General features: G+C 36.5%; 3 protein-coding genes across 5 annotated transcripts; 1 reads left to right on the top strand and 2 right to left on the bottom strand.

Annotated features, from left to right (window-relative positions):
* The first annotated feature begins 25,754 nt into the window (after positions 1–25,754).
* Positions 25,755–29,219, top strand: LOC131310048 (chlorophyll a-b binding protein, chloroplastic). 2 transcript variants are annotated; one of them, XM_058336843.1, is made up of 5 exons: positions 25,755–25,932; positions 26,213–26,398; positions 26,471–26,508; positions 27,994–28,508; positions 29,005–29,219. In XM_058336843.1, the coding sequence occupies exons 1-5, from the start codon at positions 25,874–25,876 to the stop codon at positions 29,020–29,022; spliced, it is 816 nt and encodes a 271-aa protein (XP_058192826.1). In that variant the 5' UTR covers positions 25,755–25,873; the 3' UTR covers positions 29,023–29,219. The 2 variants fall into 2 exon arrangements, with proteins under 2 accessions (XP_058192826.1, XP_058192825.1); XM_058336842.1 differs by lacking the exon at positions 29,005–29,219 and having other exon boundaries at positions 27,994–28,650.
* LOC131310049 (uncharacterized) lies at positions 28,043–35,103 on the bottom strand. 2 transcript variants are annotated; one of them, XR_009195098.1, is made up of 4 exons: positions 34,502–35,103; positions 30,487–30,570; positions 30,124–30,262; positions 28,333–28,529 (listed from the first exon to the last, which is right to left on the bottom strand). XR_009195098.1 is itself a non-coding variant. In XM_058336845.1 (2 exons), the coding sequence occupies exons 1-2, from the start codon at positions 34,789–34,791 to the stop codon at positions 30,259–30,261; spliced, it is 294 nt and encodes a 97-aa protein (XP_058192828.1). In that variant the 5' UTR covers positions 34,792–35,102; the 3' UTR covers positions 28,043–30,258. The 2 variants fall into 2 exon arrangements, 1 of the variants encoding a protein (XP_058192828.1); XM_058336845.1 differs by lacking the exon at positions 30,487–30,570 and having other exon boundaries at positions 28,043–30,262; positions 34,502–35,102.
* Positions 35,104–39,076: 3,973 nt separating this feature from the next.
* LOC131310047 (alpha-ketoglutarate-dependent dioxygenase alkB) lies at positions 39,077–42,928 on the bottom strand. The gene is made up of 7 exons (XM_058336841.1): positions 42,789–42,928; positions 42,528–42,679; positions 41,325–41,683; positions 40,651–40,789; positions 40,292–40,358; positions 40,025–40,146; positions 39,077–39,336 (listed from the first exon to the last, which is right to left on the bottom strand). Exons 1-7 carry the CDS (start codon positions 42,893–42,895, stop codon positions 39,197–39,199), a joined length of 1,086 nt encoding a protein of 361 aa, XP_058192824.1. The 5' UTR covers positions 42,896–42,928; the 3' UTR covers positions 39,077–39,196.
* Between the last annotated feature and the right edge of the window lie 29,161 nt (positions 42,929–72,089).

The raw sequence follows: 72,089 nt of genomic DNA, 5'->3' as shown, positions 1-72,089 counted from the left end.
TTCTATTTATATGATCAATGTGTGCTTCTTCACATGGATCTTTTTGTTTATGAGGGTGGTGGCCACCACCCTCAAACTAATGTTATCGATGGGGTGATAAACAATTGAACTTTCTGATGATGTGGGATTCTATTTGATCTGAAATTTGAATGCTTCCACATTGAGTTAAATGGAGCTCTATAAACTCACCTTCCATCTCTATTTGTTATACTAGCTCAATTAATGTTATTATAGCTCCACGCTTGCACATGGTGTTTGATTACTGAAGGTTGTTTTCATCATGGGAAATTCATGGTTATTACGCGGTAGCTCCAAAAAGACTTCCAGCAAATGTGAAATTAGGAAGTTCGGAATAGTTGCAAACTCGTTGTTACATTGTGTCATGCCTTTAGGCGCGGGTTCATTCAGGCTTGGGTGGAATTGGGGTGCAAAACAATACTTTATTTAAGAAATAGATGTAGCGTTCTATAAATGCTTGGGTTATTATTTTTTGCGTAGTTGGATTCGTTGGGTAAGAGTTGATATATTGCACGCACTGTACAAGATTTCGTGTTGATGTGGCGTTGTGCTTTAGACAACGTTTATTTGTGTATGCACGAGTTGTTGTGTAACGCCCCGATTTTCGGAAATAAAATCGGAGGTATTAAATATTAATTTTTTTGGAAATTTATTAAATTAAATTCAAATCCCGAACAAATAATTCACCCTAAAGATTCATCTATTACAAACCATTGTGGAAATACTGAAAATAGTCTTTATGGTAATAATTTAGACAAAATAACAAAGTCGTCTTCTAGGATTGATATGGACCCCAAGCGTATACTTGCTCAGTCTCCATCTTTGGATTCATTTCTAGGTAGTATTGCCCTCCTTCAGGGTCCTGAGTCTCTACCTGATTCTCTGCAAAACTTGACACGGATGCCAGACAATCCGTGCCTGAGTGAAAAAGTTCACCCCGTAATATAATCCAACCCAATCACCCCTCCTTTACATTATAGCTAGCAGGTAACAATATATCATCAATGCAGAAAAGCAAAACACCTATAAATCTATTCATTATTGATCGATAGCATAACAATAAGGAAAATCTAGTCATGCCCAGACCATAACTGGGGTTTGCTTATCTTAATCACCACATCAAAATCACCACAAGGTTCCCACAAGTTTTATCATCACAAAACATCGCTGGACCACCCGCCAGGTTTTATCAACACAAAATATCGCTGGACCACCTGCTAGGTTTTATCAATACAAAATATCTTTGGACCACCTGCCAGGTTTTATCAATACAAAATATCGCTGGACCACCTGCCAGGTTTTATCAACACAAAATATCGCTGATCAACCGTCAGGTTTTATCATTGCAGAACATCATTGACCAACCGTCAGGTTTTATCATCGCAAAACATCACTGACCAACCATCAGGTTTTATCATCGTGAAAAATCACTGACCAACCGTTAGGTTTTATCATCGCAAAACATCACTGATCAACCGTTAGGTTTTACTATCGCAAAATATCACTAGACCTTTGCCAGGTTATATCATCAGAAAATAATTCTGGCCCTATCCACCAGGTTTTATCAAAACATCACTGGACTACCCGCCAGGTTTTAAATCATCACTGGACTCCCGCCAGTTTCAATTCATCACTGGGCTTACTTTGCCAGGTTTTATCATCAGAAAATATCCCTGGCCCTATCCACCAGGTTTTATCAAAACATCACTGGACTACCCGCCAGGTTTTAAATCATCAACTGGACTCCCGCCAGTTTCAATTCATCACTGGGCTTACTTTGCCAGTTTCAAATCATCACATCCAACTCATCACATCTCAAAATCCTACCAAAAATAAACTTTCCAATTTACCCATTACTTAGCACCGTCTAAGTGAACTCTATTTGCATACCACCCAATGTCTCTAGGTTTCAATCTAACATATCAATCACAAATCGAAGCAGTACACAAATAATCACAATGATAATTGAAATAAATAATAAGCATATAAATCACGTAACTTTTTATGAATGGGCCGTTGCCCTTAATCTTGTATGGTCACAATATCAATAATAAAGTAAGAGTTTTAAAATAGTTTAAAAAGAAAATTTTCTGGACTCTTATTTGTTAATTCTAAGATAATAGATTAATTAAAAATTAATTAAATACATTAATTAGATGAAAATGTTAGAATATTTATCATGACCTTAATAAGAGTCCTAAAGGTCCTATGCAACCAGTTGAGTGTCAAAAGTTGGGTTCGGAGGGCCGCGAGATTATTTTAAATAAAGAGATTAATAAAAGTTGTCAAAAGTAAAATAAATGGATAATAAATAAGATAGGTCGAGGTTAACAACGTTTCATCTTTGGAAGGTAAGGAGTCTAAATAAAATTAGTCGAGAATTTATAATAAGGTTTATAAGGTCGTACGGTAATTTTAATTGGAAACATTATAAAAATAATAATAAATAGTAAATTAAATAAAAAAAAAGTATGAAATTAACAAGATAACGTCTTTGAGGTGTGAGGAATCTAGGAAAAATAGTTTAGGTGTTAAAAATATTGTTTGGAAGGTCGCAAATATTTTTCGTTTGTAAACTTTGATAGATAACGAATAAATAATTTAATAAATAACTAATTAAATAAAAAAAATATGATCTTAACAAGTTATGATCTTGGAGATGTGAAAAGTCTAGAAAAAATAGTTCGGGGGCCAAAAATCAAGTTTGGAAGGTTGCAAAATCGATTCGAAGCAAAATAGTCCAAACCGTGAGGTTGGACCGGTCAACCTTGTGGTGGATCTGTCCACCGCAACCTTGCGTCTGGTTCTTGCGGTCCTCAGGTTGCGGCCGCAAGGTTCGGGTCAGTTTTGGTTTTTTTCGTTTTTCACACTGTTTTTGATGCATGGGTCCGTTTGGGGCATAGGGTTAAGTATAAAAACACTAATTATACATAGAGGGAGGGTTGGAATGGATTATAATACCTCGAATTGGATTGAATTGATTTTAAACCGAAACTTGGAATTTGGAGAAGACGACTTCGGTTTCTTCGATTGGGGAACCTTGGGATCAAATTGGACGACGTTTGGTGATGCTAGGAGTTGTAGGAAAAGATTAGAATGGTCGGATTGGGTCTCGGTTGGTTTTTGAACACAAACTCATTTTTCTCTCTCTTTCTCTCTCTCTCTAGAACTCCATGGATTGGAGTTTCGTTTCCTTCGGTTTTTCTCTCTATTCTGACTCAGAGAAGTGTGGAGGGTGTAGGGATGTGTTCGTGGGTTAATGGGGAGGGGTTATATAGGAGAATTTTAAAGAGGGTGATAAAATTGAATTTAATAAAAATTCTACCTCTTTGGGGCTTTGAGATGGACGAGATAAGGATAATTTCGTGATCCGGGAGGAGGTAGAGGCTGAGTAGGAGAGAGAGAGATGGCAAGAGTTTGCATTGCATGCATGCATGTAATTTTAAAAAAAAATAATAGTAAGATAATTAAGATAAGATAATTATATTTGTATATATCCATTAGGGAAAAAATATTATTATTACGAATAATACTTTCTTTCTTTTTTTATGATATTATTAATGCTATTAATAATATTAACTCTATTATTTAAAAAAAAAATAGGGTCGAAAATCCGGGTTGTTACATGTTGTGTAGTTTGAATTGTGCAAATGGAGTCTTGGCCTTCAAAAGGTTAGAGGAACAAAACTGAATAATTTGTTGAATACGAAATTCGACCCGTGCCTTCAGGCACGGGCATGCACTAGTAATTATACAAACTATGGAATGGTATACAATCAACAACCAGGGACGGATTCAAAAATATCGTTTAGTGAGAGCACCTTGTCAATCATAGTAGCGAAAATTTATTTTTCTAGTTAACCACAATAAGATCATTACATAATTAAGGCATGCAATACAAACTACAAAAATATATAACACATACTTTCACTTAAATTATGTAAAAATAAGCACAAAATGTCAGACAAAATTTGAGAGTATGTTTTACATGCATATCGACAAGTTTTAGAATGATCAATATAGTTTTATTAATGCTATTATTTTAAAATATTACTCTTAGACGGTTAAAAATAAGTACAATTAAGAAAGAATCGATTCAAGTAAACAAATAGTTCAAAAATCAACACTTATAAATGCACCATATGACAAAATTGAAACATAAAACTAGTTTTATATGTATATTTTCAAGATATATGCACTTGTTTATGTGTAGTAGCACACTTAATTTTGTAATTATGCGAAATATATGAAAATATAACAAAATCATTTTAGTTTTGAGCGGGGGCACGTGCCCCTCTTTCCCTCCGTCCCTATCAACAACAGCCAACTCTTTTGACTAAAAAATGCCTTCAGCTGCAACTATAGATGTAAGTATCAAAATTCATTACATTCAGTACCGTCTTTTTTCCTTAATGTAGGTAATAAACTAACATATTTGTACTAAATAGGCATAACGTTGTGTTGTGTCGTGTCTTGTCATTCTGGTTAATGGTTCGATATGGAAACTAAACAATTATTCATATCTTTTTCGAGGCGTATCCAACAATGTTATAGTATTCATGTTTGTGTCAAAAAATAGTCAACCTAGACTCTTTACTTCATATTGGGTTCGAGTTGATTAATTTGTGTTAAAAAAATAGTCGACCCAACCCCTCTAAATTTATGTTGGTTTCTTGTCATGTTAACGGCTCTTGTCCAACATTTCCACCCCCAGGAGCTGATTCTAAAATGCCGTTAAAATGCATACTGAAAAATGAACTCGACAGTTATAATCCAAAATATATATCACCCGTAGAGAAGCTATTTCAATTTTGATTATACTTTCACTCACAAAACTCTTCTGCAAAATCTATTTTGCCATATCATCGGTACGCTCTTACAAATTCTCATTACAATTCAGGAATCTATTATCTCCAATATATCCAGAATTTAGAGCTAAAAAATAAGTTGACTTGTAAACGCCCTCTATTATCTATACTTCTGAATGAATTGGAGGGGGGATTGGGATCGTGAAGGTAAAGGACTCCTATACTTTGTTTGGTTTGACATTTGTGGAGGGAGACTAGTTGTCCCATGGGATTGTTTTTTTTTTTTTTCCCGGCAAACGAAACTTTTTATAAAATTCGAAAGGGATACAATGAGGGGGAGCATCGAAAGCAGACAATGCTTACGAGGTTAAACAAAAGAAGAGTAAAGGAAACAAGACAGAACAAAACAAACATCCAACAGAGATAGAGTTCTCCCATGGGATTATTAATCCCCCAAAATGGGGGTATTAGCAATACCACCTCATTACCAATAACAATTCTAATCATACCTCATTATGAATCCCCCCCAAAACAATATATGTTATTAAACACGCCCTTAAAAACTAGAATAGCAGGATTTGAGCATGGGATAGGATTGTGAGTCCTATGGGGGCTTTTAAATTCTTGTTTGGTGTTGGCAACAACCTAAGGATTGGTAATACCATGGGATTACAGTAATGCCCCGACTTTCGGAAATAAAATCGGAGGCATTAAATATTAATTTCTAAAAATTTATTAAATTAAATTCAAAATTTTAAACAGATAATTCAACATAAAGATTCATTTATTACAACCCATTGTGAAAATACTAAAAGAAATAGTTTTTGTGATAATAACCTAGACAAAATAATAGAGCCGTCTTCTAAGCTTGATACGGATCCCAAGCGTACTCTGGCTCGGCTCCTGCCTCTGGATTCTGCTCTGCATAGTATTGCTCGCCTTCGAGGTTCTGTGCCTCTTCGGGATTTTCTGCAAAGTCTGGCACAGATGCTAGGCAATCTGTACCTGAGTGATAGAGTTCACCCCATAGTATAACCCAACCCAACTATCCCTCTTACTTTACAACTAGCAAGTAGTAGGATAGATATGGTACGAAGAAGTAAAACAAAGATTTTTCACATAAATTGTTTCATTACTATCCATTATCCTATTGTGTAATCTAAGATCTCATCCACGAGATCTTTCCTCCCCAACCGCTAGCCATGCTCGGTCCCATGAGATCACTTCCTTTTGCTGTCACAGATACACCTAAGTTATATACCAAATGTGCATCCCAATAACTATAACAAAGGGGTAAGCTTATCATGCCTGAATCATGACTAGGGTTCGCTTTATCTTATATACCACTTCACAAATCACTTCACAATCATCGTTGGACTCTTGCCAATTCCAATTTTTGCCAGTCTCAAATCACATCGTTCACATCTTAAAATCACGCCTGCAGGCAATCTCTAGAAAGAAAAACTTTCCAATTCATCTATTACCTAGCATCATCTAGGTGAATTCTATTCGCATACCATCCCGTGTCTCTAGGGTCCAATCTAGTATTTAATCGAGCATTGGAGCAACATACAATTAAATCAAATAGCAAGTAATGCAATCACACAACCTTTTATGATGAGCCGTTGCCCTTAGTCTTGCATGGCCATGATGTCAACAAATAAGTAAGAACTTTTATAGGAAGAAAAAAAATTAAAAAAATAATAATAAATTTTTTAGGCTCTCATTAATTTATTTTCAAGAAATTATATTGATTAAAAAAATATAATTACATACATTAAATAGGTAAAAATATTAGAATAATTATCATGACCTTAAAAAGAGTCCTAAAAGTCCTATGCAACATGTTCGAGTGTCAAAAGTTGGGTTCGGAGGGTCGCGGGATTATTTTAAATAATGATATTGACAAAAGTTATCGAAATTAGAATAAATGGATAATAAATTATTTAATAAATAAAATATGTTGAGATTAACAACGTTTCATCTACGAAATGTAAAGAGTCTAAAAAAAATTATTCGGGTATTTATGACATGAATTATGAGGTCGCAATGATTTTTCGTTTGAAAACTTTGTAAAATAAATAATAAATAGATAATTAAATAAAAAAATTTGAAACTAACAAGATATTATCTTTGAGGTGCGAGGAATCTCGGAAAAATAGTTTTGGTGTTAAAAAAGTTGTTCGGAAGGTCGAAAAGTCAATTCGAATCAATCTTTGAGGCTGTCCGAATGGACCTTGTGGCTGGGGTCTATGCCGCAAGGTTGGAGCTCTGGTTCTTGCGGCTGGAAGACTAGAAGGTCGCGGCCGCAAGGTTCGGGACAGTTTTTGTTTTCTTCATTTTCCTCACGGTTTTTGATGCATGGGACCATAAGGGCCTATGGGTTATACCTAAAAACACTTGATGAACATAGAGGAGTGGTTGGAATGAATTATAATACCTTGGATCGGGTTGGATTGATTTCAAACCGAAACTTAAATTTTTGGGAAGATGACCTCGGGTTCTTTGATCGGGGGACCTTGGGACCGAATTGGACGATGTTTGGTGATGCTAGGAGTTGAGGGAAGAGATTGGAATGGGTGATTTGGGTTTTGGTGGGTTCTAGAGCACAAACCCATTTTTCTCTCTCTCACTTTCTCTCTCTAAAACTCCATGGATTGAAGCTCCATTTTTTTCAATTTTTCTCTCGGTTCTAACTCAATGGAGGGTTGGGGTTGCAAAGCTGTGCTCGTGGAGTGGTGGGGTATTTATGGGTGAATTTTGAAAAGGTGATAAGATTGAATTTATGAAGATTTGATATCTTGGGCATTGAATTGGACCGGATAAGAACGATTTTAAGGCCAGGGAGGGAGTATGAGGAGGATATGAATGAGTTTACTTCAGATTATTCTTGGTGGTGAAGGAATTTTCGAATTTGGGCAATAGCGGATGAACTTGATTTTTTTCTTGGAGGGAAAGAAATGGAAGAGTTATTGCGGAAGATAAATGGAGCTGTGGGAGGGAGAGAGAGAGAGAGAGAGACATTGCAGGAGAGAATGAGGTGAGAGAGATGAGAGTGTGCATGCATGCATGGTTGTAGTAAAAAAAAAAATCATCATGCATGCATGTATATAATTGTATGCAATAACGAAAAACAATTAATATATATATATATATATGTATATATTAAGGAAAGAATTTTATTATTACTAATATTACTATTAATATTAAAAAAAATTACGGGTTGTTACAATCTATCCCTCTTAACGGAATTTCGTCCTCGAAATTAAGGTGTACCTTTAGGTGGAAACAGATTCGGATAGTTGGCGCGCATAGTATCCACTCATTCCCAGGTTGATTCCTCAATTTCTCGATGTCGCCAAAGGATTCGGACGAGTTGAATAGTTTTGCCTCGAATGCACTTCTCACTATAGTCATGGATCTCTACAGGCTATTCCTTAAGAGTGACATCCTCGTTAAGTTCGACGTTTTCCAATTGATGATGTGGGAAGGATGTGATATGTACTTTTGGAGCATAGACAAGTGGAATACGTTGTGAACTCGGTCCAGTTGTGGCGGCAGTGCCAGATGGTACGCCACTTCTCCAATCTTCTCAAGGATTTCAAAAGGTCCAATGTATCGTGGTGATAGTTTTCCTTTCTTTCCAAATCGGATAACTCCTTTCCGCAGTCGGATCTTTAAGAACACATGTTCTCCAACCTGAAAGGTCAATGGTCTAGTTCTTTAGTCAGCGTAGCTCTTTTGTCGGTTTTGCGCGGCCAGGAGTCGTTGGTGAATGGTTATGATCTTTTCTGTTGTCTCTCGGACTAACTCTGGTCCTAGTAAACCTGCTTCTCCCAATTCAGTCCAACAAACCGTGATTGACAGGGTCGCCCATACAAGCCTTCGTATGGTGCCATCTCTATGTTGGATTGATAGCTATTGTTATAGGCAAACTCGACTAAAGGCAAGTGTCGTTCCCAGCTTCCCTTAAAGTCCAAAACACAGGCATGGAGCATGTTTTCTAAGATTTGGATTGTTCTCTCGGATTGTCCATCCGTTTGTGGGTGAAATGCGATGCTAAGGCGAAGATCAGTTCCCAATGCTTTCTGCAGGCTGTCCCAAAAGGTCGATGTAAATTGTGAATCTCGATCACGTACAATAGATACGGGCACACCGTGCAGCCGCACAATTTCCCGAATGTAGAGTCGGCTGAGAGAGTCCATTGAATCCGTCATCTTCATGGGTAAAAAGTGGGCGGATTTGGTTAAACGATCGACTATCACCCAAATGGCGGTGTTTGATTGTGGAGACCTAGGTAGTCCTGTCACAAAATTCATGGTGATATGTTCCCACTTCCATTTGGGTATAGGCAAGGGTTGCAGGGTTCCACCGGGCTTCTGATGTTCCGTTTTTACTTATTGGCAGGTGAGGCATGTTGAAACGTATTTGGCCACGTCCTTTTTTATTCCAGCCCACCAATATTGTCGGCGAAGGTCTTGGTACATCTTGGTGCTTCCTGGGTGGACAACAAAATTGGAGTGGTGGAATTCCTTGAGTACTGCTTCCTGGAGGGTACTGATGTCTGGTACAAAAATTCTTCCTTGGAAGAAAAGGCTCTTATCAGCATGGATTTCCCACCCGGCTGCTGCTTTTCCAATTGAGAGTTAGTATCTGATGAAATCACATTCTTGTTCAAAGGTTTAGGCTAAAAGAATTTTTCGGTGTAAGGCTGGGGTTGCGACCATGGCAAAAAGACAAACGTCAGCGCCTTCTACAGTTGGCTGTAGCTTGAATCCGTTAAGGTCTTCCATCATTTTTCATTCTCTCATAGCTAAACTAGCCACTTGTCCTCGGTTTTTGCGACTCAGCACATCAGCGACTACGTTTTCTTTTCCAGGATGATAAAACATCGTGAAGTTGTAATCCTCCAAGTATTCCACCCATCTCCTTTGCCTCATGTTTAGCTCTTTTTGAGTAAACAAGTATTTCAAACTCTTGTGGTCTGTGAACACCTCGAACTTCTCTCCGTATAGATAATGTTGCCAAGACTTTAGGGCGAACACCACTGCTGCTAGTTCTAAATCATGAGTCGGATAGTTCCTTTCATGTGGCCTCAATTGTCGAGATCCGTAAGTAACGACATTTCCATCTTGCATAAGTACAGCTCCCAATCCATCTTTAGATGCGTCGCAGTACAATGTATACCCTGCGTCTCGTTCGGGGATGATCAATATAAGAGCGCTGGTCAACCTTTTCTTAAGTTCTTAGAACGACTTCTCACAGGCTTCATTCCATGTGAACTTAACCCCTTTTTGGGTTAGTCGCATCAATGGTTTTCCCAAGATGGAGAAATCTTGAATGAATCTTCTGTAGTAACCGGCTAATCCCAAGAAACTTCTAATCTCAAACACCGTAGAAGGTCTTTTCCAGTCCATGACCTCTTCTACCTTGCTGTTGTCGACTGAAATTCCTTTCTTTGACACCACGTGACCTAGAAATTTGACTTCCTTCATCCAAAATTCACACTTGCTGGCCTTTGCATACAAATGATTGTCTCGAAGTACATGTAGGACAATTCTCAAGTGGTCTTCGTGTTCTTTCTCCGTTGGGGAGTATACAAGGATGTCATCAATGAACACTACCATAAACTTGTTCAAGTATGGCGTGAAAATCTGGTTCATCAGACACATGAACACAGCAGGAGCATTGGTTAGACCAAACGGCATGACTACGAAGTCGTAGTGTCCATAACGTGTGTGGAATGCCGTATTTGGTATATCATAGTCTTGAATCCGTAGCTAGTGATATCCAGACCTTAGATCAATTTTTGAGAAACATGTCAACCCTCTCAGTTGGTCGAACAAGTCATCTATTCTCGGTAGCGGATATCGGTTCTTGATTGTGACCTTGTTGAGTTGACGGTAGTCATGCAGAGTCGAAGTGTTCCCTCTTTCTTTTTGACAAATAGGGCGAGGGCTCCCCATGGTAAAGTACTGGGTTGGATAAAACCCTTTTGTAGGAGTTTTTGAAGCTGCGTTTTCAACTCTCGTAGCTCTGTTGGAGCCATCCGATATGGGGCCATCGAAATTGGGGCCGTGCCGGGCTGTAACTCGATGGTGAAATCCATTTCCCTTGGTGGCGGTAATCCTGGTAACTCCTCAAGAAACACGTCCTCGTATTCGCAGACGATGTGAGGAAGGCCCAACTCCATTCGATTTGCTTCCTCCAACATGAGGCTCGCTAACCATCCGAAAAGTTTCACATGCCACTTTGTTTTGTGTGTGTTAGGTGCGGAAGGGTCTTATCTATCCCCCTTAAACTTGAAACACGTTCCATCTGGTGAATAAGCTATCACTATCTTTCGATGGATGTCTATGACAGCTCGGTGTGCAATCAACCAGTCCATCCCGAGTATGACATCAAAGTCCGTCATTTCGACTATTCGTAAGTCGCATGTTAATCGCAATTTCGATACTTCTAGTTTGCACCCTTTACAGATTAGTTCTACCGAAATCTTACCCCCTAATGGTGAGGTCACACGCCTAGTTGTTTTTAGGGGTTCAGTTTCTAATCCAAGTGTAGATACACATGCGGCAGATATGAATGAGTGTGAAGCTTCGGAATCAAATAATGCTTGCACGCATGTGGTATAAAGAATGAAGGTACCTTGGATCACAGTGGGGTCCATTTTCTCTTCTGTTCCTTGAAGTGCAAACACCCTTCCGGCATTGGGCTAGATTGGCCCGTTCGGTCCTCTGTTCTGAGGAGGGTGAGTTGGCGGTTGGTTCCACCCACCACGGGGCTGGTTCTATCCTCCGGGTTGGTTACCATTGCAAACTGGCCTTGCTTGATTCTGATTCTGATTTCCAAATCCTGCAATCCTGGCTTGATTTTGTGGCAGTCCTCCATAGTTTCGAGCGCCGTTCAGCTTGGGACAATTTCTCCTTATATGTCCTTCCTCTAGGCAATAATAACAGCGGTGGTCTAAGTTCTGGTTCTAGGGAAAAAGGTTGCGATTTGGTCCAGGATTAGGGTTTGGGCCTTGGTTCGGTGCTTGCATCTGGTTCGGATTAGGGTTAGGGTTTTGATTGAACCCTGGGTTGGGGTTCCTCCAAGCTGGGTTGAATTGTGATGGTTGAGGGCGTGGGTAGTTCTGAGAATAGGGTTTTGGGGCAACATACCCTTGGTTGTTATTTCGAATAGGTCCTCCTTGTTGTGGAGTGACCCTTTTTGCATCCCCGATCTTATAATAGTCGTTGAGTTCTCTTTCGTTAATCAAAGTGGCCTGCACCACTTGTGCATAAGTTGGGAGTCGTAACCCAACTACCTTTTCTCTGAGTGCGTGGTCCAGTCCCCATTGGAATTTTCTAGCCTTAGCCGATTCGGTCGGTATGTACTCTGTGGCGAAGTGTGACAGTTCATCGAATCGGGATATGTATTGAGTCACTGTCATGTTTCCCTTATACAAGGACACGAATTTTTGTCCCATTACATCTTTTATAGGGGCTGGAAAGTACTTTTCCAAAAAGATAGCCTCGAATTAAGCCCACATAAGTGTGGCAAGGTTGATAGTAGTTTTGGTGGCATCCCACCAACAATCCGCTTCTCCTTCAAATTGGTAAGTGGCCAGAGCTATCTGGTTAGCACTTTGCTGGGCTCCCAAAGCTTCCAAAATCTTCTTAATTTGTCAAATCCAATGGTTAGCGACAAGAGGGTTAGGTGTCTCTTGGAAGGTTGGGGGTCTTTGCTTCTGAATTCAGAAAGGAAGTAAGCGCGATTTTGGGTTCTTAGTTGCTGCACAGGTGGGTTAGTGGCTAGGGTTTAGAGGATTTAGGGCGTTGGTGATGAGTGGTTCTTGTGATTGCCCATTCTGTTGATCATCGCTCCTAGATTCCTCATGAGTTTCCACCATCTAGATACCGTTATGTTATAAACTAGTAAGGGGGTTTTAGAAGATATATATTTGTATATCTATTATATACATGGAAGCAGAAAGTTATAGGAAAACTTTTTTTTTTATTAACAAACGAATCAAGTACATCATTCATGTCAAAACATACTACAGAAATGTGTAGCTACTACAATAAGAGTCAAGAAAATTCCTACTACCACAACTGTTTCCCTAGAAAGAAAAAAAAACTGTGTTATGTGTGAAATGACTAGTAGATGCTAAAGAAATCGATTAGTAGAAGAGTGCCGGATAGTGCTCCTCGAGTAAATCTTGTGACTCGACGGTGTCCTCGGTGAGCCCATAACAGCGCCATGTCACCCGCCATAGTGGTTCCTATTGTCCTTCGTTGGGGTTTGGGTTGTTATAGGGTTCTCGACGAATGGGTATCTCAGTATAGGTGATGTGATCGGTGAAGTCGGCATTCTCTGTAATGATACGATGTTCCTGTTCGGGACGGGATCTTGTGACTCGTGAATAATGAATGTGCTCGGTGTAATGTTCCTGGAATCCTGGGGGTATGGCGATGAGATAGTATCCATTATAACATGGGGCTCGGATCTGTACTGGTCCTAGGTAACCAGACTGGGATCGGATCTTGAATGGGTAAGAGTATAGCGGTTCTAGCTATGTAAAGACCCAAGTGTTTGGATCATAGTCGGAATGGTGTCTTACCCCTAGAATTCCTGCGGGTCGAGCCATCTTGGGACGAGATGGTGAGTCGGCATCTATAACTTCACACTCACTGTCGGATTCTTCCATTGGTACGGGGGCTGGAGAAGGTGGAAGTTCTTGCATTTCAAGCCGTTGGCTTGTCAGCCACCACTTCAGCTTGGCATCCATGTCTCGGGGTGCATCTATGGGTAAGAGCCAGCCATAGTCGTCCATTTCTGGTTCTGTTAAAAATCCATTGTCACTGTCTCTGCTATTTTCTGCGACTTCTTCCAATTCCGGCTAAGCATTTCCCATCTCTACATCCTAGTTCTGTACTTGTTCTTCTTCTGGTACTATTGGCTCTTCCTATTCTGGTTGCCAAGGGCCTAAACGGTAATCATGGTCTGATCCTAGAAATGGAAATTCTTCTGGGTCCTCTTCTTCCTCAGAGGGCTCTCCGAAATCTTCTTTCTCCTTAGGAGGTTCTTCGGGATTCCCTCGCAGTCCCACTTCTACGCCAAAGATATAGGTTAATATGCCTCGTATCTTATGATCTTCGACTGTGGAGCGAGCGATGATGGCGTCAGTGAGAGTTGTGATTCTCTGGTGAGCCTGTCTCATTCGATAGAGGGTAGGAAACATTCCGGCCAAGTAACCATCTCCCATCGGAAAATCCGGGGTGGCTGCAATGAATGCTCTTAGGTTTTCCACTTCCGTATCTAGCTGGGTTGTTTCATCTTCTTCCTGAGTATTGGGAGGGTTACGGTTTCCATCTGGGGTAGGAATCTGAGGCTGGTTGTCCATATCCCTATAATGTGAGTAATAAGGGTCGCTGCTGATGTCAAAGGCTGGTATGCTCTCTAGAATGGTACGAATCTCCCTCTTGAGATTAGCCCTCCTCAAGGGGCTTGGATGCTGAGCGGTGTATACCTCCCTCTGGTTTGGTGAATTCGCTAGCAGCCGCTGATACTAAGCATACATAATCGGAAACTCAATAAGTAAAGAAGGGTCTCGGAAAGAGAAGTCGGATCCTACGATGTTCTCCAAGAAGTCCTGTAATCTGCTCCATTCATCGGCTAGTTGGTCTGCAAATGTGGGGTCCATCTATAAAAGCACGAAAAATATATTTATCGTTAGTTTTCGGTATATTTCAAATAGTAACATTTTAAACCTTGTAATGAAATACTCAATCTGATGTGATCTAACCAATCTACCCAAAGCCGAGGGTTTGAACCTAAGGCTTTGATACCAAGTAGTAACGCCCCGATTTTCAGAAATAAAATCAGGGGCATTAAATATTAATTCTTGAAAATTATTAAATTAAATTCAAAATTTTAAACAGATAATTCAACATAAAGATTCATTTATTACAACCCATTGTGAAAATACTAAAAGAAATAGTTTTTGTAGTAATAAACTAGACAAAATAACAGAGCCGTCTTCTAAGCTTGATACGGATCCCAAGCGTACTCTGGCTCGGCCCCTGCCTCTGGATTCTCCTCTGCATAGTATTGCTCACCTTCGAAGTTCTGTGCCTCTTCGCAATTTTCTGCAAAATTTGGCACGGATACCAGGCAATATGTACCTGAGTGATAGAGTTCACCTCGTAGTATAATCCAACCCAACTGCCCCTCTTACTTTACAACTAGCAAGTAGCAGGATAAATATGGTACGAAGAAGTAAAACAGAGATTTTTCACATAAATTGTTTCATTACTATCCATTATCCTATTGTGTGATCTCAGATTTCATCCACGAGATTTTTCTTTCCCAACCGCTAGCCATGTTCGGTCTGATGAGATCACTTCTTTTTGCTATCGCAGATACACCTAAGTTATATACTAAGTGTGCATCCCAATAACTACAGCAAAGGGGTAAGCTTATCATGCCTGAATCATGACTAGGGTTCGCTTATCTTATATACTACTTCACAATCATCGTTGGACTCTCGCTAGTTCAAATTTTTGCCAGTCTCAAGTCACCTCATTCATATCTCAAAATCACGCCTACAGACAATCTCTAGAAAAAAAAAACTTTCCAATTCATCAATTACCTAGCATCATCTAGGTAATTCTATTCACATACCACCCCATATCTCTAGGGTCCAATCTAGCATTTAATCGAGTATTGGAGCAACATACAATTAAATCAAATAATAATTAAATCATATAGCAAGTAATGCAATCACACAACCTTTTATGAATGAGCCGTTGCCCTTAGTCTTGTATGGCCATGATGTCAACAAATAAGTAAGAACTTTTATAGGAAGAAAAAAAAAATTGTAGGCTCTCATTAATTTATTTCCAAGAAATTAGATTGATTAAAAAAATATAATTGCATACATTAAATAGGTAAAAATATTAGAATAATTATCATGACCTTAAAAAGAGTCCTAAAAGTCCTATGCAACATGTTCGAGTGTCAAAAGTTGGGTTCGGAGAGTTGCGGAATTATTTTAAATAATGATATTGACAAAAGTTGTCGAAAGTAGAATAAATGGATAAAAAATTATTTGATAAATAAAATATGTTGAGGTTAACAACGTTTCATCTTCAGAATGTAAAGAGTCTAAAAAAATTATTCGGGCATTTATGACATGAATTATGAGGTCGCAACGATTTTTCGTTTGAAAACTTTGTAAAATAAATAATAAATAGATAATTAAATAAAAAAATTGAAACGAACAAGATATTATCTTTGAGGTGCGAGGAATCTTGAAAAAATAGTTTTGGTGTTAAAAATGTTGTTCGGAAGGTTGAAAAGTTAAATCGAATCAATCTTTGAGGTTGGCCGAATGGACCTTGTGGCTGTGGTCTCTGCCGCAAGGTTGGAGCTCTGGTTCTAGCGGCTGGAAGACCAGAAGGTCATGACCGCAAGGTTCGGGACAATTTTGGTTTTCTCCGTTTTCCTCACGGTTTTTAATGCATGGGACCATAAGGGCCTATGGGTTATACCTAAAAACACTTGATGAACATAGAGGAGTGGTTGAAATGAATTATAATACCTTGGATCGGGTTGGATTGATTTCAAACCGAAACTTGAATTTTTGGGAAGATGACCTCGGGTTCTTTGATTGGGGGACCTTGGGATCGAATTGGACGATTTTTGGTGACGCTAAGAGTTGAGGGAAAAGATTGGAATATTGGGTGATTTGGGTTTCGGTGGGTTCTAGAGCACAAACCCATTTTTCTCTCTCTTACTTTCTCTCTCTAAAACTCCATGGATTGGAGCTCCGTTTTCTTCGATTTTTCTCTCGGTTCTAACTCAGTGGAGGGTGGTGGTTGCAAAGGTGTGCTCGTGGGTCGAAGTGGTGAGGTATTTATAGGTGAATGTTGAAAAGGTGATAAGATTGAATTTATGAAGATTTGATATCTTGGGCATTGAATTGGACCGGATAAGAACGATTTTAAGGCCAGGGAGGGAGTATGAGGAGGATAGGAATGAGTTTACTTCAGATTATTTTTGGTAGTGAAAGAATTTCCGAATTTGGGCAATAGGGGATGAACTTGATTTTTTTCTTGGAGGGAAAGGAATGGAGGAGTTATTGCGGAAGATAAATGGAGCCGTGGGAGGGAGAGAGAGAGAGAGAGAGAGAGACATTGCAGGAGAGAATGAGATGAGGGAGATGAGAGTGTGCATGCATGCATGGTTGTAGTAAAAAAAAAATCATCATGATTATATGCAATAATGAAAAACAATTAAATATACATATATATATATATATATGTATATATTAAGGAAAGAATTTTATTATTACTAATATTATTATTAATATTAAAAAAATTACGGGTTGTTACAATTATGAATCCCACAAACCCACAGGATTACCCATCCCGGGGGTGGGAGTATTGACAATCCTATCCCATGAGATTAAGGTTGGAAAGACAGCTTTATTCACAATCCTATTCAAAACAAATATGTTATTCACAATCCTACAATCTTATTATGTCCAAAATAAACATAAATAAAATATTCATCTCCTCATTAATAATCCTACCTTATTACCAATCTCAATCATAATCTCACCTCATTATCAATCCCCCAAGATGAAATTTGTTATCAAACATGCCCTAAAGGGCAAACAGAACAACAGTGCGTAAAGAACAAAAGTGAAAGGAAACACAAATATACATGAAAAATCTTTAACGCAAGAAAAAAAATACGGGAGTCAAATCATCAATCTACTATAATCGAAGAAATAATGGAGTACAAGTCTTCTCTCTAAAAACAATTTTCTATCACCTTCTCACTGTCTTGTCTTAAACTCTTTTGACTTTAATTACAATACAACTGATTTATAAATAGGCAAGGCTAATGGCCAAACAAAAATTCCGTCACCCATTATAGTTTTTGGTGACAAAAAAATTCGTCGTCTATTTATCTAATTCGCAAGGAAATTATTTCGTCGCCAACCATTTTCGTCGGCCGTTATTGTTGTGGCCATTATTTAGCTAATTGGCGACGTAATTTTTTTATCGCTAAAGTCAAAAAACATTAATTCACCTCAACTGAGGGCCTATTTTTTGGGTCCACATCGCGTTTCAAACTCACGTCACTTGGGCCAAGCAAGCAACACCTTTACCACCACACCTCATGTCAATATATCAAAGATTTAATATATATACCTATTGTAATTCTGTTTCCCAAAAAGTACATCGACTTTTTATAAGAGTCTTCTTACCTTTTCATTTCTCAAAATAAAAAAATTAAATGATGTAAACCAGATTTGCATTTGGAAAGAACGTGATCATTGATTACTCCTTTCATATAACTCTGATTCGGTTTATTCTTTTTTATTAATCTTATTTTCTTTTCTGGTTTTCAATTTTAATTGGTTTTCCAAAATTTCTATAATATATCCGTTTTGGGTAATGATCTTGATTTCTTTGATTGTTAATATCACATACTTGTTTAGCATTTATTTTTGGTACTTTTTGATTTCATAATTGTCAAATGTGATAATTAAAGAGGAGATCTATTATTCTTTTATTTGTTATGTCTTTTTTGTTCTTTTTGTTTTCAATTTCTTTTGTCTACTTGTTTTGTAAGTGAAATTATGGTTAAAAAATAAGTGCTCCAATTTTCAATCCTTTTGAACCGGTCCGAAGATTTTATTTTTCTAATCATTTTATCCTAAAGGGTCATAATTATTTTTTGGCTCTAATGCTTTCAATGAGAGTCCTAAGAGAGACTTTGAACTAAATAAATAGAGTAGATTGTAGGAAAAAACTTGTGTAACAAAATTGGCGACGAAAAAAAAATCGTCACTAATTAATCCTTTTGGCAACAAAAAAATTCGTCACCATTGTAACAAAATTAGGGACGATATTTTTCGTCACAAATGTAATAAATTGGTGACGAAATTTTTTGTCGCCAAATGTGACAAATTGGTGTCGCCGGTTTGGTACATTTGGCAACGAAAAAGTAATTTTGTCGCCAATGTGTACTATTTGCAACGAAAACCAATGTCGTCTCCTATTACCTAGTTTCTTGTAGTGATATATCGCCTAAGAACATTTCCAACCCTTACCCAAACCGGCCCAGCCTCTGGATTCAAAAGTTGAGTAAAAGCTCTCAAATCTCACCTGAAGTCCTTTACCCTTTTCATACCAAATCGGGGGAGACCCTTTTACTTCACCAAATCAAGGGGGGACAAAACATAAAACCCGAAAAGGACTCAAATAGATTTGATGAATGTGCATACATAACGGAAGGTTTGTTTCTACAATCATAATTATCGAGAGCAATTTAGCTCCCCCTCACTGAAAGTGAGGGTAACTTTACCAACATTCGATGATGTATGGTGCAGATTCTAATGCGGTAATCAGAACCTCTTATTGTGTATGAATTTATTTGGTAGGATACTATGAAAAACTCACCTCAATTGGACATTGGTAATTAAGTACTCGATCAAAAAAACCCTAATTTGCTATGTCAAGTTCAATACATATAAGGTGAGGGTGAACAAAATTTCTCTCTACTTGTGGTCCATTTTTTCCAAATAAATACCAAGAAATCTTGTTCCGCAACATTCGTACGTACCCTCTTAAAATTTAAATTAGTAATCTGTATAGAGAACTTTAAATTGAACAACTTATATATCACCAATTTGAGATTCGTGATGATGAGGACAGATCAGGGATGATTATGGACAACCACCCTATCAACATTTTAAATTTGTTCTCCACTTGTAAATTAGATATTTGAAGAATTATATACTTATATAACTTTGCCGGCGCAACATCTTTTTAGAAAATCTTGCGCCTGTAGATTATTTTTTTTAAGAAACTATAATTGGCCTCGTAATTTTATTTTTAGGAAAGAATCCACTCTAAAATTAAATTGCCTAGTGAAAAAAAAAATTATAAAATAGAATGATTACAGAAACAGAAGCAGATTATTCTGAGTAAACGTCAAATGCATTGTGCTTTGCCGTACCCTCCGCTACTTCCACCCGTTTGAACCGTTCAAGTTCAATCTGACCTCATCAAAATCGATAAAATCAAATTGACAGTGAAATCCATAATTTTAGGCAACAATGAGCATGCGCAGAATATATACAATGGAACTTTGCATAGCTCATGTCAAAACTTCTACAAGTAGTTTTTGAACGCACATCTTTCAACCTAAGAAATATTAATGTCGTGCAAAAATACTACAGATACAGACATAGTTGTATTTCTAGAAATTTCGCAACATTTTTTGTTCTATATTCATATTTTCAAGTTCGCTATTGATAGATATTTTGAAAGATATTTTTCAGTTGACTCTAAAACATATAAAATTCATTTATGAAAAGTAGATTTGTACAGTAAAAGTTACAATATTTTAAAGTTTAGAACACAAAAAAAAAAAAAATGCGCCAGAGGCCGTAGGCTGACATATATGTAGTTGGGAAGAAAAGGGCAAAATAGTAAAAGCACAATGAAAAGGACCTAGACAAGGAACAAATCATCATAGCTTGAGTTCAGCAATAGGCCGGTGTTTCTATTAAACAAGTTGTGGATCACAACTTTTTGATTTTGTCCTTATTCAAATTTTTTTTACGTTTGTTAGCTTGCGTCAAACTTGTATGTAATATCGGTTTGCCTCAATGAAAGGGGGAAAAAAGTAAAAAATTATGACTTTTACACAAGTTTTTGGAGAAATATCCAATCGAAAGCTCAAAAAGTTGGAGTAGTTTTTTTAGGACTTTTTCTTGGATATTTTTCCAAAAATACATGTGTAAAACTCATAATTTTTTTACTTTTTTCGCTTCCGTCCACCAAGATGAACCAATAATACATAAGTAAAAGTTTGGTACAAAAATAACAAATGCGAAAAGAATTTGAATAAGGACAAAACCAAAAGTTGCGGTCCACAACTTGTTGGTTAGTGGAAACACGTCATTAATTAAGTTGCCAAGAGGGGAGCGGCCAAGTTTTTTTTGTTTTTTGTTTTTTGTGTGTGTGTTTATAAAATTGACTAACTCCAATAGATTAGCAAACGCGCGCATTATGACTAAAGAAAAACTAGCGTAATGTCACGTTTGAGAGCTCCATTTTAGCTACTTCTACTTCTTCTGAAAATTACATATATATTCGAAATGGAAGCCTAAACATTTCAAGAAAGTGTTAATTAATCATGTAACTTCATAATTAAGAACAATATCCTCGATCTAGCTCTTTTTTAATTGCTACATTTATAAACTAATAATTAATTAATTAACAAACAATGTTTGTTTGATAATAATGAAATGATAATAATAAGGTTTGATTGCGACATAACACAAGTAAGTAACATATGACAGAATTCAGCCGTCCAAAACACCGACCTTGTCGATCAAGTAGCAGTGAAAAGCTAGGTTGAAATATGATCGATGATGAAGATAGATAGATATATATATATATATAGAAGAGATTAGGTGAGTTTTATTAGAAAGCAATTGGTTGCATCAATACGTAAAATTAACAACTAAAACATATCATGCTGATGTAGGCCGGTGTCTAACTTCAATTAAACATACACTTTAGTAGTTATGTCTCCTCCATCCATCCATCGGTCCTGCCTTTTTTTCCTTGATTTTTTGTTTCTTGTTTCTGTTTTTTTCTATGTCTTCATATAGCTCCTAACTTCTTCTTCTTTCTATAACTCTTGTTTCCGGACCAGCTTACATGCACCTCGACTAATATATTCTAGAGGAATAACTCCAAAACTTTACTCTTACAGGTTGTTTACGCTGCATGCATGTGTTTGTTGAGTTCAGTTCTACGTTTGTGGTTATTTAGGCCTTGTTCTCCTAAGGGCTTTTGGGACTTTTTGGGGGGTTTTTAAGTGTTGTCCTTATGACTTTTATCATAATATTTTTAGAAATATCCAAGATAAGATCCAAAAAAAAAAAAAAACCAAAAGCCCTTAGGAGAACAAGGCCTTATTTGCATATACTTTCATATACATTTACCTGCATCCAATCTGATGTATTCTTATAATATTATTTGGTTATTCTTTTCTAAAAATACACACCCCCAAATTTTGTACAAGGAATAGCATATATCTTTTCAATATAATACTTTAATGGCTCTCAACTAATTAACGGCGGAACTACGTTCAAAGTGGATTGGGCTATAGCCCAGGTGGACATCAAAAAAAGTAAAATTTATGGGTATAATTTTAGCCGATTAAATTTTTTCTCATCTCATTCTTCTATGATTATCTGTATATTGAAAGAGAACTTGTTGAAGATATCAACTCAAATTCGATAATACTAAATCATTTCTACTCTTTGAAATAACGTAAGATACAACTTCAATAAAGTACCTTAGATAGTGTACGTTTTTTTTTACTTTTCTTTTGTTTATTTTTGAACATTTACGTATTCATGTACAAGTTTGCTGGACATTAATTATAGAACTCCTTTTGACAGCTAATTTTGCCACTCTTTATTTGTTAACGCCACTCCTTTTCTTTTTGGTTAATATATATTTTGGGTTAGCCCAGGCAGATTAGATTCCTGATTTCGTCCATTCTATTTGGCATTTGTGCTATCACTTCCATGTGGAACCTATAATTGAAATTGAACAACACCACCAACAACAACAAAGATAATTAGAATGCATGCATTTGCATGTGTCTCATGGGGACCAGCTGAAGGACATAATAATCCATGCACCTTATTAATTTGTGAAACTGTTATTGTGAAAGAGTTGGATCGGTAATCATGGCAGCCAAACTGTTTTAGTTCTATCGATCTCACTTTCTGTCCCTCACACTCTGTCACCAATTGTGGAGGACTGCTTCTTCGCTTGTTGACCCCGCAACGGAGGAAGGGTGGAAAAAGGTCTCAGAAAGTAGATACAAATTGGTTGGAAATTAACTCATTAACCCCCCATTTCTTTTATTGCATGACACGAGAGAGAGAGAGAGAGAGAGAGAGAGAGAGAGAGAGAGTCTCTCAGTACTATGATTAATTAAATTGTAAGACACTCTAAATTGTGATAGATTTACTTCTATTAGACATGATTACCAGACTCACGGCTAGCACATGCATTAAAAAGATGGAAAAGGGGATCGAAATCTTTTCTTTCTTTCTTTTTTTCATTAGAAGGGAGAAACATATTTGCCTGTTGGTTGGGGCTCAACATTGATAAGTCTGTTTTGCACCATAATAAGGCTGATTATATTGAGTGTGTATCACTAGCACGTACCTCATGCAAGAATAATAAGTGCTATCTTGAGAAACCACACCTACATTTTCTTTTGTGATGCGGAAATTTCAAAGCACGCTCATTTTTGATATCTAAAACAATCGGAAGACAGAAGCCACATCATGAATCGGGTATACTGAAGAGTTTACAAAATGAAACCAATAGAAGATTTCAGGATTTCAAGTCAGATCAAGCCCCAATATTAGTTACTACAGTATATTTAGAATACTCGCTATACATCAGTTTATATATATATATATATATGTGAATAATACATTTGTAAATCAATCTTTAAATTTTTAATAAATGTAGTTTGTTTACGGGAAAATTTCAAATAGTTTTAACATCGCATCATGTAATTTCATCTTAGACAAAAGTATATGGGGTATTTTCGTCTATAGTCATAAGAAATGAACCAAAAGTTGTAGTAATAGTCATTCAATTTGAGGTTGCCCTTGACATTGAAATTAATTTCTCTCGATTTAGGAGTATTTGGCATTAATTAATTCTCTGAATGAATGTGTTCTCCTCCACCATATCCCTACATTATATGGACCTTGATGGTGCCAAGTGGCTTATATTCCATTAATAAATAAATGGGCTTATTTAAATGATTCTCAAATTAAGCCCACGTATTTTTGATGTGATATATCCAAGACCAGGACGATCCCGGCCACTTACTTAAAGGCCCACTTCTCATGCTTGCTTTTCGATCGCCGGCCGGGCAGTTATAAAGATCAGGACAAGCCCATTTCTCTGGCCGAAAGAGAAACCAATTATAGTTTCATAGGCATCACATATACTACTACTTATTACACCAGGCGAGGGGTTCAAAATAAAAAAAAATAAAAGTTTTCATCAAGTTCAAAAATAAAAATGTACTTGCAGCCAGCTCGGCTAAGGCTCCGTTCCAGAAACCTTCCTAAAAAATAAGCAGCTTATTTCATATTTTCAAACTCAAAAATAATATAAATGAAAAATAATTTTTGCAATTTTTTTTGTATCGTATAAAAGATCTCGATGAGATCTTTCAAACAAGATCCATATTGCATATTTTTAGATTTCAATAAGTCCATAATTTTTGAGCTTGAAATTACATTCTTAAAAAATAAGGGCTTTTTTTCATTTTTGGAACGGAGCCTAATTATGATATCTTTTTCCAGACTTTGAAGGACATGCAGGTTGGTGGTGTACGTCTGATCTCAAGAGATAAAAACCCGAAAGAGAGAGGCTAAGCTGTAATTAGTTTGATTGGATCATAATAACACAGCAAGGCTGTACATGTATGCATTAATTACAGATTCAAGGAGCATTATACACAAGGGGAAAATAAAATAAAATAAAATATATCCATGCACGCGTGTTGCCAAGGGAGAGAGGGGGAAATTATTCATCCCAAATTTCTATTCTACGAGAAGTTTAAAATTCAAAGAGAATTAGACCTAAAGAAAAAACTGCCAGAGAGAGATGAGCATGCACCTTAACGGCCGGATTAGTTGTTACTATTAGCTAGCAATGACTGACTGTCTTTTGTCATCGTTATTAAATTACCAATGATCAAAAGAGGAAATTAATAATGAACAAAATTAAGCAGTTAAGCACACAAAATTCTGTAGCGTTGGCTTTTATTAATTCTTGTGAGGCTAGTTCATACAAGACTTTGTGGATACCATGTAAATAAAGTTCTAGCACCAAAAGAGCCATTTCAGAGGAAGAAAAAATTGTAAAATATGATGAAAGATATATTCAAGGAGAAAGGAGGACTCGCTTTTACCTGAAGCTAGTCGTATGAAGCACCAAGGACGATTGAATGCAGGCGATCTGATAAACATTTGTTAGAACAATTGTATGAAATTAGGCAGGGGCAAAGACCAAAGAATGAGCAAAGGATCCCCATCTTGATCGGCCCTGCTAGTGGACAACAGGATTTTCTCTTGCAGTGGTGGATGCCCTGAGTCCCTGACCCTTTCACAATTCCAGATATTCTCATATATTTCTACATACTAATTTTTCAAGTTAATTTGGAAAATTTATACGGGAGTGGCCCCTGCAATCCCTTGGGTGAAAATTTCTTACTATTCTAACATATGTGCAAAAAATAGTCTCTAAATTTTTTATTTATCTATCATTTTTTATCGTGTGTATAAAATTAAATGGTGGCTACGTACATTCATATTTCATTCATTTTGCATCTTCCTTAGACCTAACAATTAGCAATGCACACATGTGTTAGTTACTTACAGTAAGTTGCTCTGTGTCCGCTACAACTTTATGGGATTAGTCCATAATAAGCTTGTTAGTATTATTAGACAGACAGATAGATAGATAGATAGATGTCCTACAATTGGCCAAAGACAAAACTGACCCTAAATGATGTAGTGCAGCTCAATTTCTGAAATAGATTTTTCCCGCTTAAAAAAAAAAAAAAAAACTGTTGTTCTTCTCATGACACAGATCATTCATACCTTGGAAAGTGACAGCAGAATATGCAAAGCTATTGGGAAACTTGCAATGTGAACCACCAGCTTCTGATTATTCCAGGTAAGCAATAGAAACTGGAGGTGTAAGGCTCTACAACTAGATTCTACCGGCCACGTGTCAACCCAGCAGCCAATGAGACATCCCCCCAATCCAATCCAATCCGATCCTTGAAGATAAGGCTCATCATTCATGCATATACATTAACAAGTGCTGCTTGCTACTCATATCCTGCACTAGCCATTCACACCAAATCACAAAAACACAAATTCAAAGAAAGAGAGAAGAAAAAAATCTGCCCACATGGCCTCCTCTGTTTGTGCTTCTTCAGCTATTGGAGCTGTTGGCCTCTCTTCCCCCAGGTAACATGGTTCTTCAAATAAAATCTTGTACGCTGCAGCTGCAACATAATTTTATTTTTATTTTTTATGTAGAGAAAACAGACACTCCTAGTTCTTGAGATTGTGTTTGGATCTAAGGATTCAATGAGAGATTTTTTTTTTATGGAAAATAAAATGGGAGGAAACACATCCTTAATTTTTGTTGAGGGAAATTTCTTACATTATCGAATCTCTGTACGTATAAATTTCTTACTAAAATGGAAAATACTTTAGTAAAATAAGTAAGGTGATGTGATTACAGTTCCCAGAAGAGTGGATCAATTGTGGGAGCAACAAAGGCTTCTTTTTTTGGAGGAAGCAAACTAAGCCTCAGAACATACACAGCACCGGCCAGAACACGATCACTTACCGTTCGCGCAGCCGCAGCTGATCCCGAAAGGCCCATCTGGTTCCCAGGCAGCATCCCCCCACCATGGCTCGACGGCAGGTTCGGTACCAAACCCTCTCTCTCTCTCTGGTGATATGTTTTTGAAGCTGATGCAAAACCCTTGTGATGCAGCCTCCCCGGGGACTTCGGATTTGATCCCCTCGGTCTTGGTAAGTCAAAAAAAGGCTCAAGAAATCACCTTCTTAACCATTGTTTTTGTCAAAACTTTCTGACAGCTTTTGGATTCGGTGCCTCACGAACTCTGTCAATTTTTTTTTTGGTGGTAAATGTCAATTTTATTTAACCAAATAACCCAATGTATAAGAGGACTCAGTCCTTAAACAATGAGAAACCCAAAGCTCTTGAGAGGAGCAACAAAAGAAACGAAGAGGAACAAAACATGTATCGCAACAGAAGAATTATCTAACTTGATCACTCCCTAAAACTTGAAGGGAGAACCACCCCACCCCTTCACCCCCCATCTCAAGCAGAGATCCTTGTTGTCTGCCGTTCCAGGATAATCCTCCCACGAACACACTCTGGCCCTAACACCAGCTGTGATTGCTTCAATCAACATAATTGCAGACTTCACACCCCTACAAACACCCTGGCGTTCCTTTCCAACCATATGTAGTAGACAGACTGCAGCTGATAACGAGAGTTTAATCACCTCAGATTGAAAGGACTTATGGCTGTAAAAAGACTAAAAGAGATATCCCATCCAAGCTCAGAACTCCAGTTGCTAATCCTCCGCTGAACCAAGCATTTTAGAAGTAAAGATTCCCACACTTCTTTAGCAAGCTTGCTATTCGCAAGGAAGATTTACAGGGAACCACGCAAGGAAAAACGTGTTTGAGTCCATTCCGGGTGGCACAAAAATCTAGAAAAATATGGGCCCTATAAAAAACCACGCTCCAACGGATATCAGTAAGTAGCCCCTACGAATCCAAAAGTAATACTCCTACTTACCTATCCGTTGAAGCTGATTTTTTTATACGGTTCCATAAAATAATATTCAAAAAAATTTGAATATTTTTCTAGATTTTTGTGGGATCCAAAATGGGCCCAAACGTGTTTTTCCTTGCGTGGTTCCCTGCAAATCTTCCTAACAATTAGAATTTCCCTTCTGGATCTTTAGCAAATCTACCGTAAAAAAAGAGGTTGTTGGTGAGATTCAGGAGACTGCGCACACAAAACACAATTTGCATCCACATTCATGCCCCCCAAGTCCGTAACCTGTCTTTAGTAGCAAGTTTCTTCAAACTACAAAGCCAACAAATAAAAGTCCATTTAAACCCTACCAGAAAACCAGACCAGTGAAGTCCACGGCATCTTAACCCCAAGAGATCTCACAGCCTTCCAAGCGGATCTCATACAAAACTGTCCACTAGGAGGAGTCCAAATAATCTCATCATCCTTTTCAAAGTTGGGCAAGAAGGAACTGGGAGTATTACCCATAATTTGGTGAGTAATTCATGGCCTAGGCCAACTTGTTTGGCACAGTTTCTATTTTTGTTCCAAGGCAAAAACAACGGAAAACAGCTGCTTAAAAGCTTTTCTGAGAAGCCATCATTTCTATGCTATGCTTTAAACAATCTAAAAGTTTTTACCAATACCGTATAGATTTAGGGACTGATGAAAGCAAGTTGAAACAGGATCTGACCCGGAGACATTGAAATGGATGGTACAATCGGAAATAGTCCACTGCAGGTGGGCCATGTTGGGCGCCGCCGGTATCTTCATCCCTGAGTTCCTGACAAAAATCGGAATTCTCAACACCCCATCGTGGTACACTGCCGGAGAGCTCGAATACTTCACTGACAAAACCACTCTCTTCATTGTGGAGCTGATTTTCATAGGGTGGGCCGAGGGGAGGCGGTGGGCAGATATCCTCAAGCCAGGTTGTGTGAATACAGACCCCATTTTCCCCAACAACAAGCTTACGGGGACAGACGTTGGGTACCCGGGTGGGCTCTGGTTTGACCCACTTGGATGGGGCAGTGGGTCTCCTGAGAAGGTTAAGGAATTGAGGACGAAGGAGATCAAGAATGGACGGCTGGCTATGTTGGCTGTGATGGGTGCTTGGTTCCAAGCCATTTATACCGGTACTGGACCGATTGACAACCTCTTCGCCCACCTTGCTGATCCTGGTCATGCCACCATTTTCGCTGTAAGTAAAGCCCTCACAATCCTACAATCAGTGTAACTAAACGTTGATTAACTTGTTGAGATATCAATACACACGGGAGAGGGAAACACATGTCTAAAGATCTATAAAGACATTGTTTGGTAGTTATTTCAGAATCATTTTCTCACAAAAATTTCCAGAATTCTGTTTTGAAACATAAGCCCATCACATTGAGATGTAACTATTTTCTAGCTAAATTTTTTTTCCTAAGTTTGAAATTTTGTGTGTTCCTTAAAAATAGGTCAAATCTTCTAAACAACTTTCATATTTCCCAACCAAAAAGCTTTTGAGAAAAGAAACGCGGAAACCTGATTCTGAAACAGCAACAAACAAATAATATATCATCAATTGACAGAAGCATATCTAATGGAAATAAGTGACCATATAAGCATGTGAAACAACTATATAACTGCATAATTCCTGCGAAACTGCATCGAATGAAATGTTTGTGTTCAACTGCTTCTATGGTCAATTTCAGGCTTTCAGCCCCAAGTGATAAGAGCTAGAAAGTTATCAAGATGCTAACAAGGATTTATGTGATGGAGGAACAAAACGCAAACATATTTGTGCAAGGAAGGAGTTAAGCTATTGTTTCTCCAACTGTAATATTTGTATGATGAGAATTTGCATTACCTATCTGTTTATGTCTGCTGTAGAAGACCATGCAATGCACAAACACCTCTTTTGCTTGAACTTCAACACCATCAATGTAATTCAGGTAATTTATAGTAACTAAAGTTACAAAGGAACAATCTACATGACAGACAAGCCATAAACTGGCAATTTCCCATCTTAATAACGAACACAACATGCGTTAATGTGGATCTGGGGCATAATTTATTTTTTTTAATCATAACTGGGTGTCTAGATAGCATACGCGCAACTCGACTAATCCTGGGCTCCTTAGGTTAATGACCGGGCAAACTTGCAGTGGTCTCAAAGGTTTTTTCTTGGCTGTGACTGTCTAACCTACGAGCTCGGCGGTGTAATCCTTACCTTCTACCCTGTTCCCACGCAATTAACCCAATGGGGTTGATCTAAGCTTAATTTTCATTTAGCAAATGAATTGTTACTCATCAAATGCTCATTGACTTACAATTGTACAAATCCACAGTTCAAAAGTGAACTAGAACTTATCACACATAAGGAAATGTTCTAGCTGTACTGCCTCATCCTGTAAGATGTCAAACATTTGCAAATGTCATCATTTGCACATAGGTCAGGCATAACTCTTAAGTTTGATGCTGATAATGTTGTTTCCATAAGACATGAAAATCCAAATTATAGGGATTTGGGCATGGGAAAGAGACAATTTCGACGGAGTTCTTTTGACCTAGTAGACTCAGTTTTCATGGAGGCATAAAATGATCAAAAGAAAATTATCTCCTGATTAAGTCTTGTACAAGAGACAATCAAAAAATAAAAAAAGGTCTTCTACAAGACATCCTACCAGTACTTTGACTATACAAAATGTACACAATACTAGAATCCTCAGCCAGGCGAGTCCAAGTCATAGCTCTTGCTAAGCACAAATACTAAAGGGCCAGGTTTCAATGCACAAAGAGGATAACGGAATAACATAGAAGACTTGGATTACACTGTAACTGCAAAGGCGAACCCAGTGCCCTCGGTATGAAGGTGCTTCAACAAAGTTGAACTTTGGTTAAGACATATTTCCGAGCGAACCAGAAGTGGAGTCATCAACAAAAGTCACAAGGAGGTGCACCATTCTTTACCTGCATATACAAAATCACTGTTGCATCAGAGTTAATTCAAAGTTGCAAACTTTTGTTGCCTAGTTATGATAACAAGAAAGAAATGCTGATTTATACTCAAGCAGCCAAGTTGTCTAAATCCCGGGTTATGGAAAACAATGGACACACATTCAAGTTATAAAGAACTAGAAATAAATCAAACAAGCCAAAAAGAGGCCTAAGTAGAGAAAGCAAAAGTCATTTACATCAACGGATGGGAAGGAAGTTCTGAATCTCTGATGCAGAGACATAGATTTGTCGGCAACTATGCTATGTGGAGATTTGGGAACCTGTTATTCAAATTCGCTGAGATCATTGTGTTGCCTTGGTGGCACATATATAGAGACGCAAAAGAATTCAGCCACCTTATCATAATTATATAAGCTCAATCCAATCTGTTCTAATAACCTCATGCTCTCATACTGTCAGACAATTATATGACATTGACTCGGTAACTTAGGTCAAGTGGTATTTGAATTTTCAACCTTGATATCAGGAGCTCAAATCCATTTATTTGTTTCCTAAAAGGAACATTTCTGATTGAGTTTGAGTTTGCCAAGGACTTTTCTTCTAGTATGGAGTATAAAGAAGCAAACATAGAACAGATAAGAAGCACCATCATACAAAGATACGGAACTAGCTTCTGTCATTTCACTGATTAAGGTGTGCATTTACTTATTGCTAAGTTTCAAATCCTGAATTCAATTTAGTTCTTGGGAAAATGAATGAAGATTTTAAGAAAGGTTCGACTGAGGAAAAGTTTAATTTGGGGAAAAGACTACAGTACACACCTCTTATTTGGGAGTGTATCATATGCATCTCCAAAATGTTATGAATTATAAAGAAAATGTTATGTATCTCGTCTACTAGCTAAGGAAACAAGTAAGCGAGGTCTATTTAGGCCAATTGACAGACTTCCGTCTTCAAATGCCAGAAGGTGTAACCTAGTCGTCACTAACTCATATGCTTTAACAGAAAAGAAGCCTAGCTCTTTCTGAGTTTTTTATCAAAGGAATCTCATTTTGAAAACAATTGGCCAGAATACTCTAGTTTTCAAAGTATTTTTAAAAATACTCGATAGAGCCACTTCACATGGCTCTACCCGAGTAGCGCCACTTAGATTGGCTCTACGTGCATGCCATGTGGTGCGAACCCCTGTGCCAGACTTAGATTGGCTCTACATGCATGCCATGTGGTGCGAACCCCTGTGCCAGGCATATGACGTGGAACTAGCGCTTTTTCAATTAGCTCTACTCAAATAAGTAGAGCCATTTGAAATAGCTCTACTTAGTCAAGTAGAGCCAATTGGAATGGCGCCACCTGATTAAGTAGAGTTATTTGAAATGGTGTTACGTAATATATACTGAAAAAACAGACGTGGACAAGGAAAATGGGATAAAATGGGACAACGAAAGTAAAATCATTTGTGGTGTAAAAAAATTTGCTGTTAAAACGTGAATAGTGTTTTCTATTTTCTTATTTCCTTCGTACTTTAGTTAGGGAAAAAAGAAAAATAAATTCTATCCCTCAAAAATTCGAAAAGATGTTAGGCACTAATTAAATGTTTTGCCTCGTGAATTTGCTACTTGTGATACGACATCAAGATGAGACACTCGCATGCACATCTAAATCAATCTTTCAATTAGACACTCACATGGAAAAAGTTACTCCCTCCGTCTCTTTTTAAGTGTTCTGCTTCGTAACTCTAACTTATTAAAAAGGCATCATCATTATACCTTTCACATCAACTTTTTCCTCCACTTTCCCTAGTTATCTATCATCATTACACTTTTACTCACTAACTTTTCAAACTGAAATCTACTTTTAAGAACAAAATAGACAATACACCAACTTTTACCCACTAATTTTACAAAATGGACACTTCTTAAGGGACAGCCCAAAATAGAATACTGGACTCTAAATAAGGGACGGAAGAAGTAATACGTTTTAACAGCAGAATTTTTTACACCACAAATGATTTTATTTTCGTTGTATTCACATTTTATCCCATTTTTGTTGTCCACGTTTGATTGATGCCGTGTTTTCCCAATATATATTAAATGCCGTATTTTTACTTTTACCCAAGTATTTTGATAAATAACCACATTTTTGCTCTAAAAGTGGTTATTTCTCAAAATACTCGGGTAAAAGTGCCAAAATTTTATTGTTCTGATTCCTCTCGTCGAGACGAATCAATACCCCAAAAAAGTTTGACGCAAAACTAACAAATGCGAAAAAAGTTCAAATAAAAACAATTTTCATATTTAAATTAAGTCTAAAAGAACGGAGCCTTAATCAGGTAGCGCCATTCCAAATGGCTCTACTTGATTGAGTAGAGTTATTTGAAAAAGCACTAATTCCACGTCATACAGCTGCATGGTATAAGGGTTCGCACCACTTATTGTGTAGAGCCAATCTAAGTGGCGCTACTCGGGTAAAGCCATTTGAAGTGGCTCTACTGAGTAGTTTTAAAAATAGTTTGAAAACTAGAGTATTCGGGCCAATTGTTTTAAAAATGAGATTACTTTGATAAAAAAAAACTCGCTCTTTCTTCAGTGACAAGTCCATGAAGGTTGGAAAAAAATTGTTAAAACAGCATGACTAAATACCAAACTCAGCTGCAATACTTTTTTCCCAGGAACAGACGTAAAAAATAAAGTCATTCTTCAGCATATTCGTAGCCTTTCGGTTACATACTTCATCTAGGGATAAAGGCTGATCTTCCCCAACAGCCTGCTCATGTACTACTTAGATTCGAATCAAGTTTTTAAACTGCAAAACTAATTGAAACTATCGGAATTAAGTTCTCGACCAGCCCATGATGGACTTCGTCATGGGTGGAATGGCATTTCTTATGATCAAAACTTCGCTCATCTTTCCTCTTCCCTTGGGCCTTTTAAGCCAAGGTTATAACCATCACCAATGGACAAAATTACTTGACATTAAGCCACTTTGATGCTATTGATAAGACATGAAGTTTGCTTGAAAATTTCATCAGAGTAATTTTGCTAGAACTCAAATCAATTTTACTATTTACCTTGTTCAACTAACATAATAATACTTTTTATTGTCCACTTGTTTCAGTTATCAAGTTACTTTATTTCTGCCACGTTTAATCGGACAAATAGTATGATTCATTTGCCCTATACGAAACTATCAGTATATAGATGAGAAATCAGAAACTAATTGCTTCAACAGGAGGAAAGTAAATGCTCTTCCAAACAGAATTAGGTCCATATATCCAATTAGCAAAGGAATATAATAATATTTGCTATTTCGATTTTAAGCTGGTTCAAGCATACCATTCAGGTGCCTAAGTGCTTTTCAAAAAAAAAAAAATTTAATAATAATAATAATAATAATACCGTTCAGGTTCTTATAAGACCACAAGAGGGTAAAAGATTAGGAACCATGTTCGGTGATTAGACTAATCCTATCAATCTGCATCGTGTCAAGAATTCGATTGTTTTCGTTTGATCAAATATCCACAGATGAGTTTCTCTTTGCAGTTCATGGGATGAAGGAATCATCTTCCTCTTTGGATGAATGTTCAACCGTAACATCACTCTCAAAAACTACAATAAACTCCTTTTTTTTTGTTCCCAATCATTGTGTCTACAACATCTTCCTTTTTCTTTTTCCTTTTGGCTCACCAACATTCAGTCAGCAACCAGACCTTAAGGCAGATTACTTCAACACTAAATTCATTGTATTTGTCAGCCAAAACAGCTAAAAGGTCAACTTTTGCTTGCTGTCTGCTCAACTGATTTCCTACAAACGTCCAGGATTGCCTAATTTTTTAGGTAAATATTATCATGGTATGAGGGGTTGTCTTAGAGACATAAGCATCAAGGATCATGCCACAAAAAAATTCATCTTTTATCATAGACTCATAGCATATGTTTATCAATAGTATTGGTATTTTGCAAGTAGAGTGGTAGGCACCATGTACTTTGCAAATAACACTAGGACTTTCGCCGAGCATACAAAAATAGCATCCATACTTTGTAATATAATAGCCATGTCATTGTGCAAAACATAAATTCACCAATGTGAGTACAATACAAATAATTTACCCATCTCTTTCTTTTCAAGTACTCCCAACATATACTCCTTTATAACAGGAGTAGGATTCCATTCAAAACAAACGACGTAAGCTGAAAGAGAATAATGGGATTCTAATAGTCAATAAGGAGGAGTTGAATAGTCTAAAAGTCCGACCGCTTACGAACAGAGATCTGAACCGGGATGGGTCGACCCGTACCCGTTCCTCCGCAGCTGCTGCACGACGTGCGACCCGACCCGGAACAGCCCCGGCAACCAACGTCGCCGTCGGACCAGCGGGAGCAGAGGCAAGCGACACGGCCAGAGCCGTTGCAACTCGGGCACCTCGGGAATTGGGTTGGACCACCACGCATCATGGGGTTCTGGTCTATCACGGACTTGACAAGAACCGCCCCGGCCAACACGCTCAGACCCGTCGCCAGCTGAGTCAACACAATTGGACTCATATTCAATTTCTCAAATCAACAGACAGAATTTTTCTGGTAGCGGAGGATGATGATGGGAGTTAGGGTGTGGAGAGAGAGAGAGAGAGAGAGAGAGATTTTTGGGGTGAAGGTGGAATGAGTAATTTGAATTTTATTTCATGTGGGGGGGAGTATTTTGTATTCAAATGGGAGAAGGAATTGAAGTGGCAACGGTTTGTACGCGTCGACGAGAATACAGTTCGTGGAGTTGGATGGTCGTCGGGTTTTTTTTCTTTTTTGGAGGGAAGTGAAGATGTTTTGGGGCCGATAACGTGTTGCCTCTCCCTCTCTCTCTTGCTTCTCATTATTTGGGAAAAAGTATTGGGTGATCTCTAACCCTTGCCTCGTGGTGCCGTAACATTCTTTTCCATCACATACGAAATATTTTTTAGATTGCAGTACGAAGGGTATGAACCTCACAATAATGCATGATAAAAAAAATTGTCAATGCATCAAGTGTTGATGCTGCAAGACAACTAAATACAGTAATTAGTTGGAGGATTGGAAATTTGGTTTACTTGTACAAGTACTTTCGTTTAAATTTCCAAGTATATGTCAAGACCTATTAGTACTAAAGATCCGTTCCGGAACCAAAAATAAGTCCTTATTTTTTAAGAAGGCAATTTCAAGCTCAAAAATTATGAGCTTATTGAAATCTAAAAATATACAATATGAATCTTATTTGGAAGATCTCGATGAGATTTTTTATACGATGCAAAAAAAAATTGAAAAATTATTTTTCATTTACTTTATTTTTTTAGTTTAAAAATATGAAATAAACTGCTTATTTTTTAAGAAAATTTCTGGAACAGAGCCTAATTTACTCTACTAAGACGTACACCTAATCCCGTGAAAAAAAAAAAAAAAAAGGACGTACACCTAACCCGTTTTTCTTTTCTTTGTTGATTCTTCACAAGCATTCGAAATACGCCGAAGCTGTGACATTGGGGAATCCCCCAACTAAAAGGAGGAAACCCAACACTATGTGGCAGAGCATGGGGAGTCACGGCAAGTCCCCGTGGGTGAGCTAGAAACCCTAGAGTTCTTCTTTATCTACTTTTTGACAATATCGACTAACTTAGGTATCAGAAGAGTGTTGATTGGTATCACACTGGTATCATTAGCTTTTTGCAAGTCAGACAATTTGACGTCAAAACAGTAAATATCTCTCATTTACCAAAAAACCATATTGTTTTTGTAAGGACCAAATTCCGGAGTCTTCGTGCATGACAATTTCGTAGCAAAACACATATTTTATATCGAGTTGTAATTTTATTATTTTTTATAGGCTAGTGAGTTTGTATAGAATTATAGAGGAATGAGTCATTATTATTCGTAATCGAAAGTGAACGCTTTGAATTAAAACGGAGTCGACTACAAGGAGGCATATTTTGGCGAAGACGGGTCGACCCGACTATCAATCGGCATCTTCTGTCTGTTTAAAAGAAAAAAGTAACGAAAGAGAGAAAAAAAAGGGGCAAATCTTCTTTGCTTCCTAGGTTTGGCTACAGCTTTTAAAAGGGACGGCAACACACAATAAAAAGGTAAGCCACATGCTACATATGCTGACATAAGAACAAGAAAAGGGTGCGGCGGAAGCAAAAGGATATAGCGGCAGAAGCACATACATATATGGGGCTGTTTTTTGAGGGTTATTCCTAGGGGATTTCCGTTAGGTTGATTGGAGGGCTTGTGGACTCAAGGCCGTTGGCGATCAAGATTACTGAGTGCAGTATACGTGTGATTCGACAGGTAATACACAGAACGTTGTGAGAATTTACTTCGTTTAGATGTAATTGCATAATGTTCATAATGATTTGATTTCTTCTCGTAGTTTTTACCCATTCTGGAATTTTTCATGTATATCTCTGTGTTGTGAGATTAATTGTTTGCATAGTTTTGCTGGTAGTATAATTTGCTGATTCGCATTCATACTGTTAGAATTTTTTAAAGATTATCAGGAAACCCTCTGTTTTTTCAATTTTTTCCCTTTGCCTGATATGCTCTTTAGACCAACATGTTATTTGGCCAGAACTGTCATAGTATAACAATTAACAGTAATTAATGACGTCAAGTATGGGGTTGTATCCAGCCCATTAGCCCATTTGCTCCAAACTAGTTCGGTCCATAGTTATTAATCCCGTTCCGTACCGGCCGGTACGTACCGGTTTTGAAGAAAACCGGTACCCTGACACCCCAATACCGTTCCGGACCAAATACCGGTCGGTACCGGCCGTTTCGGGAAATACCGGCCGGAAAACAGTTACCGGCAATTCCGGACGAAATTCTGCAGAGGTTTTTTTTTTTTTTTTGTTTTTCTGGGCGGTTAAAAAAAATGTTTTTCTCTGGACTTAAGAAAAAAATAACAATAAAAAAAAAGTTGCCGGTTTCAGAATTTTAGCAAAACGTGGGCTTAACCATAGTACGTGCGCGAGGCTTAAATCCCGGATTTGCACCCCCCCCTGCGCACGAATAACCCGTGACGCGCACCCGGTTAATTGGTTTCCGAATCAGTTTTTCCAAATTGCCTTCGGCCACAGCACATTTTCCCGAGCGCGCGAGACCTCTTATTGGGTTCTCATTCACAAGATCACTAGTGTGCAAAGTCATTTAAAGTGGAAAAGAGTTTTGTAACTAAGCAATGTGGGACTAGAGAATCTCTAGTAGAGATATTTTATGATGAATTGTATGATATGGGGAATTTTTTTGAATTATAATTATATATAATTATTATATATATTGTAGTTGCGGTAAATCCGAAACGGTACCCGGTACCTGACCGGTACCGGTACGTACCGTACCAGTAGGAAAACCGGTATCCTGTCCGAAACGGTATTCAGAACTATGGTTCGGTCCATTTTAGACTTGTCAATGGGCCGGATCCAATCCGGATCCGACAGATCTGAATTCGATCCGGATCCGATTAGACCCAAATTCGATTCGGATCCGATAAGACTCAAATCCGATAATGGTAATCCGGATCCGAATCCGAAAACTCCGGATCCGAATCCGAAAACTCTGGATCCGATCCAAAAACTTTTTTTTACTTCAAAAAATTTAGCAAATAAAAAAAATTATTTTCCAAAAAAAATTAAAATAAAAAGTAAAAATAAAAATACAACTTCTTAAACATTTTTTTTTTCAAAATTAAAATTTTACTTTTTTTTAAAAAAAAAAATTTTAAATTAAAAAAAAAAAAGTTCAGATTCGGATTGATAACGGATTTAATCCGATCCGAATCCAATCCATATTTGAATTACCGGATTCGGATTATTGAATTTCGGGTTGACATTATCGGATTTGAATCCGGATCATATTTTTCGGGTCGGATTCGGATCCGGTCCTAGTCCATTTGGGTGTATCCGAGCCGTCCAAAACACTTTTTGGACGGTTCGGATTTAAAGAGAGTGTTTTTCATTTTATTTTTTTGAAAAACACCCATTTAAATCCAAGCCGTCTAAAACACTTTTGGACGGCTGAGATGCACCAAATGGACCGAACTAGTCGGTACCATATGGACGGGATCCGGCCCCGTCAAGTATAAGGATCGATAGATTTTCTGTCATGAAAATATTCACCTATTAAGTTGCCTGGCGGTTATGATAAAAAGTGAATGAACGTACTGCACTAATAAGGTTAACACTTGATAATAGTGTATAGAGTTAACCTAAGATGGAGTGTGAAGTGCGAACCTTTCACATATATGGCTTTACTAGTTACTCCCTCCGTCCCTTATTTATAGTCCGATATTCCTTTTTGGGCTGTCCCTTAATAAGTGTCCATTTTGTAAAGTTAGTGGGTAAAAGTTGGTGAATTGTCTATTTTGTCCCTAAAAGTATATTCGATTTTAAAAAGTGAGTGAGTAAAAGTGTAATGATGATAGGTAAATAGGGAAAGTGGAGAAAAAAGTTGATGTGAAAGGTGTAATGATGATATTAATAAGTTGAAATTACGAAGCAGGACACTTAAAAAAGGACGGAGGGAGTACTACCAACGCCGCGTCGTTTCCTTACTCCTTTGCTCACCACTCGTCACGCCGAGTAGTATATATTGTGCCGAGCTCTAACAGCACTGCAACATAGGTCAAAAAAAGGAGTGAGATCATGGCTCATCAATCCTAAATTATTGTGTTACGATAACGTTGTTTTCATGACCTGATGCTATTTAATTCATATTTTTCAGCAAACCATAAAAAAGATACCTATTGTACCGGGTAATATCTACTATCAAGTTTAACTAATGGTAGAAACAGAATAAAAGCACTAGATTTTGACACTTCATAATAAACATTATAACAAGAAAAGAATGTTAGGAAGATATGAGAATGAACTCTCAAAATCTGCCGGGCAGCAAAAAGAAATTAAAATAAAGAATGAAACTAAATCAACTAAAAAACTTGTCTGATATTGATGTTAATTCTCGAATTTCTTATGTATTCTAAGTAACAAATATCATCTGGATGTGATAATTGCGGCTCAAGAGGAGTCATTTCAGAATTTTCTTCATCTGTGAAGATCCTGGGCACACCTGCAAAATAAGAAACCAAGCAGACAACTCAGGCCTGGAAATAATATTGGTCCATATACTTGTCAAAAAAAAAATATTGATCCATACATTTTATCAGACTGACTCTATTAAACAAGCATCTTGGAAATGGACGAAAATTATGAGACTTATATTACAAAATACAGCTTTCATGAGATCGATGTCAAGGCGTGAAGATGAAATTTAAGTAGAAGCTAATCTTCCCGCATTTACAATGATGAATCAAATGATGGAAGTGTGAACCAGACAGTTAGATTTTGCAAAACCAATCTGGGACAAAGCAAACCGAGTTCATGTGAACTTGAAAGCCAAAACTAATTAACTCATATACGCAAGTCATTCTATACCATTTCTTCTGAATTAAACTAAGTTTCCTTCAAGCGTGTCAAAGTCACAAAACTTCTCTACTAACAAAACATGCTAAGCTAGAACCACCACAAGTAAATAACGAATGATAAGAAACTCCGCCATTTTAACATTTTTGCATTATGTCTCAGTTATATCTGGGCCTCAGGCTTACCTTTCTGTGAACATCACAGTAAAAATTCTGTGTACATATTTTATCACTTATCGAATACCACTAACATACTTAACTGAAGATAAAAATGAGATATGCGCAACCAATTGTCACCTTATTTGGGCGAAATAAACATAATAACCATATACTAACCATGGAAACATTCCCTGGCTTCTCCAGCCATTAGTACAACATCACCACTTCGAAGGAACATCGGTTGAGGCAGATCCTGTCTAGACTTGCCTCCAAGAAGGAAAATAGCTTTGCAACCCAAACTGAAAGAAAGGCAAACATAATTCAGGCCCCAACACAACTTTTCAGCTCTTTTAATCAAAATTTATATGCTTTGCGGTCCTACTCAAATGACCAAAAACAAAACAACCCAAAGTTTATATACACAAGTACAGAATTGTATGATACCTCATGCTGACAATAGGTTTACTCCAATCTGCTTCCATGTCGTCAAGATGGCCCCCAAGTGTATCACCTAGAATGAACAAAACCCCCTTTTAACCAATAACAAAAGGCCTCAACCCTCAAGATAAACTTCTTCTTCTTTTCTTTTTTTGATAAGTAAACCATCAAGGTAAACTGGTCCGTGGTCAAAAGGTTCTCAAGTTTATCAGCTCTTTCCTTCTTACATCTACGTTGCTGAATTTCAGGAAACAGTTGGAGGACTTAAAAAGAGAACATCTCATAATCAAATTTAAAACGACACAATGTTGAGAAGGTCAATCAGAAAAATAAACAAATGTCAAAGACACCAATGACACGAGTACCTAAACCAAAGTAATTCACTATAGCTGCTTCTGGCTGGAATTCTTGCCCCAATGGCATTGCAGGAGCTGCCATTTTCTTAGCTAGTTGAGCAAGAGCGTCAGGGATGTTGTTGTGCGGAAGAGATACATCATAATTCCGCTGCAAAAGAACATGCAAAAAAAATTTACTTTCAAAGCTAATGAACTGTTCATCTGATAGGACTAAAATGAGGCAACTGTGTGAATATCTACAATATACCTCAGGCCGAAAATCCATGAAATCAAGTGGCTAAGAAAAAATTAAAGAAAATAAATGCTGATTTGAAATTCCAAATCTATTTTCTAGACAGCAACTTCAGCTACAACCCCTGCAGGAACCATCATTCTTCCACGTTTGGCAGAAACAAATAATTTCTATAGCAAAATGCAAGATGACCACAGTTCCAGAAATGTATAAACCACACTCAACTCTACTCAAAGCTGCTTTGCTCCCAAAAGTTAAGAGAGACAGTAGATCCAATCAAGGCAACTGATGAGAAACCTTACATGGAACACAAGTTACAAAGAAACAAGAAGAATAATCCGTAGTGATGAACTGATGATCAGGAAGCTTGAAATGACATAAAACTTGGAGGACATCGGTAAATCATTTTGAAATTCGAAATGGAAAAGAAGATGATGAAATTGGGAATGACCTTTGACCAGTCAAATTGCAGGCCGAGAGTACTCCAACGTAACTTCCGCAGTAAAACAGATGCTGGTATAGATTTGGACCTATTTCCTCTTGAAGCTGTACCAGTTTCCTCACAAAATGTCCATCTAAGACCATCAAAACTACTGACAAAAGAACTAGACACTGAATCCTCATCTGCACAGGAAATATCCTCTTCAACTAGAACTTTTCTTTCTCTAGACGCAACAAATAAGTTCGTTATAGGCCCATAAATTGCATTGTGGTTAGTTCTATTAGGAGGCTGTGGGAAAATTGTTAAGCTCTCCCTTATCCAGTGGCATTGTTCCTCAACACTGATTGCCCCAGGAATGAAATAAAAACCTGCATTGAACAAGAATAACTAAAAAAAATTGAAAGAGAATTTCATAATTTGAATAGCTATTTGCAAAACACAATGAAATAATAAAATTTTCTACCGTAAATGTAGAGTCGAGTGAATTCTACCAACAAATACTACTTGTGGTTGTGGATGCAAACTCTGAAGTTAATTGACAGTACATGTCCATAGACGGCAAAATAATGTCAAGTTGATTGAGTTAAACATCTTGGTCAAGTGATACTCTTGAAATTGTATTTGGTTTCAAACTAGGAAGAGAAAATAAAGACCCAAATTCATCAAGTCGAATTGGGTATCAAGTGACACTCTTCAGCTATTATAATGATATGTAATATATGTGGTTCTGTGCATTGAACTCATGTAAAGACAATCGATAAGTAATTTTTTGTGGTTTTGTCCTTCAAATTATTCAGATTATCTAAAAACAAACATGTGTCTTGTTAAATATTTCATCTTGAAAATATGGAAGGTCCCATTTTGAGGATTCGCCAGGCCCCCAAAAGGGATGCCTTGCTTGGGTAAAACACTATGGGGCAATTCAGGGACTGAAAGCATTTAAATAATTTGATGATAGTTCAAAATTCCAGGAAATGAATATTTCATAGAATTACAATACAATCTAGGCCATACTTTGTTTGGAACTGGAGGGAAAATGTGAGGAAAAATTCACCATTCACAAAACTTGAATTCTTTAGTTTCTTTCCTCTTTCTCTCCAATCCAAACAATTAGAGGGAAAAAAATTTAACTTTCCTTTTTTTTTCTCTCACTTTCCCTGTTCCAAACAAGTGCAAACAAGATCACCATAACAGGAACAAAGCTCGCAATACCTGGGCGATTTTCCAGGCAGAAAACCGGCCTATCGAAATCCCATCGAAGCACGATTACTCCGGGAGGAATTTCACTATTTCGATGGAACGAGTCCTGTATGACCTTGAAATCGATGACTTCCGACAAATCTATGGGCCTGGGTTGTTTTTTCCTATATGCAAATGCAACGTCAGATACTGCACAAACACATCCCCTATTTTGCTATATAAACACTCACAGGGGATGGAAAAGATAAGAAAAACAGGGCTAAGAAGTTCTACATTTTGCTGGATTTGGGATTCTGGTCGTAATAGAGTTTGTACTTCTTCTCCGCTCTCCTGAAAGCGGTTCGCTCTGAATCGTCGGTGACTACCTCGGGTTCGTACATTTCACCAGTTTAACTCCAAGATGGAAGAGGCTGAGCAGCGCCTGAGCTAATGACCGAATTAGGGTTTTTTTTCCTTCCTATGGATTTTGGTACGGTTCATCTACGGTGCAGATGGAAGTTGGAGGTGCCGAGGTGAGACAAATCGAGTGCACGTCGCATTCCCAGCAACACCCCATTCCGCTGAGGTCCGTTTGAGAACCCAAAATATGAACAAAAAGGTACACTACATTTAACTATTACATCATTCATTACATATCTTCTAGGGCTCATTCTATGTCCCAAAAAAATACAAAAATATTCATAAATTTTAAAATAATATATTATGGGGCCTTGTAAAAAATCAGCTCCAACAAATATCGGTAAATATTATTTCTTGATTTGTAGGGGCCAAACGGTTCAGTTAAACAGTTTCGTCCCTACAAATCAAGAAATAATACTTACTGATATTCTTTGGAGCTGATTTTTTACAGGGACCCATAAAATATTATTCTAAAATTTATGGATATTTTTCTGTATTTTTTTGGGAGCCGGGGTGAGCTGCATAAAAAATGTAGTTGATGGTGTAGTGAATGAATGGTAGCGTATGTAGCATTAAAGTACTTTTTTTTAAGAAAATAATTTCAAGTTTAAAAATAATGTGTTTACACTAATAATTTTTTGAGCGATGAGGATCTTATTTGAGTAGATTTCATTGAGATCTTTTGAATGGTACAAAAAAAATTAAAAAATTATTTTTATATATATTAATTTTGAATTTGAAAATATGAAATAAGTAATTTCGGAGTATTTTTTAAGAAGGTACTGTGGAATAACTTTTTCTTTTAGAATTTTTTGTCCTCTTTAAAAAAAATTCACAATCGTTCATTTTACGCCAAATTTTTGTAAATTATTGATTCGTTTCAAAGCGAATCAGAAAATTGAAAAGAAAATTGGCTTTGTTCGTTTCTAATTTTCTATACTTAACTTTGTTTTCTAATCATTATCCTATTTTTTCAATTATTACTTTCATTTCTCTCTATATATCTCTCTACTCATTACTTCTTTTTTCAATCATTACCCTATTTCTCTCTGCACCCACTACCAAAACTAAAATACTCAAAACTCGCAAACGAACAAGGCCAATAATTGGGAAATAACCACTTTTTAGCAACAAAAAAAATAAAAAAAAAAGTGAGACTTTTTTTAACTTAAAAATGACTATTTCTCAAAATATTTAGGTAAAAGTAAAATATATATATATACCATTGAGGGGGGCGGAAGCACAGACAAGAGGGAAGAACATGTGGGTCAGAGTAAAGACAGTAGAAATTGGAGTACTAATGTTTACTGGGGTACTAATGTTACCAAAAGAATCAAACAAATGTTACAAAAGAATCAAACAAAAGGCTATGGTACCTATGGTGAATAGTGACGTGAATAGTGACGGATGAATAGTAAATTCGTGAGTGAATAGTGATGAATAGTGACGGATGAATAGTGACACGTGAATAGTGTCGGGTGAATAGTGAATAATGAATAAATTTGAATCTATGAAAGAACAATGAATTAATCAATTATATAATAGCTCTATAATTTTATAGAATAGCTTTACTAGTAATTTGAACAACAAAATTACTGAAATGAATTACTTACTAAAACAATCTAAATTCAATTGCTGAATCAGAAACAGTACATGGCAGTTTACTGGTTTACAAGGGTTGCTGGAGTATATTGATACTCAGCAATGACTGGGTTTACTACAGAGGATGAGGAACAGGGGAAGTGGTAGGAGAATTTCTCTCTCTAAAACCTCTCTCGTTTTCTCTCCTCTCTTTTTACTCTCCTACTTCTCTCTACTTTCAGTCTATTGTATTCTGTTCTAGTCTGCCTTACTCACTGACTTCTCGGATCCTTTTATAGAATAAGGATCAGAGAAATTACAAACATTGAATAGTAGAATCACGTGACTACAGTAAATAAAAGAGGTTACTGTTTCTACTTTCGGTGCAGGTGGGACCAAAAGTAGAAATGATTACTTCTTTTGACTGTGACTGTTTCTACTTTTGGTGCTGGTGGGGCCAAAAAGTAGAAATGACTACCAATCCATCATGTTGTCCATATTCTGCAATTCTTCACATGTGAGATTCTCCCAATAATCCCGTCCATTGTCATCACTGTTGACTTGTGAGGTAGATTCATCTGCTTGACTGTCTTCAAGTAGGTGACTTTGCTGACTCTGATATTCCTTGACTAGGTTTTGAAATTTGGTGTAGAAAATGAATGGGACTTCTTGAATAGGTTCTGTGGCCCTGATTTTTTGAATATGGTCTTCACACACTAAATGATGCAGGTGATCAATGAATTGATTATCAATTTCAAGGAGTTGAGCAATTGACTTGGCTCTGTGATGCCGGATTTGTGCCCTGGGTGGTTTGGAACACGGCCAGGGGCATTCATCTTCAATGAGTTGAATAGGTGCATGCAGTCTGCGGAATGGCCAATTTGCAGAGAGATACATGACATGCTGGGCCAGTATCACATTCCCTGTATTTGTCCATTCCGGCATTTTACTAGTAATTAGGACTTGGCATATTAATGCGCCATACTTAGCAAAGAGGTTTTTGACACAAACAGCTAATTTGCGGGTGACTCGGTCAGTTTGGTTTGGACTAGTGAAAATTAATTGTCTAAGAAATTCATAATCTAGTAGGGTCATTGGGCTAATTTGGATGACTTGATCTTTATAGGGAACAATAATGTCCTGAAAGTACTGCATATTGATACAGGCTTTCGGGACACTGAATACTAAATTACAAGGGCAACTGTATCGTTCTAATGGTATTTCTTGGCACAATGGGTTAGTATTGGGGCAGGTGACTGGATTTTCAGTATAGTGAGTTTCCCAAGTGATTAATAATCCTGTGGTTGGTTGACTGGCTAGTTTAGTAAGGGTTTCAAATAGGAATTCTTGAAAATGATGGGCATCTTGTCTGGCTAGGTGTTGAATATGGTTTACTATTTCAGTAGGTAGAGATGTGGGTATGAGAAATAATGACTGTGGTAAAGCTAGGGCTTTGGATGCCATTTTTTGGAATGGTTCCAACACACACACGCTTTCACCATCATCTAGTGGGGATGATTGTCTTTTCTCTACCTTTACTAGTGGGGTAAAGGAGGCCTTCTTGTCTCGGAGTTGAGCAAGTTCAATCATTGACTGGTGGTACCTGTAATTTAAATTCAGGAATTGACAATTTATGGCTTCACATCGTTCACAATGTGAAGGGTTAGTATAATTATTACTGACTAAAGATGGGTTTATCAAAACTCCACCTGAAGAACTAGGGAAAACAACTCTACTAGTCTGTTGACTAAAATAAATACTCAAAGAATTTAAGCTGTTTAGGAATTTACGATGATCCCCACGCGTATTCTAGAGATTATCCAGAAGACATTGTTGGGTCTCATTTATACTGCCTACATTTTTAAGCTTCCTAAATTTTGTGCTGGCTCCTTCAGGAAATACTGGTAGTAGGATTTTCCCAAAAGGAATAGTTTTCTGTTGACTTTGAGCCATCTGTAAAATAATCAAATAAACCATTAGTAGGATAAATAGAGCAATTTTGAAGTTGACATAAGTCATCTTCGTTTGGTATTGATGAAAATTCAAAATTGACTTGTTGATCAAGAGAAGTGGTAATAATATTGTTACTAGTGACTGTGAATGGATAAAGTAAGTAAATAAAGGGTATTCCTAAAATTACTTTATCAGTTAAATTTTTAACTAAAACAAATGATGTTTTGAAACAAGTTTTATTTTGGCAAATATTTACTTCAGGTAATTTATACTTGATCTGCATTTTACTACCATTTGCAGAACTCAACCGTTCAGTTGTTTCTTGATAATACTTTTTTGGTATTATTCCTTCTTGAATGCAATTTAAATCTGCTCCTGTGTCTATAAGAGCAGTAATCTCAATTCTGTAATCTCCTATGATTAATTTGATACGTGCATGCCATTTTTGTAATTTTATTTTATTTAGTAAATTTAATCTGTAATTTACCGGATCATCAATTGGGTGATTGGGATCAAAAGATTGTTCTTGACTAGGATGTTGAGTTTGATTAATGGGCTCTTCTTCATTGGAAGAAGATTCAGAAGATAATTGGTCATCCTTAAACCGGACGAATCTTTTTCTTAGAAGTTGATTTTTAATTGTTTCAATTTCTGTTTTAATCAAATTTATTTCTTTTTGGAGACTTTGCAGGGTTATTACTTTGTGAATTTTACTGAATCGTTCAATAGTGGTGTTGAGGTTAATAACTGGCTTATTGTATTGAGATTTTTTACTTTGTTGGATTAAGAGTTGTTTGAGTTTTTTAATATATTGTTGTTTCAACTCAGAATCATCTAATTTACTTATTAAGTCAATAAGTAATTCTTCTTCAGGTAATTCTTTGGTAAGTACATTTATTGTTTTACAGCAGTTAGCAGTACATTCTATCTCAATTTGGTCGTCACTGGGACTATTACTTAGAGAATGGTACTCGGAAGATTTAATACTGTCATCTTCATTACTAGTGTTACTCAGATTTTGTGCTCTAAAAATTTCTAAAATTTGCTGTTTATCAGTGTCGGATATGTTGAGTTGATTAATTTTTGTTTTGACTTTACATTCAGTTTTATAATGACCTTTTTTGCCACAATTGTAGCATGTAACATTATTCTTGTCATTTGTCTTGTCATTTGTTTTTCTGTTTGTATGCTTTTGTGTTTTGGGTTTTTCATAATATTTATCTTTGGATGGTGTGGAGGATTTATTACGCCTATAGTATTTGTGACTTTTATGACTGGTAGTTGGTTTGGTATGAGATTTGGTTTTCCTTCGTGATGGTGCTACAGGGGGTAGACCATATTGTTCACAGAAGTTATCCAATTTATATTTGGCTTTATTCTTGTCTTTTTGGGCTTGTTTACTAATTTTCATATCAATGCACATTCTTAGACCTTCTTTTTGAATGGTACTAATAATGTCACCGTATGTTAACTTATCATATTCAATTACTCCTGTTGGCTGACTAAGAACATCTCTAATTTTATGAGCAAATAAATTAGGGAGTCCATTAATGAATTTTTCTTTCCAAAATGATTTTGTACAATCATCTCGGAGCATGACTCTAGATGTAAAAACATCTTTGTACCATCTAAAATCACTTAATGTTGGGCAACGCAAGTTAGTCAGTTGATCATGTATCCTAGAGGTAATATTGCTAGGTTGACCAATGAAATGTTTAATTATGGTGTAAATTAGGGTATTAACTCCGTCGGGTATTCCCATTCCAATTTCATTATCAAAAATTGGGAGACCATTTTCATCAAGTTGAACAGCATGTTTTACTTCTTCTCTTGACTCACTGGTGAGGTATTTATCCCACCAAGATTTTAGCATTCCAGTAAAACCAGAGGTTAATAAATCAACAATTTGTGGTTGACTAAGTTCAGTATTACTTAGGTAACTATTGGCAGCCATTGACATGTGGTTTAATTTTTCTAATATTTGGTATTCACTTAGGCCATCTATATTCCATTCATATAATTTATTAGACGAAACAGAAAACTGGTTAATTAAATTATTTTCTTCATACTGTAAATCAGGAGGGGTTGGCCTAGAGTACCAATTTTTGGTAATGCTAGTAGGGTTTGCTGGGGGGTTGTAAAGGCGATTTATTTCTTGCCCAGAGAATTGTTTTTGCAGGTTTGTGATTTCTTCATCGGAAGAGGTTTGACTAGAGGTTTGGGAGTTGTGGTTTTGTGTAATTGTAGCAAGCTGAGGTGACTGTGGTTCTAACTTAATTGCTATTTTTGTGAGCAAATTTTCAATTTTTTGAATATTTTGATTTTGGTTTAGACTAATTTGTTCTCTTTTCTCAGGGAGGTGGATAAGAGGTTTTTCAATATTTTTACTGGATGAGGGGATGCTACTAGAGGATCCTTTATCTATTTTAGTTTCTATTTTATCCAATTGTTTACTAATCGTTGTGAGACATTGATTAGTGTAATTAATTTGTTCAGCTATTTACTTACATTCAGTTCTATCTGTTGGTAATTTGAATGGAGATGCTGATATAGCAGATCCTTTGTAATTAATAATGATTGAATCTAAAGGAGGGTGACTAGCAGTTGTAACAGTATTGTCTGATTTTGTCCATTTTACTTTTGTAAGAGTATTGACTTTTTTGTAATAATTTTCTAAGTAGTCGAAAAAATAAATTTCAGTTCTGAATTCTTCCATAAATGCTTCCCAATGAGCTAAAATTTTATCCTGTTTACTAGATGTATATTTAGCAAAATAATTTTTTCTTTTGTGTTTATTTTCTTTTGACTTAAATTCAGAATATAATTTGTCAAAATTTATTTCAAAAGGTTTATTTAAAACTAATAAAGTTGGATCAGTGGGTTCTTCAAAATCTGTTTGAGTTGGAGACCCTTGAAAGGTGTCTTCATCCTCAAATTTTGACTGTGTAGAATAACAAGGTTTACTAATTTGTGAACTTGATTCAACACCTTTTAATCTAATACTGGGATCAATTAAATTTTTGTCCTTCCTAGGCAAAGTAGTTGATTTATTTGACCTATCCATAGCTATTGAGCTATTGGATCGACTTAATTCTCTGATTCTCAGAGGAGGGTTTACTCTTTGTTGATCAAAACTTATCCTGACTGTACCATCTAAGTATTGTTGAATATAGTCTAGATCAATTATGTCATTTTGGAGTTTCTGTGGGAAATTCTCATTTTCACTAAGCCAACTGGTTGGTAACTGGATATCATTCCAAGAAATGGTTTTGGGTACTTGTACATTAGCATTTGTGCTACTTTGTATAAGTACAGTTTTATCCTTGGAACTTTTGACTAATGCATGAATATTTAAATTAGTTTTCATACATTTATAGTAAATACGGTAAATTACTGCAATTGACTGACTACCTTCAAGCATTTGAGTGATTGCTCCGGCAGTTTGAATATTTAAAGTTAATGCTTTCAAAATATTTTTATCTTTTAAACTAAGGGGTAAATCGGGGTAACAGTTAAAATAAACTGGACCATTATGTAGACTTGACTCCATTAATCCTAGGAGACTATCACTATAGACTGTGAATCTACTATTTCTTAAAGATAATAAAACTGAGGAATTTAATCCTCTTCTTGTTAATGGTTTAATTGCAACTTGTATTAATCCTACATGAATATAATTATATCCTCGTTCAAGGTGACGTTTGACTGATTGTTGACTAAGGAGAGAACATTTCTCTTCTTGTTTAGTAATGGCATAAACATGTTCAGCAGTTTTAGTAACTTGATCAGTACGAAAGCATCATCTAAAAAACTTGACTTATAAATTTCTTTTACTGGGATTTTAGGTATATTCCAATTTCCTAATCCTGTATCTAAATCTTGATACTCATGTTCTTCTTGGTTGACTATGTCCGCTAACTCGGATAGAGAAGCCATTGAAGAACTGGCTGAAGAACTACACCTAAATAATCTATTCATTGTTTTTAATCTTACAGACTTTTCTTTTAGTATTTTAACCCTAAAGATTTCTTAATTAATATTTTAATCCTAAATTGTCATGATAAACACATACCCCAATTGACACATACCCCAGGTTTTTTCCCAACCCCTCACTGCCCTACCCTGGGACTTACTCACGGGGACTTTTACGGATTACCTAAGGTGGTCTTTTGCAAGGTGGTCGACCGATGACAACCGAACTAAAATACTAACTAAAATTTCAGCAGGACTAAAAGACTAAATGAAAACTAAGTAGGAGTAAAGACAACTTACAGATTACTTGAGTTTAATTCTTCAACTATATCCTACTTGGCTCTGATATCATTGAGGGGGGCGGAAGCACGGACAAGGGGGAAGAACATGTGGGTCAGAGTAAAGACAGTAGGAATTGGAGTACTAATGTTTACTGGGGTACTAATGTTACCAAAAGAATCAAACAAAGGTTACAAAAGAATCAAACAAAAGGCTATGGTACCTATGGTGAATAGTGACGGATGAATAGTAAATTCGTGAGTGAATAGTGATGAATAGTGACGGATGAATAGTGACACGTGAATAGTGTCGGGTGAATAGTGAATAATGAATAAATTTGAATCTATGAAAGAACAATGAATTAATCAATTATATAATAGCTCTATAATTTTATAGAATAGCTTTACTAGTAATTTGAACAACAAAATTACTGAAATGAATTACTTACTAAAACAATCTAAATTCAATTGCTGAATCAGAAACAGTACATGGCAGTTTACTGGTTTACAAGGGTTGCTGGAGTATATTGATACTCAGCAATGATTGGGTTTACTACAGAGGATGAAGAACAGGGGAAGTGGTAGGAGAATTTCTCTCTCTAAAACCTCTCTTGTTTTCTCTCCTCTCTTTTTACTCTCCTACTTCTTTCTACTTTCAGTCTATTTCATTCTATTCTACTCACTGACTTCTCGGATCCTTTTATAGAATAAGGATCAGAGAAATTACAAACATTGAATAGTAGAATCACGTGACTACAGTAAATAAAGGAGGTTACTGTTTCTACTTTCGGTGCAGGTGGGACCAAAAGTAGAAATGATTACTTCTTTTGACTGTGACTGTTTCTACTTTTGGTGCTGGTGGGGCCAAAAGTAGAAATAATGACTTCAGGCAAATGGGTCCTGGGCATCTTGGAAAGCAGACCCACATGGATTCTTGTGAGATGTTGCTGTAGCTGACTCTTCAGATGATGTATCATCTTCTTCTTGACTGGCTTGAGCAATTAACTGTTGTGCTAACATTAATAACTGGGAGCACTTGGTTTTTGACTTGGATTTCGAAGGCTTGGAAGAGCTTGGTGTTGGACTTCCAAGTCTAATAGTGGAAAGTGTAGGTGAACTTGGTTGAATCTGAGGAACTTGAACCTGTATAGCTGGAATTTTGACTGGTGTTTGAACTTTGATTGGGAATTCTTCTTTGACTTGATTAATAACGCGTTGATACTTGTATGCATCCCACCATTTTACCAAATACTGGCGATTGACTATCGTGTTATTGATACCATATTTCCATTTGAAGATCCATGGAACTTTGTATTTTGCCATAAATAATAGTAGTACTGGCAATTGACTTGTGTGACTATTGACTGGATACAGAGTGGAAAAGTAAGTGACTTGGTCCATGAGTTCACTGGGTAAGATGTCTGGAATGGCTCCATTTTGGTGCCACCATCGGGAGAACCAAGATGGAATTACTGATTTGAATTTATGATCAAACGAAAAGAACCAGGAGTGAGTAAAAGACTCATTCTCATGGAGGATGACTTTGAACCATGCATCAATATAATCATAATAATTATATTGAATGGGATGATTCGGAAGATCTCTGAGTAGTGATGGGTGGCCCCATTCTTCTAGGCTGACTATGTTGTGAATATAGAGGGAATGGTAAATGACTTTAGTTGGATTGACTCTGTCATTAATGGGTTTTATCAGGATTGACTTGTGGTGAAGAAGGATATCTTTGTAAAAAGAAAGGGTTTTAGCTGGGTGAGCAGGGATGAAATGCCATCCTGGGGGGAAAAAGGCTTTGACTAATTCAACTGGGTTTTGAATATTTTTGTGGGCTGGTTCAATGGAGAAGAGGTTAGTGGTGACTGGTTTGAGAATATATTCTGTAGTTCTTGCAGGGTAAGGGAATCTTTGTTGACTAGGTTGAATAGTTTGAGTCGAGGAAAAGGGATCAGCATGAAGGTTTGAATTGGGTGGTGTAATATTGTGAATAGGTGAGGGAGCATGTATTAGTGCAGAACTGTAACTAGTTTTGGGTACTTGCCCAAGAACTTGGTACCTATTTCTGTAATCAGTTGGGGGAAGTGCAAGTTGGTTTTTTGTAGTGGAGGTAGGTTTCTTGCTTTTCTCTGCCATGACTGAACTGCAAATGAATTTAATGTTAAATACGTACAATGAATGCTGCTGAGAAAACAATTTTTAATAGCTGGAAAATAATTTTATGTTGTGCTAAATAAAAATTCTCTAGTAAGAAAATCTGGAATGGAATTTTGATCTCCTTCAATATATTCAATATCAAAATCAAAAATACTTAAAATTGACTGCCATCTAGCAAAGATTTGTTTACTAGCAATATTTTTAACATCTTTTTCTAAAACATACTTTGCACTTTTGCAATCAATTTTGACTAGGAATTTTTGGTTTAATATATCATCTTGAAATTTTGAAATACATAAGACTAATGATAAAATTTCTTTTTTAATAGTACTGTAATTGCTCTGTGTTTTATTCCATAGACCAGAATGGAATCGGACAATTTGCTCAGGGGAAGTAGGATTGACTTTCTGCAGGAGGATACCACCATATCCTATATCAGAGGCATCAGTTTGAATAATCTTAAAAGAATTGACTGTAGGAATACCTAGACATGGTAATGTTTTTACATATGTTTTGACTTGCTTGACTATGGAGGTGTGTACTGGTGACCAAGGAGGGGGATTGTCCCTTAGACGCTCAAATAAAGGCTGACAGTTTTCCTAAGGTCCTTATAAAATTCAGCTATGTAATTTAGGGATCCTAAAAATCTTTGTAATTGATTTTTGTCAATAATTTCATCCGGAAATTTATCAGCAAATTGAAAGGCTCTACTGATTGGTACTATAGTTGATTGGTGAATATCATAACCTAGAAATCTTACTTTTGTTTGGAATAATTTAATCTTGGGAGCAAAAATGACTAATCCATTATGTTTAATAGTTTTAATAAATGATTCTAAATGTTTCCAATGCTCTTCAATTGAGTTAGAAAAGATGAGAACATCATCTATATATACTATAATAAAATGACTGATTTGGTTAAATATTTCATTCATTATATTTTGAAATTCACTGGGAGCATTTTTTAATCCAAAAGGCATTACATTCCATTCATAATGACCAAAGGGGGTAGTAAAAGCTGTCTTATATCTATCATCAGGGTGTAACTGGATTTGCCAAAATCCGCTTTTTAAATCAAATTTTGAAAAGATTACTGCTTTACTTAATCTATTAATTAAATCTTTTTTATTTGAAATTGGATACCTGATCCATTCTAACACATTGTTTAATGGTTTATAATTTATGACTAACCTAGGTACTCCTCTTTCTTTTTCAGCATTTTTGTTAACATAGAAAGCTGGGCATGACCATGGTGATTTACTTTTCCTAATAATATTGTTATTAAGTAAATCATTTATTTCTTTTTTGCAGGTTTCTATAACTTCAGGGTTGATTTGAATAGGCCTTGACTTTGTTGGGATTTGGGCTTCATTAAAGTCCTTTATGTATGGCAGTGTTACTATATGTTTCTTTCTATGCCAAAAAGCACTGGGAAAATTAGAACAAACTTCCTCTTTTAATCTTTTATTAAAATCTTCAATTTGTTGACTAAGTAGTTTATTGGTGAGTTGTTCTTCAATTTTTTTGTATCTAATTTCTTCCTGTAAAAATTTTAATTGGTTCATTTTTTGACTTACTTTATAAGTAGATGGTAATGTTAATTGTTTCAATTTTCTTTGTTCTGCTGGTGTTAAAAATTTGAACATTACCTGTTGACCAAAAGGTTTAGTAGAAATTCCCTCTTCAGTAGTTGTAAAAGGATAAAGTAAATAGATAAAAGGGGTGCCTAGAATTACTTTGTCAGATAAATCTTGAACTAGGACAAAAGAAGTCCTAAAACAAATTTTGTCTTGACAAACATGGACTTTGGGCAACTTGTAATTAATTACCATTTTACTACCGTTAGCAGAAGTCAATTGTTCTGTTGTTTTGTGATAGTACATGGTAGGTACTATACCTTCTTGAATATAATTTAAGTCTGCTCCTGAATCAATGAGGGCAGGGATTTCAATTTGATAATCATGGATTACTAATTTTACTTTGGCATACCATTGTTGGTAGTATTCTTGTTGATCAGATGTTTGGTGATTTTTAGGAATTGTAGCAATTTCTTTACCAAATTGAGATTTATTTAGTTTGGTAATATCTTTTTTTAATAAGATTAGCTTCCTGCTTTAAATCTTGCAAAGTGACTTCAGTGTGGACTTTGTTTAATCTTTTACCAGAATTTTCTAATGATGTAATTGAATGAGATTTTTGAAGTAAAATTTGCTTAAGGCGAATAATATATTTTTGCTTTAACTCTGAATCATCTATTTTACTGATTAGGTCAATTAATAATTCTTCTTCAGGTAAGGTTTTGGTGATTACGTTTAATTTTTTAAATTCCTCAATTTCCAATTTACTATTGTTAGATGGTGGGGTATCACTAATGGTGATTGGATCTAGGGGAGGGTGTCCTGTGGTTATAACAGTATTGTTTGATTTTGTCCATTTTACTTTTGTAAGAGTATTGACTTTTTTGTAATAATTTTCTAAGTAGTCGAAAAAATAAATTTCAGTTCTGGATTCTTCCATAAATGCTTCCCAATGAGCTAAAATTTTATCCTGTTTACTAGATGTATATTTAGCAAAATAATTTTTTCTTTTTTGTTTATTTTCTTTTGACTTAAATTCAGAATATAATTTGTCAAAATTTATTTCAAAAGGTTTATTTAAAACTAATAAAGTTGGATCAGTGGGTTCTTCAAAATCTGTTTGAGTTGGAGACCCTTGAAAGGTGTCTTCATTCTCAAATTTTGACTGTGTAGAATAACAAAGTTTACTAATTTGTGAACTTGATTCAACACCTTTTAATCTAATACTGGGATCAATTAAATTTTTGTCCTTCCTAGGCAAAGTAGTTGAACTATTTGACCTATTCATAGCTATTGAGCTATTGGATCGACTTAATTCTCTGATTCTCAGAGGAGGGTTTACCCTTTGTTGATCAAAACTTATCCTGACTGTACCATCTAAGTATTGTTGAATATAGTCTAGATCAATTATGTCATTTTGGAGTTTTTGTGGGAAACTCTCATTTTCACTAAGCCAACTGGTTGGTAACTGGATATCATTCCAAGAAATGGTTTTGGGTACTTGTACATTAGCATTTGTGCTACTTTGTATAAGTACAGTTTTATCCTTGGGACTTTTGACTAATGCATGAATATTTAAATTAGTTTTCATACATTTATAGTAAATACGGTAAATTACTGCAATTGACTGACTACCTTCAAGCATTTGAGTGATTGCTCCGGCAGTTTGAATATTTAAAGTTAATGCTTTCAAAATATTTTTATCTTTTAAACTAAGGGGTAAATCGGGGTAACAGTTAAAATAAACTGGACCATTATGTAGACTTGACTCCATTAATCCTAGGAGACTATCACTATAGACTGTGAATCTACTATCTCTTAAAGATAATAAAACTGAGGAATTTAATCCTCTTCTTGTTAATGGTTTAATTGCAACTTGTATTAATCCTACATGAATATAATTATATCCTCGTTCAAGGTGACGTTTGACTGATTGTTGACTAAGGAGAGAACATTTCTCTTCTTGTTTAGTAATGGCATAAACATGTTCAGCAGTTTTAGTAACTTGATCAGTACGAAAGCATCATCTAAAAAACTTGACTTATAAATTTCTTTTACTGGGATTTTAGGTATATTCCAATTTTCTAATCCTGTATCTAAATCTTGATACTCATGTTCTTCTTGGTTGACTATGTCCGCTAACTCCGATAGAAAAGCCATTGAAGAACTGGCTGAAGAACTACACCTAAATAATCTATTCATTGTTTTTAATCCTACAGACTTTTCTTTTAGTATTGTTGAAAAATGTATGCATTATAATTTGTGAAAATTTATATGCATCTCTATTAATTATTTTGATGATTAATTCAATGATATTTTTATTCGGCAAATACAAAATTATCGAAAAGTCGATTCCCGAATTAAATATTTTCGTGACCTTGAAATATAGCATAAAGTCTCTTGGATTCATGATTTATATTTACAAAGACTTTATTGAGCTCAATACATGCTTTAACGGTTTATTTAGATGAAATTGTGAGCCACAGGTTGACGAACCGGCTGACAAGCCGGCTGTCTGAACAGAAAGCTGTGACAACCGGACGACCACCCGGATGACCACTCTATCAAACGGCTAGTTTCCAACGGCTAGTTTCAAACGGCTAGTTTCCAACGGCTAGTTTCAAACGGCTAGTTTCAAACGGCTAGTTTCCAACGGCTAGTTTCCAACGGCTAGTTCCAACGGCTAGGAAGCATATGGATGGCTATATAAGGCATCAAGAACTCATTAATGAGAAGATACACAAGCTACAACATTCCATATTATTGCAAGAGCAAATTCTCAAAAGATCAAAGCCAAAAATTCTCATTGTTCTTCCACTTTCATATTATTCTTGAGAGAAAATTTGTACAAGTCGTGAGCGATAATTTTCATACCTTCTTCACATACTTGTATTTCATAAGTGAGTGTTTGAGTCAAACACTTGAAAGCTTAGAAGACCAAATTCGGGTTGGAATTTGGGTGTTATTGTTTTTGAGAAGTTTTCGGAGAAAATTCTTGCGGTTGTGCTAGCTCCTCGGGAAAGCTAGAGGCATTCGGTTCTTGTAAGCACCCGCAAGACTTACAAGTTGTAATCTTTTAAAGATTAGTCTAACCTTCAAGTAATTGCTTGAGGAGAAGTGGAGTAGGGCCGGACCGTGGACAAATCCGGACCGAACCACTATAAACGGGTTCTATCTCTCTATCTCTCTATTTTGATTGCATACTTATTGTTTGCATATATTGTTAGAGATAAATTTTTATTGGTAATTATTACTAGCAATCCTATTCACCCCCCCTCTAGGTTGCATAATTTGGGTAACAATTGGTATCAGAGCCTCGGCTCTTGTTTGTAGATTTAACCATCTAAGAGTTAAGATCCATGGCAACCACTAGTAATGTTTCTTGTATCGAAGGTCAATCGTCCAATAGACCTCCCTTGTTCACCGGAGAAAATTACTCTCATTGGAAAAATAGAATGATGATCTTTATTCAATCCACGGATTATGATCTATGGAAAATTATCAAAAATGGTCCCATTATTCCTACTAAGAAAGTTGGAGAAGAGACTATGCCTAAACCAGATTATGAGTGGAGTCATTTGGAAAAGGCTTCAATAGAAAAGAACTATAGAGCTATGAACCTTCTTTTTTGTGCTATTACTCCCAATGAATATGATTGTGTTTCCGCATGTGAATCGGCTAAAGAAATATGGGATAAGTTAGAAATGTCACATGAAGGAGATAGTCAAGTTAAGGAGTCCAAAATTGATATTCTTGTGCATAGCTATGAGCTCTTCAAAATGAAACCGGATGAATCTATATCTCAAATGTTTGCTAGATTTGCTAGTATTACTAACGGTTTAAAAGCTCTTGGAAAGATTTACAGTCAATCCGAAATGACAAGGAAGGTGCTCCGTTCCATGCCAACCAATTGGGACACTACCACCTCCATCATCCTACAATCCAAAGATTTCTCAAAATACACGATGGACAAGCTCATGGGATCTCTCATGACGGAGGAAATGCATCACAACCTCAAGGGTGAAAAAGAGAAGAAAGTTAAGGATCTTGCCTTCAAAAGTACAACAAGCAAATCAAAAAGCAAGGAGGATTCAAGCAACGAAAGTGAGGATGATGAAATGGCGCTCATCACAAAAACGTTCAAGAAACTCCTCAAAAATAGAGCATCTCGCAAAGGTAGAGGATTTTCAAGAAAAGATGGAGGCAAAGAAGAAAATAGTAAAAAGGATCCAATCATTTGCTACGAGTGCAAGAAGCCCGGCCACATCAAAAGTGAATGTCCATATGCCAAAAAATATTCAAAGAAGGACAAAAGGAGAGCTATGATGGCCACATGGGACAATAGTGACGATAGTAGCTCCGATGAGGACGATGAGCAACAAGAGGTCGCTAACTTGTGTTTCATGGCCATCGAAGAAAACGAGGTAGATCTCGACTCATCCTATTCCTTTGATGAATTGTTTATTGCCTATAAAGAGTTGAAAGTAGAATTTGAAAAGGTTGTTTCTAAAAACAAATTTCTTAAAAAGGTTGCTAAAGATCTCTCACTAGAAATGGATGATTTAATTGAAGAGAAAGATATTTTGGAGGAAGAAAATGAAAGTTTAAGAACCTCTTTGGCAAAAGAAAAAGAGTATTTGAAGGATACTTCCAAAAACGAATCTTTAGAAAAACAAATTGATGATTTAACTAATTCTCTTTCAAAACTCACTAATGGAAAAGAAAGTTTAGACATTCTTCTTGGAAAACAAATGGTTTCTTTTCACAAGGCCGGAATTGGTTATAATCCCACTCAACACAAAAATCTTTTTGGAAAAGATGTTCCTCCTTCTAACCATTCTAAATTGACATGTCATTATTGTGGTAAAATTGGTCATATTTCTCCTACATGTCCTATGAAAGGATACTCATCTTCTAATGCAAAAAAGGTTTGGGTTCCTAAGAACCGTATCAATGCTAACCTTCAAGGACCCAAGATGATTTGGGTACCAAAAGTCAAGAATTGATGTGCTATTGTAGGTATGCTTCAAAAGTTCTCTCAAGGAAGGAAGTTGGTACCTTGATAGTGGATGTTCAAGACACATGACCGGTGACAAGAGGGCTTTCAATTCTCTTTCATCTAAAGATGGTGGACATGTCACATTTGGAGACAACAACAAAGGTAAAATCATAGGAATCGGCAATATAGGTAATTCTCCTATTATTGAAGATGTTTTACTTGTTAATGGTTTAAAACACAATCTTCTTAGCATAAGTCAATTATGTGATAGAGGAAATCGTGTTATCTTTGAAAAATCCAAATGTATCATTGAAAATGTCAAAAGCAACAAGACACTCTTCGTTGGACAAAGACTTGAAAATGTATATGTTTTTAATCTCAATGATTTAAGTAATTGTGATATAAAATGTTTTTCCGCTTTGAGTGAAAATAGTTGGCTTTGGCATAGGCGCCTAGGACATGCAAGTATGGATGCTATTTCAAAACTCTCTAGAAAAAATTTGGTAAAAGGTCTTCCTAAAATCAAATTTGAAAAAGATAGACTTTGTGGTCCTTGCCAACAAGGAAAACAAACCAAGGTTTCTTTTAAGTCCAAAAATGTTGTTTCAACTACTAGACCTTTGCAATTACTTCATATGGATTTGTTTGGACCAACTCGCTCTCCAAGTCTTTGTGGAAACTATTATTGTCTTGTTGTTGTTGATGATTTCTCTAGATATACATGGGTGATGTTCCTAGCTCATAAGAATGAGGCTTATCCTAATTTCACTAAACTTTGTAGAAGAGTTCAAAATGAAAAAGGATTTGTTATTTCTAATATTCGTACGGATCATGGAAAAGAACTTGACAATTCTTTATATGAAAAGTTTTGTGATGAACATGGTATTGGTCATAACTTTTCCGTACCTCGTACTCCTCAACAAAATGGAGTAGTAGAGAGAAAAAATCGTACTCTGGAAGAAATGGCCCGCACTATGCTTTGTGAAAACTCTTTGCCAAAATATTTTTGGGCGGAAGCCGTTAATACTTCATGCTATATTTTGAATCGAGTTTTAATTAGGCCTATCCTCAAGAAAACTCCTTATGAGCTTTGGAATGGTAGAATACCCAACATTAATTACTTTCATGCCTTCGGTTGTAAATGTTATGTATTAAACAATGGAAAAGATAACTTGGGTAAATTTGATTCAAAATCGGATGAAGGCATCTTTATTGGTTACTCTCTTACTAGCAAAGCATATAGAATTTATAATAAGCGCACTAATCTTGTTGAAGAATCTATTCACGTTTCCTTTGATGAATCTAATCCTTGTGCTACTAAGGATGTTGTTGATAATGATGACTTAGAGATTACTCATAAGATTCATGACTTGACAATTCAAGAAAAAGTTGATGGTGATACTCAAGTAGAAAGCTCTCAAATCAAAGAAGATGAAGTTATTAATCAACCTCAAGATGCCATGGGAGACAACCAAGATCTTTCCAAGGATTGGAGATTCGTGCAAAACCATCCAAAGGACTTGATTCTTGGAGAAGTTTCGAAAGGGGTAACCACTCGCTCGTCTCATAGAAATTTTTGTGAAAATCAAGCTTTTGTTTCTCAAATTGAGCCTAAAAACTTTCCGGAAGCTCAAGATGATGAAAATTGGATTTTGGCCATGCAAGATGAGTTAAATCAATTTGAAAGGAATAAAGTTTGGGCATTAGTACCTAAGCCTCTTGATCACACTATTATAGGTACTAAATGGATTTTTCGTAACAAGCTAGATGAATCCGGAAATATTGTTAGGAATAAAGCTAGACTTGTTGCTCAAGGTTATAATCAAGAAGAAGGTATTGATTTTGAAGAAACTTTTGCACCGGTAGCTAGATTAGAGGCTATTTGCATATTACTTGCCTTTGCATCTTTCAAAAATTTCAAGCTTTATCAAATGGATGTGAAAAGTGCATTTTTGAATGGGTTCATAAATGAAGAAGTTTATGTCAAACAACCTCCCGGCTTTGAAGATCATGTATACCCCGATCATGTTTTTAAACTCTCAAAAGCTTTATATGGTTTGAAGCAAGCACCACGTGCATGGTATGATAGACTTAGTTCATTCTTACTTGACAATGGCTTTACTCGTGGAAAAATTGATACTACTCTTTTCATTAAAGCCAAAGGTAAAGATATGCTCATTATTCAAATATATGTTGATGATATTGTCTTTGGTGCCACTAATGATAATATGTGCAAAGAGTTTGCTAAGTGTATGCAAGGTGAATTTGAAATGAGTATGATGGGGGAGCTTAACTTCTTCCTCGGACTTCAAATCAAGCAAACTAATGAGGGGATCCTAATCAACCAAGCCAAGTATGCGAAAGAACTTATTAAGAAGTTTGGCATGGAAGGATCAAAGCCAACGAGCACACCAATGAGCACATCAACTAAGCTAGACAAAGATGAGAATGGTAAGGCCGTCAATGAAAAGATGTATCGAGGTATGATCGGCTCATTACTTTATCTCACTGCAAGTAGACCGGATATAATGTTTAGTGTTTGCATGTGTGCTAGATTTCAATCATGTCCTAAAGAATCGCATTTAAAAGCTATTAAACGTATCTTTAAATATGTTGGCGGTTCTCATGACTTAGGATTGTTTTATCCACGTGGAGTTGCATTTGATTTAATTGGTTATTCGGATGCGGATTTTGGAGGTTTCAAAGTTGATCGTAAAAGTACAAGTGGGACTTGCCAATTTCTAGGGCACTCTCTAGTGTCTTGGCATAGCAAGAAACAAAATTCCGTAGCTCTATCTACCGCCGAGGCGGAATATGTAGCGGCCGGAAGTTGTTGTGCCCAAATATTGTGGATCAAACAACAAATGGAGGATTTCAATTTGCAATATGATCATATTCCTATTAAATGTGATAATACTAGTGCAATTAGCTTAACCAAGAATCCAATTCAACATTCTCGAACAAAACATATTGAGATTAGACATCATTTTATAAGAGATCATGTTCAAAAAGGGGATATTGAACTTAACTTTATTAGTACCGACAAGCAATTGGCGGACATTTTCACAAAACCCCTTGGTGAAGAACAATTTTGTTTCATTCGACGAGAACTCGGCATGTCTAATCATTTATGAAAAAGTTGTGTTCTTGATGTCAAAAGTTTTTTTTTGGATTCAATGTTGAGTTGATTGAATTCGTAAATATCATACTTGATGGAGAGTACAAATGATCTTGATAAAGAAATCACCCTCCAAACATTTTATCATATGATTCATTTTCCTGTGTTTGGTATGCAGAAAAACAGTTTTATGGTCTTTAATGCTACTCCTCTTAAACGTTTTCTGGACTTAACCTGCATTTGTCAGTGTAGAGACCCGTATTTTATTTCCATAATTCTTTATGTTTTATTAAGGCATGAGTTGTGATATAAAATGGAGAATGAGTTCGGATGTCGAATGTGCTAGAATTTAGAAGTTCGGGATGCAAGTGTAATATGCATGGGTGTATAAGTGAAGGTGTGTGTAGGGGATAATTCTCCCCCACATATATTTCTTTTCTTTTCCGGGCAGACACACACACGTTTCTCTCTCTCTACTCCCTCGACCGACTCTCTCTCTTTCTCACCTCTCCTCCAAACTTCTCTCTTCGATTTCATCGCCTTAGAATGAGATTTCGGAAAAATCCCAAGTACTAAAGTTGTTCTACGCGACGAGATCTTCCTATTGATCGAAGAAGAATCATGATCGGAGCACTTTGAGGTTTCCTCCATGTTCGGGCTTGCTTCTAACCCTCGAGGTAGGGATCTCCTACCTTCTTTACATGTTTAAGTGTTGGTTAGATGTACAAGAATCAAGTTTGATCATTTATTTTGAGTCTTGAACAAATCTGTTATATGCTGATAATTTCGTGGGTTTTGGAAATCTGTCTTTTGGGAGCCCTCTGCTAGAAATCACTGGCATTTGTCATGATTAAGACCTCAAGGGGCGGGTCAGGGTCGTGACAGTCAGTCGGATGTCCAAGCGGATGTCCAACCGGACAACCGTGAGGTTGAGACTTATTCAAGCTTTTGCGTTGCTAACTCTGATTTATTAAGTCTGTTACACTTAGTTTGTATGAACTTCATGGCTTAGTGCTTAAATTGTCTCTTATATACTTCGCCGATATGAATTTCTTGTCTCTAAGCTTGCAGGGATAATCATTCTCGGTAATACCCCTCGCATTCTTTAAAAAGCTCTCTTTTAGGGGGAGCATGTATTAAGGGGACACAACAATAAACACCCGAACACAATTTTCTTCCCCTATTCTTGTCCTATTCGGCGCCGCATCCCCTATCCTATCTCTATTCGGTGCCGCATCCCCTATTATCTCTCTTTCGGCGCAGCAATTCAATCAATTCGGCGCACCATTTCAAACAATTCGGCGCACCATTTCAAACAATTCGGCAATCTCATACTCTATAAATTCAACAACACTCTCTCTATCTCTTCATCTATCTATCTTTCCTTCTCTCTCGGCCTAAATCTCTCATCAAGCAATGGCAAACATACCGCAAGGGTTACCGTTTGAGTTTTACGAAAGAGATGCCGAACGAGCAGAGTTCAGGTTGTTTATCCAAACCATTTGGATGCAACTCTTTATCTTCATTCTGCTGTGTGCGTTACTTACCATGAGAATACCACCATGGTTCGGATGGAATGTAAATGTGGATACTCTGTGGTATTGGATTGGCATTATAGCTGCCGTTGTAGCAGCCATTATTCGAGAATACGAAAATCAAGGACGCCAAGCTCTCAATGAACGAAGATAGAGTGCTACAGGGCAAGAGCGGCATGGTGCTGGAACCATGGCCCTATTGTTTTTCTCTTTTTAGTTTTTTTTATGATGTCACAGGGGGAGAAAAAGCCAAGTTTTAATTGATCTATCTTGCCATTTTGGGCAAATTTAAAAAATTGCTTGCTATGATCTGATGATTATTGCTATTACTCGTTGATCGTAGATAACTGCTTTGGTGCATGTATTAAGGGGGAGATTGGCATAACTCCTACTTGAATAAAAACTATCATTTTGTGTCATCATCAAAAAGGGGGAGATTGTTGAAAAATGTATGCATTATAATTTGTGAAAATTTATATGCATCTCTATTAATTATTTTGATGATTAATTCAATGATATTTTTATTCGGCAAATACAAAATTATCGAAAAGTCGATTCCCGAATTAAATATTTTCGTGACCTTGAAATATAGCATAAAGTCTCTTGGATTCATGATTTATATTTACAAAGACTTTATTGAGCTCAATACATGCTTTAACGGTTTATTTAGATGAAATTGTGAGCCACAGGTTGACGAACCGGCTGACAAGCCGGCTGTCTGAACAGAAAGCTGTGACAACCGGACGACCACCCGGATGACCACTCTATCAAACGGCTAGTTTCCAACGGCTAGTTTAAAACGGCTAGTTTCCAACGGCTAGTTTCAAACGGCTAGTTTCCAACGGCTAGTTTCCAACGGCTAGTTTCCAACGGCTAGTTCCAACGGCTAGGAAGCATATGGATGGCTATATAAGGCATCAAGAACTCATTAATGAGAAGATACACAAGCTACAACATTCCATATTATTGCAAGAGCAAATTCTCAAAAGATCAAAGCCAAAAATTCTCATTGTTCTTCCACTTTCATATTATTCTTGAGAGAAAATTTGTACAAGTCGTGAGCGATAATTTTCATACCTTCTTCACATACTTGTATTTCATAAGTGAGTGTTTGAGTCAAACACTTGAAAGCTTAGAAGACCAAATTCGGGTTGGAATTTGGGTGTTATTGTTTTTGAGAAGTTTTCGGAGAAAATTCTTGCGGTTGTGCTAGCTCCTCGGGAAAGCTAGAGGCATTCGGTTCTTGTAAGCACCCGCAAGACTTACAAGTTGTAATCTTTTAAAGATTAGTCTAACCTTCAAGTAATTGCTTGAGGAGAAGTGGAGTAGGGCCGGACCGTGGACAAATCCGGACCGAACCACTATAAACGGGTTCTATCTCTCTATCTCTCTATTTTGATTGCATACTTATTGTTTGCATATATTGTTAGAGATAAATTTTTATTGGTAATTATTACTAGCAATCCTATTCACCCCCCCTCTAGGTTGCATAATTTGGGTAACAAGTATTTTAACCCTAAAGATTTCTTAATTAATATTTTAATCCTAAATTGTTATGATAAACACATACCCCAATTGACACATACCCCAGGTTTTTTCCCAACCCCTCACTGCCCTACCCTAGGACTTACTCACGGGGACTTTTACGGATTACCTAAGGTGGTCTTTTGCAAGGTGGTCGACCGATGACAACCGAACAAAAATACTAACTAAAATTTCAGCAGGACTAAAAGACTAAATGAAAACTAAGTAGGAGTAAAGACAACTTACAGATTACTTGAGTTTAATTCTTCAACTATATCCTCCTTGGCTCTGATACCATTGAGTTTAATTCTGCAAAGTCTACAAGAAGAAATAAATTTGATTAAAAAAGAAATTGAAACAATTAAAAATCAACTTCCAAGAAAAAGATTCGTCGGGTTTAAGGATGACCAATTATCTTCTGAATCTTCTTCCAATGAAGAAGAGCCCATTAATCAAACTCAACATCCTAGTCAAGAACAATCTTTTGATCCCAATCACCCAATTGATGATCCCGTAAATTACAGATTAAATTTACTAAATAAAATAAAATTACAAAAATGGCATGCACGTATCAAATTAATCATAGGAGATTACAAAATTGAGATTACTGCTCTTATAGACACAGGAGCAGATTTAAACTGCATTCAAGAAGGAATAATACCAAAAAAGTATTATCAAGAAACAACTGAACGGTTGAGTTCTGCAAATGGTAGTAAAATGCAGATCAAGTATAAATTACCTGAAGTAAATATTTGCCAAAATAAAACTTGTTTCAAAACATCATTTGTTTTAGTTAAAAATTTAACTGATAAAGTAATTTTAGGAATACCCTTTATTTACTTACTTTATCCATTCACAGTCACTAGTAACAATATTATTACCACTTCTCTTGATCAACAAGTCAATTTTGAATTTTCATCAATACCAAACGAAGATGACTTATGTCAACTTCAAAATTGCTCTATTTATCCTACTAATGGTTTATTTGATTGTTTTACAGATGGCTCAAAGTCAACAGAAAACTATTCCTTTTGGGAAAATCCTACTACCAGTATTTCCTGAAGGAGCCAACACAAAATTTAGGAAGCTTAAAAATGTAGGCAGCATAAATGAGACCCAACAATGTCTTCTGGATAATCTCTGGAATACGCGTGGGGATCATCATAAATTCCTAGACAGCTTAAATTCTTTGAGTATTTATTTTAGTCAACAGACTAGTGGAGTTGTTTTCCCTAGTTCTTCAGGTGGAGTTTTGATAAACCTATCTTTAGTCAGTAATAATTATACTAACCCTTCACATTGTGAACGATGTGAAGACATAAATTGTCAATTTCTGAATTTAAATTACAGGTACCACCAGTCAATGATTGAACTTGCTCAACTCCGAGACAAGAAGGCCTCCTTTACCCCACTGGTAAAGGTAGAGAAAAGACAATCATCCCCACTGGATGATGGTGAAAGCGTGTGTGTGTTGGAACCATTCCAAAAAATGGCATCCAAAGCCCTAGCTTTACCACAATCATTATCTCTCATACCCACATCTCTACCTACTGAAATAGTAAACCATATTCAACACCTAGCCAGACAAGATGCCTATCATTTTCAAGAATTCCTATTTGAAACCCTTACTAAACTAGCCAGTCAACCAACCGCAGGATTATCAATCACTTGGGAAACTCACTATACTGAAAATCCAGTCACCTGCCCCAATACTAACCCATTATGCCAAGAAATACCATTAGAACGATACAGTTGCCCTTGTAATTTAGTATTCAGTGTCCCGAAAGCCTGTATTAATATGCAGTACTTTCAGGACATTATTGTTCCCTATAAAGATCAAGTCATCCAAATTAGCCCAATGACCCTACTAGATTATGGATTTCTTAGACAATTAATTTTCACTAGTCCAAACCAAACTGACCGAGTCACCCGCAAATTAGCTGTTTGTGTCAAAAACCTCTTTGCTAAGTATGGCGCATTAATATGCCAAGTCCTAATTACTAGTAAAATGCCGGAATGGACAAACACAGGGAATGTGATACTGGCCCAGCATGTCATGTATCTCTCTGCAAATTGGCCATTCAGCAGACTGCATGCACCTATTCAACTCATTGAAGATGAATGCCCCTGGCCGTGTTCCAAACCACCCAGGGCACAAATCCGGCATCACAGAGCCAAGTCAATTGCTCAACTCCTTGAAATTGATAATCAATTCATTGATCACCTGCATCATTTAGTGTGTGAAGACCATATTCAAAAAATCAGAGCCACAGAACCTATTCAAGAAGTCCCATTCATTTTCTACACCAAATTTCAAAACCTAGTCAAGGAATATCAGAGTCAGCAAAGTCACCTACTTGAAGACAGTCAAGTAGATGAATCTACCTCACAAGTCAACAGTGATGACAATGGACGGGATTATTGGGAGAATCTCACATGTGAAGAATTGCAGAATATGGACAACATGATGGATTGGTAGTCATTTCTACTTTTTGGCCCCACCAGCACCAAAAGTAGAAACAGTCACAGTCAAAAGAAGTAATCATTTCTACTTTTGGTCCCACCTGCACCGAAAGTAGAAACAGTAACCTCTTTTATTTACTGTAGTCACGTGATTCTACTATTCAATGTTTGTAATTTCTCTGATCCTTATTCTATAAAAGGATCCGAGAAGTCAGTGAGTAAGGCAGACTACAACAGAATAAAATAGACTGAAAGTAGAGAGAAGTAGGAGAGTAAAAAGAGAGGAGAGAAAACGAGAGAGGTTTTAGAGAGAGAAATTCTCCTACCACTTCCCCTGTTCCTCATCCTCTGTAGTAAACCCAGTCATTGCTGAGTATCAATATACTCCAGCAACCCTTGTAAACCAGTAAACTGCCATGTACTGTTTCTGATTCAGCAATTGAATTCAAATTGTTTTAGTAAGTAATTCATTTCAGTAATTTTGTTGTTCAAATTACTAGTAAAGCTATTCTATAAAATTATAGAGCTATTATATAATTGATTAATTCATTGTTCTTTCATAGATTCAAATTTATTCATTATTCACTATTCACCCGACACTATTCATGTGTCACTATTCATCCGTCACTATTCATCACTATTCACTCACGAATTTACTATTCATCCATCACTATTCACGTCACTATTCACCATAGGTACCATAGCCTTTTGTTTGATTCTTTTGTAACATTTGTTTGATTCTTTTGGTAACATTAGTACCCCAGTAAACATTAGTATATATATATATATTCCCGAGACGAATCAAAAAATCAAGAAAATTTGGCACAAAATTAACAAAAGACAAAAAAAATTCAAATAATGTAACGACCCTGATTTTTGTTAAATACAAATTTCGTTAAATATTTAAATTTTATTTTAATTACTTGGAATTTGCTTTTAAAATTCCTTTTTATTTTTTAATAATCCGTCATAATTAGAATTAAGACGTATAAAATTATATTTCTTCGCACCGGACAATCTAGTCATTTTCTAAAAACAAGTATGCGTAGGGCGGCGAGGTAATAATTGTGTGATGGAGTTAGGGTTTTTTTTCCTTTCTTTTTTCTCTGTTTTTCCGACTGGTCTCCCTAGTTCGGAGTTTGTACTGGTTTGATTTTTCAGATCCGGTGTGGATGGGATGGTGGGCGAATAATCCGGTGCCCCGTGAGGTTGTCCGACGATGGTGGTTTTTTTGGTCGTCTTGCTCCGTTGGTAGTTTTCGAAGTTAAGATTGAGTTGTTGAAATGGGATCCCCTATTTTTCTTGCTTATTCAGTAATTAGGTTCTGTTCCTGTAGGTGCTTACTCTCTATTACGGTGAACAACTCTATTGGTTAAACTTCGTGTGTCGACTCTGCTCTACAGTATGTGCTTATTTCTCGGTGGTAGAGTTTAGGTTCCTACTTATTGTTCTTGTTTAGCCTGTATCTCTGTAATTTCGGTGGATTCCTATATTTGCCCAATAGGCACTTTTAATGAAATGAGATTGACTAACTTTCAAAAAAAAATAAAAATAGAAACACTTGTATATTTTCCTAGTAAATGAAATAAAGTCTTTAAATTATATTTCTTAGCTAGAAATCCTATTTGGTAAGTAGAATTAACTTCCAACCAATTAGTTAGAGAAACCTAGTTATCATTCAACTAACCTTTATGAACCATTGGACCAAAGGAAGTAATCATGATGCTTCCAAAAGTAGTATACTTAGGCTTGCCATGCATGCAAACCTAAGGATATTAGCCTTGAACTTAATTACCCTCCAAAGTTACTTTCCTAGATACTTCCCTAGGTGTATATATATATATATATATATATATATATATATCAGTCTGTCTCCCGTAAGGACCACCTCATTTTAATAAAATGCGGACCTCCCTTTCCCGATTAAATTTCGATGATCCGAGCCACTCAATGTGTTCAGAACGTAATTTTAAGGGTACCCGCGAGAAATCAATAAAAAAAATGACCGGGAAGGGCTTCATCCGAGCAGTTTTTGTTTGTTTTTTATCGAACGGTTCTAACAAAAACTGCTCGGATGAAGCCCTTCCCGATCATTTTTTTTGCCGATTTCACGCGAGTACCCTTAAAATCACGTTCTGAACACATTGAGCGGCTCGGATCATCGAAATTCAATCGGAAGAGGGAGGTCCGCATTTTATTAAAATGAGGTGGTCCTTACGGGAGACGGACTCTATATATATATATATAATAAATTAGCTCAGTATTTGAATCCTATGTGCATAAATCTAACGGCTCTAACTTATCCCATTCTTAAATCTCCACCCTTCATTCTACATTCCTTTTAAGTTTTACAGGTTTCCCGATATAGGATCTTTATGCATAAATCTCCACCCATATTCTACATTCCTTCTATGTTTTACATGTTTTTCTGATATGGGAGAAAACAGAATTAAAGGAATAAGTAAAAAATAGAATTAAAGGAATAAATGGGAGAAAACCGAATTAGAGGGATAAGTAAAAAATAGAATTAAAGGAATAAAAGGAATAAAATCTGAACCTATAAAGGAACCTATCCCGTGCAAACCATGTTGGTAAAAAACGGAATTATTGGAATAAGTATATGAAAGAAAATGTAAATTGCATAAGAGATTTTAAAACCCTTAAAATCTGCATGACTACCTCCCAATTTAATTTAATCTATATTTTTTTTCCTCTCCTTCGAACAGGACTAGACAAAAAAGATAGTATTTGTTAACCATTAAACTGATCATATCCATTACTCGGGCAATTATAATCCCATGATTTAGGGATTTAGGATAGATATATTTACAATTTATATAGTATCAAGAAGTTTTGTATTTATCAGGAAAGGATACTTTATTTATATTGCATCTTGCTTTCAAGCACGGATAATTACTAGAATTTTCTTCCTACTTTTTTGGGCATACTATGTTAATTGGGTGTTTAGATTTTAGGAAATGTTAATTGAGAGTTGCTAGGTTTGATTGGTATTTCATCTCTAAACCAAGGGTTTTGTTATCCCATGAATGATGATTTCTACTATGTTAAATTTTTTCTGTCATACTATGTCGATTGGGAGTTTAGATTTTCTAAAACTTTATGGAATTGTTTTTCGAAAAGTTGAAATTGTTGGTCAGGGGTTGAGATAATGCATGTGCACACATAATTGATTGCTCGAGTCGTGCCTTCAGGCAGGAACATGCACTAGTACATAGATATACTTTCTAGGAAAAGTGCTAACCATTGGACATGCGCACCTGAAAGCCCACCTTTAGTCATTACCCTTTCCTCTTAGGCCTAATAGGACTATTTAGTACTTTAAGGTATACTTATATATACATACATATATATATATATATACACACACGTGAGAGAGAGAGTAGGGTTGAGAGGGAGAGAGAGATGCCAAGAGGAGAGAGAAAGAGTGAGAGGCCGAGAGTGAGAGAGAGATGGTGAGGCGTGTGCATGTATTTGTACACTTACACAAGCTACCCTTTAGCCCATTCTTACACACAACCCTAGCACTACTTTAAAACCCATTCTTAGGCTACTTTAAACATAAAATTATAGCCTTAATCACCCTAGATTTACTTACAACCTAGCCTAGGATAGACTAAACATGGGACGACTACTCTTAGCTTAGTTATCATTTTCATTAGACTTGTAAGACTTGCTTAGCTAGGGTATGACTACCTAGGATTTTCTCTTAAAAGCCTTAAGATCCTACATGATTATATAGCCTTATGCCTAAAAATAGAAATGACAAGTGAGGGAAGGCTTTGGCATGCTTGAAAGGCTTGATTAGACAAGACCATGGAGCAAACAAATGAGAGAGAGAGAGAGAGGGAGATGGTCGGCCATAGGAGAGAGTGTGAGAGGGAGCCAATTTTTGCTATAAATAGCCCCCCCCCCCCCCCCCCCCCCCAGGTCATTCAACTCACACCTTCCAATCCTTCAACTTCTCTCTCTAGAGTTCTTATGTTTGTCTT

The sequence above is a fragment of the Rhododendron vialii genome, chromosome 12a, assembly GCF_030253575.1.
Source record: "Rhododendron vialii isolate Sample 1 chromosome 12a, ASM3025357v1".
NCBI lineage: Eukaryota > Viridiplantae > Streptophyta > Magnoliopsida > Ericales > Ericaceae > Rhododendron > Rhododendron vialii.
This window is presented reverse-complemented; position numbering and strand designations above follow the sequence as displayed.

Excerpts from the sequence above, each read along its gene's own strand:
- LOC131310048 (XM_058336842.1), top strand. The coding sequence starts at position 25,874 with ATGGCCTCCTCTGTTTGTGCTTCTTCAGCTATTGGAGCTGTTGGCCTC. Across the intron at positions 26,399-26,470 it reads CCACCATGGCTCGACGGCAG|CCTCCCCGGGGACTTCGGAT; the intron begins GTTCGGTACCAA and ends CTTGTGATGCAG. Across the intron at positions 26,509-27,993 it reads ATTTGATCCCCTCGGTCTTG|GATCTGACCCGGAGACATTG; the intron begins GTAAGTCAAAAA and ends AAGTTGAAACAG.
- LOC131310049 (XM_058336845.1), bottom strand. The coding sequence starts at position 34,791 with ATGAGTCCAATTGTGTTGACTCAGCTGGCGACGGGTCTGAGCGTGTTG.
- LOC131310047 (XM_058336841.1), bottom strand. The coding sequence starts at position 42,895 with ATGTACGAACCCGAGGTAGTCACCGACGATTCAGAGCGAACCGCTTTC. Across the intron at positions 42,680-42,788 it reads AATCCCAAATCCAGCAAAAT|GAAAAAACAACCCAGGCCCA; the intron begins GTAGAACTTCTT and ends ATTTGCATATAG. Across the intron at positions 39,337-40,024 it reads AGCCAGGGAATGTTTCCATG|GTGTGCCCAGGATCTTCACA; the intron begins GTTAGTATATGG and ends CTTATTTTGCAG.